The following is a 72089-nucleotide window of genomic DNA, read 5'->3' as shown; positions in this document are numbered from 1 at the left end:
TTATAGTAGGCTAACGTTAGTTTTTTAAAAAGAACTTACTTCCAGATGTTCCTTGAGGTTGGAGGTGGAGTCTTTTGATGCTGAGAGCAGCTCGGTTGCTGGCAAACAGAGCCTGCATTGCATGGTCAGATTTCGCCCACCCCTTTCTTCTTTAAATGTGAAGTGGTGTTGGAATTTCAAAGTAAGAAATGCATTCCTGTATGTGCACTGCCGGCTCTATTGTGCTGGCTCCAGTCCATTAGTGATGTGCGAGTCATGAACGAATCATTCAGTACTCAAGAACCACTTAACTGACTTGTGAATCATAATTCACAATCCAAACTGACTCCTTCACTGACTCATCCCTGTTACTGTTAGCAAACTAATTTCATTAGTTGCATATGTGTAATTTCATATGTGCTTGCGCTACATATGACTTACTCCCCCCTCCCTCCTGGTTCTCAGCTGCTGAAACTCAGAGCATGTTACTGTGGAAGAGTCGCTCCTTCACCTGAGATGAAGTCTGATAGTCTGACTGACGCAATATAACATTCAGTCTACAATTTGTTTGTTTTGCAAAGATAATAAGCAGACTAAAGGAAAAAATATATGAACTCAGTTCCACCACTATAAAAAAAAATATACAGTGTCTGACTCACATTCTGCTGCTGCAATTATGTAAGTAAAATCAGAATTTCACTAAATTATTTAGATGAGAAAATATATATTTGACATATTTGAGGAAAATAATAATAAAATAAAATACATAAAATAAGTGTTCCCTTTAGAAATCTTTTTTTTCTCTTTTTTTGCTCTATAAAATAGGTGTTTTCTTTTTCAATCACTCATCTTAGCAGTAGGATTTACATGAAAAGAGAAACAAATTAAGTTTGAGTGAAAATGTACATTTTTTTCACTCTCTGGACTCAAATGACTCAAAAAAACATAAATTTTGGTGAGTGTCTCATTCAAACTCGAATCAGTAAAAAGAATCAAATTTACCATCACTAGAGTCTATTGTGTAACTGATGCCACCAACATTAATAAGGACTTGTACATTAGAGCCTCTTATTGCGTGTTTTGTTTGGGTTTCCGGCAATGTGTGGAATTACCAAAATTAGAGAGGGGATAGCCTAACATATGAAACATCAAAAGACCACAATCCATTTATTTCAACAAAGTAACTATTCTAATTATTACCTATCGAAGTAGTAACTATATCGGAATGCAATCACTCATATTTTGTATTTTAAATACATAACACAGGTACGTGTATTCCATTATTCCTCAACACTGATAATTATTTAGCCATATTATTTACTTTCCCAGAAACCCTCCAATACTGACTTGAAAAAAAAAATACATTTACTGAGTCACATCTGACGACTGCTTTCAGTTTAAACTGCAGATTTCATGTACGTCATATTTTCATGTTTTTCAGTCGACACATGAGTTTGTGTACTGTGGGCTTTTAGATTCACTCTAATGCTCAAACAAGAAATTAGAATTATAGAAAATGTTTGCTATTGTCACTTGGCTTTGTGGTTTGCAGTGGGGGGTGTGCCATTAACAGTTCAAACCAAAAACAACAAAAAAAATAGCTGTGATGTATCTCTTATATTATATTACATTTAACAAATTCTCTTTCAAGTTTTCAGTTTTTTGTGAAGATGTGACAAACAAAAGATTTTTGCACTTACGAATACTACAAAAACAATTTTTGTCTATTTTTTCCCAGATTCACCCAAAGATGGCAGCAGTTCCATCAGTCCTTCTGGTCCAATAGTAGAACACCAAACAGTGACTCTGACATGCAGCAGTAATGCCCGCCCAGCAGTAGAAAACTACGCCTGTTACAGAGCTGATGGAGACCAGGAGGCTCTCACTGCGACTGGACACACTTTAAATATTACAGTTTCAACAATCGACACTAATTTCTTCTGCAATGCTACAAATACAGTTGGATTTAAAGCATCCATCAACCTCCAAATAGACGTGCGGTGTATATATTAATTTTACAAAATTACCACTTATGTACCCTGACTAGTACCCACCTAGAAATCCATTAATCGAGTTGCATGGTAGAAAAATATATGTATTTTTGTCTTCAGAATATTAGAGGCCAAGAAAAACACCTTGTCATTTTACTTCTCATTTTCTATTTAAAATAAAACTACATTTGTTTTTTTTCTACCGAACAAGCTTAGAAATAGGATTTTATGTTATTTGTCCCCGACCAAGTAATTACACGTAATGAATTAAATAATAATAATCATAATTTTCATGTGTAAGATGTCCAAATCATTCTATCGCAGGTATTCACACTTTTTCAGTGAGGGAGGAGCAGCTGGTGGGAAGACATATTCTGATGAGCAGTTCCTTTCAGGTCTCTAATGCTTTGTAAAATCGAGTGAAGTCACAATGAAGCTAAAGCAGTTCCACAAGTGTAATTTGTTCATGAATTGTCAGTAAATGGATGAAAAAACAAATCTTACCTATGAGTGAAATATCTACACCAGCTTGGGTAAAACTGTATTTCAGTGCATTATTACACCACAGTTTGAAATAGTATTTAGCACTTTGAAGGAGACTTGCATTATTGAAAGTTGTGGTGCAGTCTCTCTTTGTTAAGTCTCCTGTCATTTCTTTAGTTGGCTTTAGTTTTGCATTTTCACTGATAAATGAAGATGAATCACTCCAATATGCTTTACATGAATCATCTAAGTTAGTTTCAAATCTCTCTACATTAAAGGAGCAGGGGATGGTCACACAGGATCCTCTCAAAACATTTATATTCTCTGGCATATTGACGTTGAACATTCCACACAGTGCACCTGAAACACAACACAAACTCCATCCACACTGGAGGTGGAGGAGGGAGCCTCAGTGAGTCTGACGTGCTCTGCTCCAGCTCCATGTTGGTCTCATCCTCCAGCTCTGACATGGAGCCCTAACCTGGGTCAGAGTCAAGAGACACTGCAGGAGAATCAGGACAAAACTAAAGTCAAGACCTCTGTTATGAGTTTCAATGCTTCTCACCTCCATCATGGAAATAAAATCTCCTGCACTGCTGTCTACCAGAAACAAGATGGTAGCCCTGATGTCACTGCTGAAACAAGTTTAACTCCTGATATTTCATGTGAGTTTATTTTTTCTCTTCTAAACTGAAATCGTAATGATTTACTTTTCTTGACTTGGATTAAATTACACAAAATGATTAGTCAGTTACAGTTATTTTATCAGTATGCCATAACAATGTCTGAGTTTTATAAAATATAATCAAAGCTTTTAAAGTTTGAATTTAATGATTATTTAATGATTTATGTCTTTTTTGTTAGCTCTGCTTTTTAGCTTTAGGATGTCTTCAAAACTGACAGTAAAACAAAACTACATTTAGTGAGTCATGTTGGACAGTTGTTTTTATTTTAAACAGCAGTTTTTCATTTACATCCTATGATAACATTTTCTCACATTATCATATTTCTAAATTAACTCACGAGCTTGTCAGAGCTTTCAGATTCACTCTAAAGGTCGAACAAGAAAGTAGAATTGCAGAAACGTTTTACTTTTGACATTTGGCTTTCTGGTCTGTAATAGGATGATCTATTAATAGTTCCGTTAAAATGCAAAAGGAGCTGTGATGTGTGATTTACATAAAACCTACATATTACATTTAACAAATTATCATTGTACTGATTTTTAGATTCACCCAAAGATGTACAAATTTCAGTCAGTCCCTCTTGTCCAGTACCAGAGAACAGCAATATGACTCTGACCTGCAGCAGTAATGCCAACCCAGCAGTAGAAAACTACACCTGGTACAGAGCTGATGGAGACCAGGAGACTTTTATTAGGACAGGAATCAGCTTAAATATTAAAGTGTCCAGAGACAAAAGAAGATTTTTCTGCAAAGCTGAAAATGAGATCGGGGTTGGACGTTCTAACCTGACTCACCTTGATGTTCAGTGTATGTATCACACAATTAAAATATTTTAAGGTTTAAGCATAACTTGAGCAGCTATAATATATGCATGGTATCATTATTTATTGCAGATTGTGAAACACAGTGTGGATTTTACAGTGGAGTCCTTCCTTGGGTCCTTGCTGGTGTGTTTTTCAGTGTCAGCGTGATCTGTGCAGCTTTCCTTTGGTATGTTTTAAAACTGGTTGTTGATTAAAACTAAAAGTCCCGCGGATGTTTCCATAAAATATTTTTCAATAAATGTTTTGTATTCTTCTAGCAAAGTACAAAAGAATGTGAAGCCACAAGAAGAGGACAGAACTTACATGTCACTGAATCGTAGAAATGTCGGCTCTTCAGAGTATGATGCCATTAACACAACTCCAAAGTGACCTTCACTGATCCTTCAGAATATATCTAATTTTGTTTTATTTTGTGTTTCCAGAGAAATAATTCTCAGTCACACTTCTCTTTATTAAATGCATTTAATAGCCACTGAGCGCTTATTCATCAGTTTTTTAAAGGGTGCTGGAGTTGCTCAGTTTAGTGGGATTGAGCAAATCCAGCAGAAAATGCTTCCTAAAGCTTTGATACTGACTATAATCCTGTTTGTTGATAATGTAAATTTATATTAAACTTAACAGGTTATAGTGTTTTTCTTTGGGTTTTTTTTTTTTTTATATATGTTCATTTTGCATTCGATGTGAAAAAGCTGGGGCAGGGACATGATTATCAGTAGGTCACATAAGCTTTTAACAGCACTGTTTAGAAAATAGAGACATTAGTGATCTACACGGCTGCTCTTTTCTACGTTTACGAGAAAGATCTTGAATAGTTAGGATGCCTTGTCAGACCAGCCACATATTAGTTTCCTGTAAATTTGCCCTGTTATCAGTATTTATGTTTCTCACACATGAATGTTTGATTATTTCCTCCTCAACCAAGTTTATTGCACTAAATGTTTAGAGTAAGATGTCCTGTCACCCGAATGCCATTCATGCACAACTGAACCTTGTACCACCAATATTACCACAGCAAATGAATAAATTGAACAGCTCAACAGTTTTTATTTTATACCATGTTAAATGTTTTCCATGGGTAACCATGCATAGTAGTATGTTTAGTAGATGTATTATTAATTATATATATCGACAGAATAAAAGAGGAAATAAAACTTTTAGCTGGTGTGTGTTTGTGTGTGAATTCTACTGAAAAAGTTCTTATTTCCCCTTCTAGATATTGTAATGCCTGAAATCGTCAGAATGCATTAAACAGTTTTTAATATGGACACTAGTTGCTGTCACACTGTCTCTTTTGCAACTAAGGTTTCAACTTCCTGCTCTGATATCTGCCCCTCCTCCACCTCCTCCCCTGACAGCTGTAAGACTGACTCTCCTTCCACAGTGTGGAGTAAAATCCTTTCTGCCAAAACCTACCCTCTGCTTCCTGAAGTACGGACAACTGGTGAAAATATGAGGTCTCATATTTTCAAATATGAAGTTTCAACAGAGTGAGCAACAGAGTGATAATATCTGAAAAAAAAGATCAGTTACGTCTTGTGGCCATAAAATGTGGAAGCTGCAATTTCATAATTTTTAAAGAAAGTCCACATCCTCTGTTAGCCCCTGCAAATGTAGCCTTAGAAGAAATCCCATGATGTCCCTTTGACAGTACAGCAGCAGTCACATAGATTGCATAAACGGTGCTCGGCGTGGAGGCCTCAGGCTCATGTCCCGACAGAGAACAAAAATTAATTGCTGGATCTTACAGATTGAATCTCCACTATGAGACTACATCCACAGATAAAGACAAAACCTTGACTGATGAAGCGTAGCGAGGGAAATATGTACCTAACCAAAGTCTACTTGCACATGAATTGACAACCTGATGAATACTTTCATGAGAAAGTTGCAGTTTCGTTCAGCTTCATCCTTATTCAGATGCTAAAAGTGAAGATCTTGGTTAGGATCAATCTTCATTTGTAAATAAACGTTCTCAGTGTTGATACAGATACAGATCCTCCCTCGGTGACGATCACCTGTCCATCGCCCTTTTCATTTCCACCTCAGATACTGAACTTGACTTTAAAGCACTTGTTAAAGCCCAAAAAAGATGACACAGGAAAACAGAGCTGAATAACTGAAGATGAAGTAATCAAAATACAAGCAAACTACTAGGCTGCAAGCATAAAAAGAAAATAGATGAAGAAGTGCTATTGCAGCTGTTTCAGACTGAAACAGTCCTGCCATGGTCATCCTGCATCACAGCATCAGTCTGTAGTTATCACTGCAGGTGATGATCTCCAGAGTGAATCAAAAGTTGTAACTTCTCCATCTGTGGCTGTAGTTCAGGAGGTAGCATAGGTCGTCTACTAATCGGAAGTTTGTGGTTGCAGACTGGCTGATCCAGGCTGCATGTAGACTTGGGCAAGATCCTAACCCTGAGGTGCTCTCCGATACATTCATCAGGATGTGAATATAAGATAGAAAGCACTTGTGCAAAAAAAGTATATAAAAATCTCTTTGTATGAATGGGTGAATGAGGCCACCTGTATAAAGCTCTTGGAGTGCTCAGAGTGCAAAAGTGCCGGATGAAAACCAGTCATTTTACCATCTTCTTTGTCTAATCCTCTTGAGTGACATGGTCTGTGTGTGAATCCTTTTGGAGCAGCCACAGTTGCTGCAGGTGTCCTGAATTGATTGGTGGGTTTTCTCTTCTGCTGAGAGCCTTCTGCTGATAACATGTGAGAGAAGAGCAGGTGTGAGAAAACAGAATCCATAAATCATGACAATAGTTTGATTTTTGCTGTGATAATGACATTTAGATGATTACATTGTCTGTCATTAAAAGTGGGTGTAGCAGGAAGCCTGGATGTCAGATGTCCTGATGGAGACAGACTGTCAGACCCGACTGGGTCACTGAAAGCTGTAATGCTCAGAGAGTGATCTGCTCAGCTCTTTCATCCATTTATTAATATAATCACTGATGTTGTATTTCATAGACACAAACTCAACAGAAGCAGCTCAGCTTGTCTCAGGCAGTGTTGAAGTTCACCTTTATCACCTTTATCACAGACACAGCATCATCTCCATCATCACCATACAGATGATGTAATGACCTCTTAGCAGCTTAGTGCATGTTATTTGAGTCACATTAATAGAGAGGAATAAACGCTTTTATGAGTTGTATCATCCTCTCATCATCTCATACATCGTTTCAATCATTTTCAGGCTCTAAACATATAAACTAACAGTGGGAGAAGTCACCAGAGTCGTTTACACAAATAAAACAGCTGTAAACAGCATTAATGCTACCCGGTTAACACAGCACACTGACCAACATTGTACATGATGAGTTACAAGCAGTAAAGTGAATAACTCAGACGAGAGTTACTCACTTTACTAACCCAAATACAAGTTATTAATGTGGAGTGATTGCAAATGTTTACAGCAGTTTCTATGTTGCAGAGATCGTGGAAAGAAAAAAGGTGACAGTCACTTCTGGTCATGTTCACACTCACTGTGTCTTTTGTGTTAGTTCCTCATTTTACATCTTTTTTGAACACTTCCTTAAAAACCTCACATCCAAAGAACTGACTGCTCGACAAACATCATGAAATAATGTAAGTTATCACATTTTCACTATGATACGAATATCAAGGTTTTATGAAAATATGACGTGATTTTCTGTAGTTCTTTGATTCACAGATATTTAGATGAATTGTCATATTTTTGACGTTTGTAGAAAAATGAATCCAAAGAAAATTAAAAACTTTATGAGACTATTAAGACATGAATTCACGGTCTTTAGTAGAATTTTTCAGAAATCAGAAACATAAATTATGTTTAATTGTTGAAGAATATTTTTAATAAATTGTATAACTGCTTTAGACTTACACCTTCCTCTTTCTTCTCTTTCATCATTTAATGTTTAAATTTTGTGAAATCAACACTGTATGTATATACTCTAATTCTTTCAAGGCTGAACATTTATGTATCTATATTTTTCAAAGTGACAATAACTAGCAGTAGTAATTTGGACCTTACATGACATCTTAACAGCTTTTCCTTGGTTAACAAATAATCATGTAAACTGTTTCCTGTGTAAACTTCAGACTCCCTTAAACTTCACTCTCTTGCAACAAAGATGGCTGGAACTCTGACTTTTCTTCTTGTTAGTTCTCTGCTGCCGGGTGAGTGAAAGAAACTCAAAATCTTCTTTGCTGAAAACATGATTAAAGTTGATAATAATAATACACTATTGTTAATTTAAATCATTTACTTAAATTATCTGACATCAGTATTCAAGATGAATGTGCAGTAAAGTACCAAGGCTTTTTATTGATGAGATATTTAACAGTAAAAGTGTTTTGTATTAGCATCTGAATTTAATACTGAGTCGCTGTAACATGATAAATATGAAGGAAGAGATAAAACTGTTTGGGTTTTTGTTGTTATTGTTGTTTTTTATTATTGTGTTGTGTTTCAGGTGCACTGTGTGGAATGTTCAACGTCAATATACCACAGAAGATAAATGTTTTGAGAGGATCCTGTGTGAACATCCCCTGCTCCTTCGATGTAGACAACACGCATGATAAGAACTTAGATAATTCATGTAAAGCATATTGGAGTGATTCATCTTCATTTACCAGTGAAAATGCAAAACTAAAGCCAACTAAAGAAATGACAGGAGACTTAACAAAGAAAGACTGCACCACAACTTTCAATAATACACGTCTTCTTCAAAGTGCTAAATACTATTTCAGACTGGAGTGTAATAATCCACTGAAATTCAGTTTTACCCAAGCTGGTGTAGATATTTCACTCATAGGTAAGATATTTTTTTTTCATCCATTTACTGACAATTCATGAACAAATTACACTTGTGGAACTGCTTTGAGCTTGCTCTGAATTCACTGGATTTTACTCAGCATATAAAAACTGAAACTGCTGCTCATTGACTGACCAGAATGTCTTCCCACCAGCTGCTCCTCCCTCACCGACTCTGACTCCATCCACACTGGAGGTGGAGGAGGGGGCCTCAGTGAGTCTGACGTGCTCTTCTCCAGCTCCATGTTGGTCTCATCCTCCAGCTCTGACATGGAGCCCTAACCTGGGCCAGAGTCAGGAGACACTGCAGGAGAATCAGGACAAAACTAAAGTCAAGACCTCTGTTATGAATTTCAATGCTTCTCACCTCCATCATGGAAATAAAATCTCCTGCACTGCTGTCTACCAGAAACAAGATGGTATCCCTGATGTCACTGCTGAAACAAGTTTAACTCCTGATATTTCATGTGAGTTTATTTTTTCTCTTCTAAACTGAAATTACAATAATATACTTTCTTGACTTGGTTTAAATTAGACATAAAATGGTCAGTCAATTACAGTGATGTTATGAGTATGCCATAACAACGTCTTTGGGTTTTATAAAATATAATGAAGACTTTAAAAGTTTGAATTTAATTTCATACTTTAATTTCATACATGCAGACTGTACACTGATGTGTGATCGTCTTAACGATGTACGTTTTTCTTTTGTTAGCTTTGTATTTTACTTTAGGATGTCTTCAAAACTAACAACACAAAACCACGTTTAGTGAGTCATGTTCCACAGTGGTTTTTTATTTAAACAGCAGCTTTTCATTTACATCCTATTATAACATTATAGTGTTTCTAATTTAACACATGAGCTTGTCGGAACGTTCAGATTCACTCTAAAGCTCGAACAAGAAAGTAGAATTGCAGTTTTATTTTAGACATTTGGCTTTGTGGTCTGTAATAAGTTCTATTAATAGTTCAGCTAAAGCGCAAAATGACCTTTGATGTTTGATTTACGTAATATTACATTTAACACATTATCATAATACTCATTTTTAGATTCACCCAAAGATGTACAAATTTCCATCAGTCCTTCTGCTCCAATATTAGAAAACCAAAAAGTGACTCTGACGTGCAGCAGTAATGCCAACCCAGCAGTAGAAAACTACACCTGGTACAGAGCTGATGGAGACCAGGAGACTTTTATTGGGACTGGAAGCTCTTTTAATGTTACCGTTTCAAAAGTCAAAAGTACATTTTTCTGCAAGGCTACAAATGAACTTGGATTTAAACGATCAAGCAACCTACAAATAAATGTTCAATGTATGTATTAATTTAATTAATTTTCCATATTTACTCTTTACATATCCCAACTAGAATTCTATTAATGGGATTGAAGGATGTACAATACATGAATTATTGTAATGAAACTAAAGCATTAACTGATCTTTGGGGTGGAGTTAAATAATGAGACTGACAATAATCACATTACAAGTAGTTAATTTAATTTAAGTATTGGTTATTAAAATTAGGGATTTCTGACAGCCACATTATTAGGCACATAGTAAGAAGAACTAAAAAAAAATTCAAACTTTCTTCAGATAGCTCTAAATCTTTCATCAATAAATCAGTTAAAGTTAAAGACAGAAGAAAAGGTTATTTCATTTGACATGAACAGAGTCTTCAGAAAGAAAAGCCAAGAAAAACAACTTGTCATTTTTACTCTTCAGTTTCTGCTTAAGATGAAACCTTTATATTGGTGTGGTTTGGTCTCTGCTAATATTTAAAGATACAATTTTGTGTTATGCATTCAAGAGTATTTAATATTATTTAAAAAAAACATTTGAAGCACTACTGTATTACAAATATTTACACTTATTCTGTAAATAAAACTGTCCTAACATTTCAGTCTGCATGTTTCTGTGCTCATTTTTTCAGATTCACCTAAAAACGTTACTGTTTCAGTCAGTCCTTCTGGTCCAGTACCAGAGAACCGCAACGTGACTCTAACCTGCAGCAGTAATGCCAACCCAGCAGTAGAAAACTACACCTGGTACAGTGCAGATGGAAACCAGGATACTTTTATTGGGACAGGAATGGATTTATCTATTAAAGTCTCCAAAGACAGACGGATATTGTTTTGCAAAGCTGGAAATGAGATTGGAGTTGGACGTTCCAGCAGCATTCAAATTGAAGTTCAATGTAAATATCACATTTTACATCTCTTTAACATTTTCTCTATCCACATCTAATTTGCATGTACATTTGTATAATATTACGATTCAACAACAAAAAAGAAAAGAGAAAGAGGCAGACTAATTCAATGACAAAAATGACCTTTGTTTAGCCAGAGCAGGAGACAATATAAACAGAGTACAATGCCAAGAATCCAGCAAATGAGGAAAAATGGGTATATCTTAAAAACTGGCACAAGCACATCTGGACCAGACAGGACCAGACTGCAGCAAAGGAGAAAGCACTATATGCACAAAGGGTAATCAGTTAATGAAACACAGGAGGGTCACAAGATGCTCCCACAAAGATTCAAGACAATTAATGAAGAAGAGGCAATTAAACTTAAGAGCACTACACAATTACAAAAAAAAAGTTAGGAACCATATAAAATACAAAAAGGGAAAATCAGACACAAAACTGAAGAAAGGAAATACAGAGAAGGAAAACAGAAATACTGAGCGAAATAAAAAAACTCTAATACAAATAGAAACTGTAACTAAGAGAACTAAATACATGAAGATGAAGATGTGATAAAGTAACTACTAGCCAAACAGATGATGTTAACAATATATAAGAATTTAAAGTCCATAAACTCAAAACTGTGTGTGTGAAACCAAAGACCATAGCAGATCTGATACCAACAAGCAGCAATGTCACTCTGACATTCTGCAGTAATGCCAGCTGAGCAGTAAGAAAGTATTTGTGATGCAGCGCTAAAGATAACTGTGAAAACTGATGGGGAACAAACACATTTTATGAATCAAAGATTTAAAGTTAACAGTCTGTTTAGCTCAAGTCTGAAAATTATGTCAAAGTCAGTAAAATTTAAAGCATCCTATGTTCAAAAAGGATTTCGCTTCATATTGATAACTATGATCAGTGCTTGTTTTTGGTAATTTCTGTAAAATGTATTCAACATGATTGTGACTAACTGCTCTCTCTCTCTTCAATGATAGACCCTCCACAGATCCTGTTCTCGTCACACTGCACCTCAACAGAAAGTCAGCTCAACTGTTCCTGTGAGACTCTGGGAAACCCGTCCCCCAATATACAGTGGTATTTGAATGGACTAACTGTCAATCACTCTAAATGCGAAATATTCAGTGAGACTCTGAACAGGACAATTCTGAGGAGCTTCTTCACTCTGAATCAGCCTCATAAGAAGAATCATCTCACCTTGATTTGTCGCACCGTCAACTCTCTGGGCTCGGCCAGTCAACAATTTTGTGTCAGCAGCCAACAAGTTTCCACAGAACATCAACGTATGTCTTTTGTACATTTGCAAATATTATTGCTTAAGTTGTATGTGTACTAAAGTGGAGACCAAGGATGTTTAAAACCTTAGCCAGTGATACAGTGTACTCTACAGAGCCCACAAACAGATAATGTTAGGATTACATCTATGCTCCTCTGGGATTCACTTGCAATCAATTTCTTTGCAAGAAGTTTTAGATACCCTCTAATCCATATAAAGAATGAATCGGTTACTTCAGTCCAGTTATAATAGACACACTAGGAGTTTCATAAAATGTATGTTGTGAGTTCAAACAAACCTTATTTTTTAAAGACAACACGATTAATATACAGGTCTTTTTCTTTTTCTTTTTTTAAATTCAGTTCTGTATCCAGCGATAATATCCACTCTTGGAGTGCTACTGTTAGCACTGTTACTATGTGTGTTTTTTATCAGGTAAGTAAACAACATGAGACTTTTTCAGAAAACCTTCACACTTTACTGTAACAGTAAACTCTATTTGTCCTGATTCTATTTGACTAAATGCTGATAATTACTTTGTTTATTTGGGTCTTCGTTTGTTAAAAAAACACTTTTGCAGCTGATTTAATACTCAACATTGGTAACACTATTGATTAAATGTAATATCAATCAAATCTGTTCATCGACAGTCCATTTGACATGCTACTGGTGGTTAATATTTGCATGTATTCATTTTCAAGACGTCTGTTTACATTGTCTGTCAACATTCAGTAATGCATGTACAACTGCATTATTGCTTGCTAGTAGACAATTAATCTATTCATGCTGTGAACTAAAATGTAAATAGTGGCAAAACTACGATGTATGAATTGTATGCATATATGCTTGATATTCTACTTCATTTTTTAGGGCTCAGAAGAGTCCCTGTAAAAATAAAGGTCACTTAACAGACGAAAACAACACAGTTGCAACAAGTCAGCCTCTAACTGAGGAAGGAAATGAGGTGCTTAAAGTTCCTTTTAACAGTGTTGACCAATGCTGATACTTTTGTAACTATACAGCAAGAAGTAGATTATCTTTACCACTGATATTTTCTATGTAATTGTAGGAACCAAACACAGCAGAAGAGTGCATTTATGCAAACGCTGATGGGCTGAGAGGGGCAGAAAATTTTCACCCTGCAAACATCGCTGGACCAAGCAGCACTAACTTTCCAAACTCTGGTCCAAACCATGCAGAAGGAGGATGCAAAAAATCAGACAAGAAAGAGGACGAGTGCGAACTGATTTACTCTGATGTGAACTGGAAAATGAAAAGCAAGAAAAAGAAGGGTGAAAAGTCTTTGGACATGAATCCATCTGCCAGATCTTATTTGGAAGAGGAGAAGTGCATGGTGAGGGGAGTTAACAGAAAGTCTGTGAGCAATGCAGTAGAAATGGGAGGCCTGTATGCTCAAGTGGAGCCTAGAAATATGAGGAAGGAAGTGGGGTGTGAATATGCGCAAGTCAAATTTAAAGAACAAAGCGCTATGCAAAAATAGATAAATAGTGCTGTGAAAAAATATTTACCCCATATTTCCTGATGTCTTGCTTTGTGCAAAATTAAACTAATCTTAATATTTGGAAAAAATAACTCAAGTAAATTCAAAATTCACTTAAAAAAAAAAGTCCAAATCTATTAAAAAATTTTGATTATCTGAAACATTTTAATGTGACAAATATGGAAGGAAATAAGAAATCAGACAAATACTTTTCATAACATATTGCAACCTTTTGCATTGTTGAGCTTACTACAAAACAAATAAATAGCTGGTCTGTTCTCTGGGTGTGTCCTTGACACATGTAGTCACTATGTGGCCATTGAGCAATACAATTACAATCCCTTCATTCAGGCTTCTCTGGCACAGTATCTCAGACACTGCCTGATATTTTCTTAAACTTGGTAACTACCAGGTGGCTACAACTGGTCCAAGGAGACCTGTTAGAGAAGCTAGGAGAAGCTCTGGACATGATTCAGCACACAAATGGCCTGAGGATAAAAACTCCTCTTGAGCCTCTCTGTTTTTGTTCGGAACCTTCTGCCCGATTTCAGAAGCTGGAAGAGTTTGTTGCTGGGATGGGAATGGGTCCTTCAAAATCTGAGTTATTCTAGTCCAGCATCTCCTGATGTAAATGTCCTGTAGGGAAGGGAGAGCAGTCCTGCAGCAGTGTTCTGCCGTACGGATACTCTCTGAAGTGCTTTTTTAGCCTTGACACAGCTGTTTCCATACCAGGATGTGATGTTCTGTGTGAGGATGCTCTTCTCACACAGAACCTGTGTGAGGATTTTCTATACAGTGCCTGTATAGAAAATCCTGAGGATCTTTGGAGAGACCCTGAACTTCCTCAGTTGTCGTATGTGGTACAGGTGCTGCCTAGCCTTTTGGTCTGGACCTGAATGTGGGCAGACCATGCCAGGTCTGAGGAGATGTGGACACTAAGGTACTTGAAGAACTGCACCCTCTCCACTAGAGCTCCATTAATGATAATGGGCTTGTGGTCTCTGTGCTGACTCCTTCTGAAGTCCACCACCAGCTCCTTGGTCTTGCCGACGTTCAGCTGGAGGTGGTTGTTCTAGCACCACGATGCCAGATTCTTCACTTCATCAATGTAGGCCGCCTCATCGTTATTGGAGATGGTGCCCAACACCACTGTGTCGTCAGCAAACTTCACAATGGTATTGGCCACACAGTCTGAAGTGTAGAGGGAGTAGAGCAGTTGCGAGAGGACACATCCCTGTGGCGCTCCTGTGCTGATGGTGAGGCTGTCGGAGATGCACCTACCCACCCTCACCACCTGAGTTCTGCCATTGAGGAAGTCCAACACCCATGCACATAGACGGCTGTTGAGTCCCAGATCCCTCAGCTTTGTGAACAATCTACCGGGCAATATTGTGTTGAACGCTGAGCTGTAATTAAAAAAAAGGCATTCACACATAGTTAGCCTGTTTCTTGTCCACGTGGCTAAGGGTGGTGTGCAGGATGTCTGCGATGGCGTTCTCCGTGGATCTGTTGAGTCGGTAGGCAAACTGGAGCGGACCTGTGGTGTCTGGGATTGAAGAGGAGATGGTTTTCTTCAACAGCCTCTCGAACACCTTCATAACCATCGAGGTCAGTGCAACTGGCCGGGAGTCATTCAGATGATGGTAGCAGACGGCCGGTGATGCCGTCTGGTCCCGCCGCTTTCCTTGTGCTCACTCTCCTCAGCGCTGTTCGGATGTCGTGCTCTGCGATGCTGATCGCCGGTCCCTCTCTGATGACGTCACTGTCCTCAGTTGTCAGGCAGTTGTTAGAATTAGCCGCCTGGCTAACCTCGAAACGGGCGTAGAACTGGTACAGCTCATTGGAGAATGCAGAGTCGGCATTGGTCGGCGCAGTGTCCCTGGCTTTGTAATCCATGATTGTGCGTAGTACGTGCCAAATGCTCCATGTGTCGCCCCGGCTGAAGTGAGACTCCACTCGCTCCCGATATCGGCATTTGGCATCCCTCACCGCGCATCACACGCCGTATGAGGCCGCTTTCATCACAACATCACAACATACATCTGAATCTTATTGTTTAGCTGTTTTGTTTGTTTGTTTTATTAACATGCAATTGCAGGAAAAGTGTTGTTAACTGTTCTGATAATTAGTTGTTGTATTGTGTACCCAGTCACAAACTATGTCTATATAGAGGTGATATTAATATATTTATAGTATCATGATATGCAGTCACAGTCAGTTGTGCTTAATTTAATTTTCTATCTTGTTGTGGGCTATAAATATAATGAATGATACTTAAACATAAATACAAGTGATTCTGTTTTTTGTTTTGTTTTTTCAATATATTATTTTGTCAAACATTTTTTGGAAGTTAAGCACCAGTGTTGGACAAGTTACTTGAAAAAAGTAATCAGTAAGTAATTACTGATTACTTCCCCCAAAAGGTAATCCCGTTATTTTACTGATTACTTATTTTCAAAAGTAATGAATTACTTAGTTACTTAGTTACTTTTTTAAAACATGATTTACAACCTGAATAGGTAATAAAGTGATAGATCTTTCAGCCCAATTCTACTTTTTCTGCATAATCCATTGGTGCTTTCGAGTTCACTCATGGATTTGCTCTTTCATATTCATAGAACGCATTCACTTGCTATTACACACTAGACATGGGGAGGATTAACTGGTAGATATCGAATAAATTTTGGTTTTTGTACCTTTGTCCTCTAAGCTGTATGACATCATTTCACTGAGTAAATGTTCTGGGTGCATTGCATTGGCTGATAATAATCTTTGTTCATCACCTGATCTAACCTGATTTTAAGTCCCTACATTCCTCCTTATTGCATTAAAAAGTGTAGCAAACTAGAAATTTAGTGAAACAAAGACAGCCATTCTTTCAATCTTTCAGTGTTTCTCATGTTCAGACTGACTGCCTTAGTCAGCCTCAAACAGGAAACAGTTTCCTGTTTGAGGCTGAATAGCAGAGAAAGTGGCAGAGCATCTAAGCTTGTCTTTTCTCAAGTCACTTTAGATTTCTCAAGTCATCTAAAGTGACTTGAGAAAAGAAACAGACTGGGACATCACAAACACAGTGAAGCAGCATCTATCTAGCCAGGTACGGTTCTTGTAAGATTTAAAGATTGAACTTCCTTTCTGAAGATCTAAAGCTGTATTACAAATGTAAAGCTAAGTTTTGTGCTTTGTTCAACCTGGAAGAACTTGAGGATTCTAGTGTAGAAAAATCAACTGTAGTGCTATACACTTCCTCAGTAACTGATTTTGTGTCACAGTGTATCATGACCTGTATTATAAATACAATGTTACAGCTGCTGTGTTTCAAAGATGACTTATCGGATGCTGTAAAGTGACTGCTGTCTTCATGGCGGCCGCTCATCTGCTGAGTTTGATGACTGGTAATAAAGACCCACTTTTGTCTTTAGTTCTGTTGCTGATAATGCTTTTAAACAGTTAATGCAATGTAAAAACACAGACAACAAGTGTCAATTTGGAATGACTAAGAGAGGGAGGGAGAAAACAGGAGAGAGAAAACATGGGGAAAAAAGATAAAAGCTGCATGGGTTTCACAAAAAATACAATAACATATAAAAATTCAGGCAATGTTCATTTCATACTATTGGCATTATTGTATTATTTTCCTGTAGCAATACATTTGGTTACTTTGACAATGTGAAAAAGTCATAATCGTGTAACCTCATCAAATTAATCTTTAGTAATTTTGCAGTAAAGGTAGGATATGTTCCTTAGAATTTGAAGACAGAAAGCAGAATACAGGAAGACAGAACATCCACTCATTTCATTTTTAATGAGTTGACAGCAATATTAGGTTGATTTCTGAGAAGTCACTGGTGGTTTTTTGTTATTTATATATGGTTGATGTCTCTTAGTGGTTAGCCAGCTTTCATAATAGCATCTCTCTGTGCATCAGCGTTTCCATTTGTGGGTCATCACCAAAGATATTATTACAAAATTTTTGTGGTTTAGTGATATTTCTGACCTTCCCTTCTGCTCTCCTCTTCCTCTCACCCTTTTGAGGTACCTCAAAAGAGTGAAATGGTAAAAATAGTAAAATTTAAATTTTAGTGATCTAATCATGATTTTGTCAGTAATAGAAATTAAACATTCCTATCAGGAACTTTGTATGCACACATTCATCAGCATGGTTAAAACTGATTTAGATTTTTAAAAAGTTAACCATCAATTTCACAGGCACTTCTCGACAGAAACAAAGGCTAAAGATACATTTTATTTATTTATTTGCTACTTCTGATTCTGTCACATTTTATTCTTAAAATATACCATGGTTCACAGATGATGCATCTCTTCTCTGTACAGGAAGTTTGCAAGTTCAATGCCACAAACTTGCTCATGTTATACTTCTCAACAGTGTATCTTTAGTTCACAGTGATATTAAATGCTAATCTAAATAGAGGTTAATTCCTGTTAAAAAAAAACTTTTTTCTTTTCCACTGTCACCAAGTCCTTGCTCAAATGGAGTAATTTGATTGTTGTGGTTTTCCCTGTATTATCGTAGGGTCTTTACCTTACAATATGAAGTACCATGTGGCAACTTTTATTGTGATTTGGTGCTATATAAATAATATTCAACTGAACTGAATTAGTTATTAACTTGTAAAAAGCAACATAATAAAAATAGGCTATTCATCCTAGAAAATATATCAATATTTGTCATCTTAATAGGGGTGTGGGAAAGGAATATTATATTTTGAATTGTATCAATACAAGGACACCAAATATCAATATTTTTATTTAATCAATTAAAATAATCTGGGAAGAATTAGAACAAGAAGTTTCAGCTCACACACCACCATCCAGAAATAACTTTAGACAAGCGAGCGTATGTTAAATCAGCTCAACCGAAATAAGTGCCCAACACTGGACACACATAATTTGACAAAGCTACTTCATATTTAAGAGCAAGTCAGTTGCTCAGTCATATGAGTAAAAGTAAAATAGCAACCTCCTAGCATCAGTCAAAAACACCAGTCCCTGTCTGGTAAATTGACCTTTTTCAGCAACTGACTGCAACTTGTGGTGACTAAACCCATTTGTAGGCATTTTGTGGTCATGAGTGTGCACGATACGATAGATTGACAGCATGTAGCCATCAGTCTCAATGAGTCTTTGAGACTTTACTCAACTGGCTGCCTGCTGGTTGTGGTCCGGTTATATCCCTATAGAAGGTGGCTGAACACAAATGTAATAGTTAAACATGAATATCTGTTAAATGGGAATTTCAGTCTAGACAGTAACGTGTGATTTTCAGTGACTTATTACTGTTAACTGTTGTATCATCAGAAGATGATTGCTTTAGATTGCATGTAATTGCCCATTTGACCCCATTCAGTCAGAGTGTCACGGTCGATAGCAGGGACTCAAGCGCAGAGCAGGTTGACGTTTCCAAACACATTTTATTTACAACACCAGTACAGAATATATACAGTGAGGGGGGGAAATCCAGGGTTCCAAAGGTCCAAGGGGAAGGTCTCTCACACTTGTACTCGTCTCCACATCCAAACTCACACACATTCACAGCAGGAAGGTCACAGGTCCAGGGAGGAAAGCTATCACACAGGAGAGGGAAATTATTCAAAAGTCACAAAATACTCAAGCATGGATTCACGGGAGCTGAGAGGATCACTAACGTGTCCCGCACAATCATCCAGCGATGAGAAGGTCTGCGTCCTGGCCTTAAGTAGTGGACAGGTAATGACAACTAAACGTGAATGGGTGTGTGGGCCAAGGGGGGTAGCCCACAGTGAGCTCCGCCCAGGCAGAGCGGTGAAGGAGATAGAAACAGAGAGAGACAGAGAACACAAAACACATGCAGCCTTGCGGGGCCGGCTGGGTAGACACGGGGACCATAACACAGAGACTGATAGCAAACTGACTCCAGGTGTTAGTGACAGCATTGGTATGCTTGGCAATCTCATTTTGCATTAAAAAAAATATGGTGAAAAAGCTATCTTATTGGATAGAATAGATAGTGACAAGGTTTAACTATGAGGAAAATTTAAAAGGTGATAAATGTATATGAAAAATAAGTCACAGATATACAAATAAGTTTGTCACCTGTTTCTCTCTTCCTCTCTCTCTCCTCTTCTCTCTTGCCGGGGCGGAACTCACTGTGGGTTCACGCCCTCGGCCCAGGCCCTCGGGAGATGAGACACCTGGGTCTCATTAAGATGATCAGCATCTAAGCCAGGAGGTGACTGCTGTTCGTTGCTGGATCGTTGTCTACCATGAATTAGTGAAGCCAAGCTACAGCAAGTCAAGTTAAGTGTGTTTCCTTTGTGCGTTGTATTTAAACCTGTCTCCCTGTCCACAGAGGTCCCTGGATTCCCCCCCCCCCCCCCCCCCCCCGTGTGATTCCCGAGTGGCAAGTGTTGCAGTTAGAACCTGTGATCGTGTGTGTGGATGATTTGAAGAATGCGTGCTTTTCCCCTGGACTTCCCTGGAGCCCCTTCTCCCTCACGCAGCTGTACATAGCACTCCCCCGCCCCGCTTCTTGTATATACACCTGGTGAATTGTAAATAAATCTTTCTTCTGTGCATCTGAACCCGGAGTCCTGCGCTTGAGTCCTCCTCCAAACCGTAACAATGTTATTGCAGTAGTCAGCATATTGCAAAATGGTAAAAATCCCGATAATATTGTACAGAGCATACAGCCTCTACTCAGCCTCTACTTTTTATTGTCTTTTTTCAAAACTGTTTGCTAAACAAGCCCTATTGACAACAACCTACTCAATACATCAGCCTAGAATGAATTTAAAGGTTATTTAAAGAAAAATATTGTTTATTTGTCCCATAAATAATAATAAGTTTCTAATTTAACACATGACCTTGTGGAAGCTTAAAATTCACTCTAACACTTGAACAAGAAAGAATTGCAGAAAAAGTTTTACTTTTGACATTTGGCGTTGTGGTCTGTAATATGATGATCTATTAATAGTTCAGTTAAAGTGCAAAAGGAGCTGTGATGTGTGATTTACAGAATATTACATTTAGCAAATTATCATAATACTCCTTTTTAGAATCACCCAAAGATGTGCAAATTTGAGTCAGTCCCTCTGGTCCAATATCAGAAAACCAAACAGTGACTCTGACATGCAGCAGCAATGCCCACCGAGCAGTAGAAAACCACCTCTGGTACAGAGGGTAGAAACACAGTTGGATTTAAAGCATCCATCAACCTCCAAATAGACATCAGGTGTATGTATTAATTTTACAAAATTACTATTTATGTACCCTGACTAGTAGTACCCAACTAGAATTTCACTAATAGAATTGAATGGTAGAAAAATATGTGTTTTTGTATTCAAAATATTAGAGACCAAGAAAAATACCTTGTGCTTTTTACTTCTCAGTTTTTACTTGCTAGCTTTACTATGCTAGCGGAGGAGATTATCCCCACTGCGAGAGTCACCACATTCCCCAACCAGAAACCGTGGATGGACAGATCGATCCGCACTGCAGTAAACGCCAGGACCGTCTCCTACAACGCGGGTCTCGCCACTGGCGATATGAGCGCCTACAAAGCGGCCTCATACGGCGTACGGCGCGTGGTGAGAGATGCCAAACGCCGGTACCGGGAACGTGTGGAGTCCCGCTTCCACCAGGGCGACACACGGAGTATGTGGGACGGACTACGCACCATTACGGACTACAAAGCCAGGGACACTGCGCCGATCAACGCCGACTCTGCATTCACCAACGAGCTGAATCGGTTCTACGCCCATTTCGAGGTTAGCCAGGCGGCTAATGCTATCTACCGCCTGACTGCCGAGGACAGTGACGTCATCAGCGAGAGACCGGTGACCAGCATCGCGGAGCATGACGTCCGAGCGGCACTGAGGAGAGTGAACACAAGGAAAGCGGCGGGGCCAGACGGCATCACCGACCGTCTGCTGCGCTGCTGTGCTGACCAGCTAGCAGGTGTGTTCACTTACATCTTCAACGAGTCCCTGGCGAAGTCTGTGGTCCCCACATGCTTCAAAAGATCCACCATCATCCCTGTGCCCAAGAACAGCAAACCCTCATCCCTGAACGATTACCGGCCAGTTGCACTGACCTCGGTAGTAATGAAGGTGTTTGAGAGGCTGCTGAAGAACATCATCTCCTCCTCCATCCCAGACACCACAGATCCGCTGCAGTTCGCCTACAGATCCAACAGATCCACAGAGGATGCCATCGCCCACGTCCTACACACCACTCTCAGCCACGTGGACAAGAAACAGGGTAACTATGTGCGAATGCTGTTTGTTGATTACAGTTCAGCGTTTAACACAATAGTGCCCTGCAGACTGTTCACAAAGCTGAGGGATCTGGGACTTAACAGCCATCTGTGTGCATGGGTGTTGGACTTCCTCACTGGCAGAACTCGGGTGGTGAGGGTGGGCAGGTGCTTCTCCAACAGCATCACCATCAACACAGGAGCACCTCAGGGATGTGTCCTCTCGCCACTGCTCTACTCCCTCTACACTTCAGACTGTGTGGCCACCCATGGCTCCAACACCATTGTGAAGTTTGCTGACGACACAGTGGTGTTGGGTGCCATCTCCAACAACGATGAGGCGGCCTACATGGATGAAGTGAAGAATCTGGCATCGTGGTGCCAGGACAACCACCTCCAGCTGAACGTCAGCAAGACCAAGGAGCTGGTGGTGGACTTCAGAAGGGGTCAGCACAGAGACTACAAGCCCATTATCATTAATGGAGCTCCAGTGGAGAGGGTGCAGTCCTTCAAGTATCTTGGTGTCCACATCTCCTCAGACCTGACATGGGCTGCCCACATTCAGGTCCAGACCAAAAAGGCTAGGCAGCGCCTGTATCACCTACGACAACTGAGGAAGTTCAGGGTCTCTCCAAAGATCCTCAGGATTTTCTATACAGGCGCTGTGGAGAGCATCCTCACACAGAACATGACATCGTGGTTCGGGAACAGCTGTGTGAAGGACCAAAAAGCTCTCCAGAGAGTGATCTGTACAGCAGAACACTGCTGCAGGATTGCTCTCCCCCCGCTTCAGGACACCTACACCAGGAGATGCCGGACTAGAGCAGCGCAGATACTGAAGGACCCGTCCCATCCTGGCAACAAACTGTTCCAACTTCTGCAATCTGGTAGAAGGTTCCGCATCTTCTGGGCAAGGACAGAGAGACTGAAGAGGAGCTTCTATCCCCAAGCCATCCGTGCCCTAAACACACACACCCGCCCTCTCACATCATCTATAATTGACTGAGACAGGACTCTCTTCCAGACACTAAACCAAGGCACAATGTACATTTCAATTCCTTTAATTTTAAATATGTTTATATTGTCTATCCTGTAAAATAGTCAGATGTCTATTCATATTAATGTACAGAATTCACCTGCTTGCTGCTACTACTGCACATTCACCCAGTGTATATACTATATGTGTATGTATATATATATATATATATGTGTGTATATATATATATATATACACACATATATATATATATGTGTGTATATATATATATATATATATATATATATATGTATATACAGTGGGGCAAAAAAGTATTTAGTCAGCCACCGATTGTGCAAGTTCCCCCACCTAAAATGATGACAGAGGTCAGTAATTTGCACCAGAGGTACACTTCAACTGTGAGAGACAGAATGTGAAAAAAAAATCCATGAATCCACATGGTAGGATTTGTAAAGAATTTATTCGTAAATCAGGGTGGAAAATAAGTATTTGGTCAATAACAAAAATACAACTCAATACTTTGTAACATAACCTTTGTTGGCAATAACAGAGGTCAAACGTTTACTATAGGTCTTTACCAGGTTTGCACACACAGTAGCTGGTATTTTGGCCCATTCCTCCATGCAGATCTTCTCGAGAGCAGTGATGTTTTGGGGCTGTCGCCGAGCAACACGGACTTTCAACTCCCGCCACAGATTTTCTATCGGGTTGAGGTCTGGAGACTGGCTAGGCCACTCCAGGACTTTCAAATGCTTCCTACGGAGCCACTCCTTTGTTGCCCGGGCGGTGTGTTTTGGATCATTGTCATGTTGGAAGACCCAGCCTCGTTTCATCTTCAAAGTTCTCACTGATGGAAGGAGGTTTTGGCTCAAAATCTCACGATACATGGCCCCATTCATTCTGTCCTTAACACAGATCAGTCGTCCTGTCCCCTTGGCAGAAAAACAGCCCCATAGCATGATGTTTCCACCCCCATGCTTCACAGTAGGTATGGTGTTCTTGGGATGCAACTCAGTATTCTTCTTCCTCCAAACACGACGAGTTGAGTTCATACCAAAAAGTTCTACTTTGGTTTCATCTGACCACATGACATTCTCCCAATCCTCTGCTGTATCATCCATGTGCTCTCTCTAGAATTGTACAAGATCAATGGGACCCTAAGAGCCTTCATCAGGAACTCAATGGGGATGTGGTGTACAACACTAGAGGCCAACTCCAAGCCCATAGCACAAGTCACCATCAAGTGCGGGATCTACCAAGGAGATGCTCTGTCCCCACTACTGTTCTGCATAGGCCTGAACCCCCTCAGTGAGATCATTAACAAGACTGGCTACGGATACCGACTACGGAACGGAGCAGTTGTCAGCCACCTCCTGTACATGGATGACATCAAGCTGTAATATATATATATATGAAATATATATATATATATATTTATATATTTCATATATATATATATATATATTTCATATATATATATATATATATATATTTCATATATATATATATATATATTTCATATATATATATATATATTTCATATATATATATATATATTTCATATATATATATATATATATATATATATATATATATATATATATATATATATATATATATTTCATATATATATATATATATATCATATATATATATATATTTCATATATATATATATTTCATATATATATATATATATATATTTCATATATATATATATATATATATTTCATATATATATATATATTTCATATATATATATATATATATATATATCATATATATATATATATATATATTTTATATATATATATATATATATATATATATATATATATATATATATATATATGTATATATACAAATGTTCTTCCTCTACACCCCCCAATTTTTGCACATGTCGAGGAGCGTGTCAGGCTACATTTCACTGTGTGTTATACTTGTATAACTATGCATGTGACAAATAAAGAACCTTGAACCTTGAACTTAAGACAAAACTAAACTTGTTGTTTGTCTCGACCCAAGCTTAGTAAGACCCAAGTAGGATTTCATATTATTTGTTCAAGAGGAACAAATAATAAGTGCACGTGGCACCAGGACGCTCTAGGCCGTAGGTCGATGATCGATTTTGTAATCGTATCACCAGACCTGCGACCATATGTTCTGGACACTCAGGTAAAGAGAGGGGCTGAGCTGTCAACTGATCACCACCTGGTGGTGAGTTGGATCAGGTGGCGGGGGAGGACACTGGACAGACCTGGTACACCTAAACGCGTAGTGAGGGTGTGCTGGGAACGTCTAGCAGAGGCCCCAGTCCGTGAGATCTTCAACGCACACCTCCGGCAGAGCTTCAACAGCATTCCGAGGGAGACTGGGGACATTGAGTCCGAATGGACCATGTTCAGCGTCTCCATTGCCGAAGCTGCTGCATTGAGCTGTGGCCGCAGGGTGGTTGGTGCCTGCCGTGGTGGTAATCCCCGAACCAAATGGTGGACACCAGAGGTAAAGGGAGCCACCAGGCTGAAGAAGGAGTCCTATCTGGCTTGGTTAGCCTGTGGGACTCCGGAGGCAGCTGACAGGTATCGACAGGCCAAGCAGAATGCGGCTCGGGCAGTGGCTGAAGCAAAAACTCGGGTGTGGGAGGAGTTCGGAGAGGCCATGAAAAAAGACTTTCGGACTGCCTCGAAGAGATTCTGGCAAACCGTCAGGCGTCTCAGGAGGGGAAAGCGGTGCTCTACCTGCACTGTGTATAGTGCTGGTGGAGCGCTGTTGACGTCGACTGAGAAAATTGTCAGGCGGTGGAAGAAATACTTCGAGGACCTCCTTAATCCCACTGACACGTCTTCCGAGGAGGAAGCAGAGTCTTGTTCGCGAGTGATGGGAGAAGGGAGCCGGAGATTGACAGACGGATTGGGGCTGCAGCTGCAGTAATGCGGACGCTGCACCGGTCCGTCGTGGTGAAGAGGGAGCTGAGTGTAAAAGCGAAGCTCTCAATTTACCGGTCGATCTACGTCCCTACCCTCACCTATGGCCACGAGCTGTGGGTAGTGACCGAAAGAACGAGATCGCGAATACAAGCGGCGGAAATGAGCTTCCTCCGAAGGGTGGCTGGCCTCTCCCTTAGAGATAGGGTGAGAAGTTCGGCCATCCGGGAGGGGCTCAGAGTAGAGCCGCTGCTGCTCCACATCGAAAGGAGTCAGCTGAGGTGGTTCGAGCATCTGACAAGGATGCCCCCTGGGCGCCTCCTGGGTGAGGTGTTCCAGGCATGTCCCACCGGGAGGAGGCCCCGGGGAAGACCCAGGACACGCTGGAGAGATTATATCTCTCGGCTGGCCTGGGAACGCCTTGGTATTCCCCCGGATAAGCTGGAGGAGGTGGCTGGGGAGAGGGAGGTCTGGGCCTCTTTGCTTAGGCTGCTGCCCCCGCGACCCGGCCTCGGATAAGCGGTTGAAGATGGATGGATGGATGGATGTTCAAGAGGAAGTAATTACACAAAGTAAACTAAATAATAATTATAATACCAGCAATTTTCAGGTGTAAGATGTCCAAATAATACAAGCTCAGATATTCATGCTTTTTCAATAATAAAACTGTCTTACATTTCATTGTGCATGTTTTGGGGCTCATTTTACAGATTCACCTAAAAACGTCACAGTTTCAGTCAGTCCCTCTGGTCCAGTACCAGAGAACAGCAATGTGACTCTGACCTGCAGCAGTAATGCCAACCCAGCAGTAGAAAACTACACCTGGTACAGACCTGATGGAGACCAGGAGACTTTTATTGGGACTGGAAGCTCTTTTAATGTTACTGTTTCAAAAGTCAAAAGTACATTTTTCTGCAAGGCTACAAATGCACTTGGATGTGAACGATTAAGCAACCTACAAATAGATGTTGAATATATGTATTGATTTTCCATGTTTACTCTTTACATATCACAACTAGAATTCCATTAATAGGATTGAAGGATGTACAATACATGAATTACTGTAATGAAACTAAAGCAGTAACTGCTCTTTGGGGTAGAGTTAAATAATGAGACTGACAATAATCATATTACAAGTAGTTAATTTAAGTATTGTTATTAAAATTAGGGATTTCTGACAGGCACAATATTAGGCACATAGTAAGAAGAACTAAAAAAAATTAACTTTCATCAAATTGCTCTAGAACTTGCATCAATAAATTAGTTAAAGATTTAAAGTTAAAGACAGAAGAAAAAATATTTTATTGGACATGAACAAAGTGTTCAGAAAGATACAAGCCAAGAAAAACAACTTGTCACTTTTTACTCTTCAGTTTCTGCTCAAGATTTAACCTTTATATTGGTGTGGTTTGCTCTCTGCTTTTACTTAGAGGTACAATATTGTGTTTTGCATTCAAGAGTATTTAATATTATTTTTTAAAATATCTTTCAGGGCACTACTGTATTACAGATATTTACACTTATTCTGTAAATAAAAGTGTCCTAACATTTAAGTGTGCATGTTCCTATATGCTCATTTTTTCAGATTCATCTAAAAACATCACAGTTTCAATCAGACCTTGGTACAGTGCGGATGGAAACCAGGAGACTTTTATTGGGACAGGAATGAATTTATCTATTAGAGTCTCCAAAGACAGGCGAATATTGTTTTGCAAAGCTGGAAATGAGATTGGAGTTGGACGTTCCAGCAGCATTCAAATTGAACTTCAGTGTAAATATCACATTTTACATCTCTTTAGCATGTTCTCTATCCACATCTAATTTGCATATACATTTGTATAATATTACGATTCAACAACAAAAAAGAAAAGAGAAAGAGGCAGACTAATTCAATGACAAAAATGACCTTTGTTTAGCCAGAGCAGGAGACAATATAAACAGAGTACAATGCCAAGAATCCAGCAAATGAGGAAAAACGGGTAATCTTAAAAACTGGCACAAGCACATCTGGACCAGACAGGACCAGACTGCAGCAAAGGAGAAAGCATTATATGCACAAAGGGTAATCAGTTAATGAAACACAGGAGGGTCACAAGATGCTCCCACAAAGATTCAAGACAGTTAATGAAGAAGAGACAAGTAAACTTAAGAGCACTACACAATTACTAAGATAAAGTTAGGAACCATAAAATACAAAAAGGGAAAATCAGACACAAAACTGAAGAAAGGAAATACAGAGAAGGAAAACAGAGAAATACTGAGCGAAATAAAAAAACTCTAATACAAATAGAAACTGTAACTAAGAGAACTAAATACATGAAGATGAAGACGTGATAAAGTAACTACTAGCCAAACAGATAATGTTAACAATATATAAGAATTTAAAGTCCATAAACTCAAAACTGTGTGTGTGAAACCAAAGACCATAGCAGATCTGATACCAACAAGCAGCAATGTCACTCTGACATTCTGCAGTAATGTTGAGCAGTAAGGAAGTATTTGTGATGCAGCGCTAAAGATAACTGTGAAAACTGATGGGGAACAAACACATTTTATGAATCAAAGATATAAAGTTAATGTTTAGATGTTTGAAACCTTAGCCAGTGATACAGTGTACTCTACAGAGCCCACTAACAGATAATGTTAGGATTACATCTATGCTCCTCTGGGATTCACTTGCAATCAATTTCTTTGCAAGAAGTTTTAGATACCCTCTAATCCATATGAAGAAGGAATCTGTTACTTCAGTCCAGTTATAATAGACACACTAGGAGTTTCATAAAATGTATGTTGTGAGTTCAAACAAACCTTATTTTTTAAAGGCTACACAATTAATATACAGGTCTTTTTCTTTTTCTTTTTTTAAATTCAGTTCTGTATCCAGCAATAATATCCACTCTTGCACTGTTACTACATGTGTTTTTTATCAGGTAAGTAAACAACATGAGACTTTTTCAGAAAACCTTCACACTTTACTGTAACAGTAAACTCTATTTGTCCTGATTCTATTTGACTAAATGCTGATAATTACTTACTATTTTATTTTTTAGGGTTCAGAAGAGTCCCTGTAAAAATAAAGGTCACTTAACAGATGAAAACAACGCAGATGCAATGAGTCAGCCTCTAACTGAAGAAGGAAATGAGGCGCATTTATGCAAACGCTGATGGACTGAGAGGGGCAGAAAATCTTTAACCTGCAAACCTCTCTGGACCAAGCAGCACTAACTTTCCAATCTCTGGGCCAAACCATGCAGAAGGAGGACGCAAAAAATCAGACAAGGGGATGAGTGCGAACTGATTTACTCTAATGTGAACTGGAAGATAAAGAGCCAGAAAAAGAAGGGTGAAAAGTCTTTGGACATGAATCCATCTGGCAGATCTTATTTGAAAGAGAAGTGCACGGTGAGGGGAGTTAACAGAAAGTTTGTGAGCAATGCAGTAGAAATGGAAGGCCTGTATGCTCAAGTGGAGCCTAGAAATATGAGGAAGGAAGTGGGGTGTGAATATGCGCAAGTCAAATTTAAAGAACAAAGCGCTATGCAAAAATAGATAGTGCTGTGAAAAAATATTTACCCCATATTTCCTGATGTCTTGCTTTTTGCATATTGGTCACAGTTTGGAGTTTCAGAACATTAAACTAATCTTAATATTAGGAAAAAAAATAACTCAAGTAAATTCAAAAGGCACTTTTTATTAAAAAAAAAAAAAGTCCAAATCTATTAAAATGTTTTGATTATCTGAAACATTTTAATGTGACAAATGTGGAAGGAAAAAAGAAATCAGGAAGCAGACAAATACTTTTCATAACATAATGCAACCTTTTGCATTGTTGAGCTTACTACAAAATAAATAAATAGCTGGTCTGTTCTCTGGGTGTGTCCTTGACACGTAGTCACACTGTGGCAAAGACATTGAGCAATACAGTTACAATCCCTTTGTTCAGGCTTCTCTGGCACAGTATCTCAGACACTCCCTGAAATAGTCAAAGACTGGCTCACTACCAGGTGGCTACAACTGGTCCAAGGAGACCTGTTAGAAAAGCTGGGAGAAGATCTGGACATGCAGTTTGCATGCTTGAAATTTGGTGGTAATTCATTTTAATCTGATTAGCCTGCAACAAACGCATGGCTCTGAGCATGACCCAGCTATAGTCTAGCTTCATCTGGGATGTGATAATGCCTTCCTATGTTTGAATGCTCCAAATTCCAAGTAATAAAATGCAAAAATGTTTTAGTGGCCAACATGATGAAATCATTTTTGGAAAAATCTTCTGAAATAATTAAATAAAAAAAGATTAAAATATTAAATAATTTAAATAATTTAAAATATAGAATATAACTGCACAAACATCTCAAACTTATCATTGTTTAGCTGTAGGCTATAAATATAATGAATGACACTTAAACATAAATAAAAGTGATTGATTTTTTTTGTTTTTTCAATATATTATTTTGTCAAAGATTTTTTTTTTTTAATTCAGTGCATCTGGGAGTTTTTTGTCTTTTGTTATGTTGCACTTGTGCTTTCAAGTTCACTCGTGGATTTGCTCTTTCATATTCATAGAATGTATTCACATGCGAAGACACACTAGATATGGGGGTGATTGACGTCATTTCACTGACTAAATGTTCTTGGTTGCATTGCATTGGCTGATGATAATATTTGTTCATCACCTGATCTAACCTTATTTTGAGTTCCTACGTTCCTCCTTGTTGCATTATGAAAAGTGATGTATAAATATGTATGTAATCATTTTTCTAAGCACTTACATTAACACAGGAATCGGTCCAAATCCATCTAACCTTTGTCACACTGCTTTGGAGTTTAATGAACAACATGTGATGAAGTGTTTAGCAAACTGTAAATTCGGTGAAACAAGCAGAGCCCTTCTTTCTGAGTTTCTCACTTTCAGACTGACTGCCTTAAATGAGCACTGCAAGTTTCCTGTTTGAGGCTGAATAGCAGAGAGTGGCAGAGCAATTTAGGTTGTGGTCAAAAGGTGGACTTGAGAACAGAAACAGACTGGGACATCACAAACACAGTGAAGCAGCATCTCTCTTGCCAGGTACGTTTCTCATAAGATATAAAGATTGAACTTCCTTTCAGAAGATCTAAAGCTGTATTACTGATGTAAAGCCAAGTTTTATGCTTTGTTCAACCTGGAAGAACTTGAGGATTCTAGTGTAGAAAAATCAACTGTAGTACTATACACTTCCTCAGTAACTGATTTTGTGTTAGTGTATTATGACCGGTATTATAAATACAATGTTACAGCTGCTGCGTTTCAGAGGTTGAAAAGCCAAAGGTGACTTATCGGATGCTGTAAAGTGACTGCTGTCTTCATGGCCTCTGTTCATCTGCTTAGACTGCTGAGCTTGATGACTGGTAATAACGACCTGTTTCTGTCTTTAGTTCTGTTGCTGATAATGCTTTTAAACAGTTCATGCAATGTAAAATCAACTGTCAACGTAGAATGACTGCACCATATGAGTGAGAGAAAAACAATGGGAAAAAAACAACATAAAAGCTGCACAGGTTTTACGAAAATCTTATATCCATACTATTGGTATTACTGTATTATTTTCCTGTAGTAATACTTTTGGCTACTTTGATAATGTGAAAAAGTCATAATCGTGTAACCTCATCAAATTAATCTTTAGTAATTTTGCAGTAAAGGTAGGATATGTTCCTTAGAATTTGAAGACAGAAAGCAGAATACAGGAAGACAGAACATCCACTCATTTCATTTTTAATGAGTTGACAGCAATATTAGGCTGATTTCTGAGAAGTCACTGGTGGTTTTTTGTTATTTTTATAGGGTTGATGTTTCTTAGTGGTTAGCCAGCTTTCATGATAGCATCTCTCTGTGCATCAGAGTTTCTATTTGTGGGTCACCTATTTTATTTTATTATTCGTCAGCAAAGATATTATTACAACATTTTGTGGTTTTGTGATGTTTTTGATCTTCCCTTCTGCTCTCCTCTTCCTCTCACCCTTTTGAGGTACCTCAGTTCTCCAGCAGGTGAAAGGCTTCAGCGTTAGAGTACCCAAAACAGTTGTTGCTGATGAAGGAACCTGTGTTGTGGTGCCATGTCAGACAGAACCTTACGATCGAGTTATCTGGTACCAGTATCATAATCTAAAGTATCCTGTTGTTTATGATGGAGTTTATTCTTATAACGTGGAACAGCAGTTCAGAGGACGCACCAAAGTATCTGGCAACGCTGCAAAGGGAAACTGCACCCTGATGATTGACAATGTGAGCACAGCTGACCATAACCTACGTGTTTATGTGTGGATCAATCCAGACTCTCAGACAACTCAGACATTCCATGATCAAACTGTAACTATCAGTGTTGGTAAGTGAATATTGTCAAACTTCCATTTAAGTCAGACTGACCAATGTTACGTGCCAGTTTAGTTCAGTGGATGAGTGGGTGACTGGGCAACCACATGTGTTATAGAGCAGCACCCGGGTATGGGTATGAGGCCCTTTGCTGCATTTCTTCCCCTCTCACTCTCTCCTCCCTGCCTCCCTGTTCATCTCACTTTAATATCACCATAAAGGCAAAAAGCCAAAAAGTATTATTTAGAAAATGACCATGGTTGCAGGAGCTTAATAAAAAATATATATATAAAAAAAAATTCTGTGAAAATGTAAATAAAAACAACTAAAAACTAGTTCTGACAGAATTTGGAAAACTCAAAATCTGTTACACATCCAAGAAACCCAGCACATAACACGGCTACTTGGTTTAAGTGTACAATAGCAATTTGCCATACAGTACATGTCATTTAGAAAATTCTAAATCTCAAGATATACAAGACATTTTTTTCTCTTTATTACGTTTTGTTTTTTGTTTTTTTTTTAACTTCTAGAAAGAAAAGCTCCCATAATCTACATACAGAAGAAAATGGTGGAAGGGGAGAATTTCCAGGCCAACTGCAGCATAATCTACTCTTGCCCTTTCTTACCTCCATCGCTTCAATGGAATGCAAACACACTTCTGGAAAACTACACTTTTGTGGATTTCCACATGGAAGTGCATGGCCAGTGGTTCTACCAAAAGACACTGCGAGGAGTAGCAACATATCTGATGCATAACAGGAGGATTCGCTGTTCGGCTAAGTTTAAAACCTTTACCATTGGAAGTGAAATGACACTCAACATTTTATGTGAGAAAAGCAATATGTGCTCTAAATACAGTAAATCGTAGACCTACATTTATTTATCTTAACAAACTGTCTTGTTGTTATGATTTCCTATATCCACAGATAAGCCTGTCACTGTTACAGTGAAAAAGGAAAAGAAAGTTGTGGTGGAAGGTGACAGCATCAACATTGAGTGTGTTGCTAATAGTAACCCACCACCACACAAATACTTATGGTTTATAAGACAATTAGACCAGCACAAGATCAAAAATTCAACTCAGAGTACAAAGCATTTCAACAACATTGCACGAGATACATCTCTGTCCTGCATGGCTCAAAATGCTTTTGGAGTGCAACAGTCCGTCTGGGTGGATCTGGATGTTCAGTGTAAGAAAAAAAGAAACACACACACACACACACAACAACAACAACAACAAACCACAATAACATAATAAAAATAGGCTATTCATCGTAGAAAATATATCAATATTTGTCATCTTAGCAGGGGTGTGGGAAAGGAATATTATATTTTGAATTGCATCGCTACAAGGAAACCAAATATCAATATTTTATTTATCCATCCATCCATTCGCTTCCGCTTATCCTTTTCAGGGTCGCGGGGGGCGCTGGAGCCTATCCCAGCTGTCATAGGGCGAAAGGCAGGGTACACCCTGGACAGGTCGCCAGTCTGTCGCAGGGCTAACACATAGGGACAGACAATCATTCACACTCGCATTCACTCGCACATTCACACCTAGTGACAATTTGGATTAATCAATTAACCTATCCCCACAAGCTGCATGTCTTTGGACGGTGGGAGGAAGCCGGAGTACCCGGAGAGAACCCACGCAAACACGGGGAGAACATGCAAACTCCACACAGAAAGACCCCGGCCTGATGGTGGAATTGAACTCAGGACCTTCTTGCTGTGCGGCAACAGTGCTAACCACCGTGCCACCGTGCGGGGAAAACAACATCAGAAGGACCCCAGCCTGAAGCAAAAAAACACCGAAACGTTGCGTCTTTACCAACTGTTAGTTTCTACGACACGCTTATCTTAGTGCTAAATATTTTATTTAATCAATTAAAATAATCTGGAAAGAATTAGAACAAGAAGTTTCAGCTCACACACCACCATCCAGAGATAACTTTAGACAAACAAGGGTATGTTAAATCAGCTCAACCGAAATAAGTGCCCAACACTGGACACACAATTTGACGAAGCTACTTCATATTTAAGAGCAAGTCAGTTGCTCAGTCATATGAGTAAAAATAGAATAGCAACCTCCTAGCGTCAGTCAAAAACACCAGTCCCTGTAAATTGAACTCTTTCGCGATGAGAGGAGGTGGAGAAAAGATAAACTCCAGTTATCTTATGAAATCCTACGTGCCAGCCACTCGAAATTCCAAACTGCTGCCAAAATGGTGGCTTTCCTATCAAAAATTATCCTGGCTAATGGTCACAATCCCCGAACGCTATTTAAAATTTTTAATTTAGTGGTCAATCCCTGCCCTGTTATGCCGCTGGTATGCTCTCCTGCTCTTTGTGAACAATTTTTAAATCACTTCTTAGATAAAGTTTCATCTCTTAAGTCTTCACTTCCTTTAATGTCTAGCCCTGTTTGTAGCCCTGGTTGTTCGTCTACTTTCCATCAGTTTGAGCCCGTGTCACTCCTTACTCTTAAGCATTTAGTTGAACAACTGAACAATACTAATCCTATACATGATACCCTCCCATCTCGCATAGTTAAGGACTGCTTCGATGTAATTGGACCCAGTATTTTATCGCTATTGAATTCTTCCTTACTCTCTGGCTGGAATCACATTAATGATAAATTCCAGTCTGCCTTCAAACCACATCATAGCACTGAAACAGCGTTGCTTAGAGTCCTCAACGATCTTCTTCTAATTGCTGATACTGGACGCTCTGTGGCCCTAGTTTTATTGGATTTATCCTCGGCCTTCGATATGGTAGATCACAACATCTTATTAGCGAGGCTTGAGCATACTGTAGGCATTAAAGGTGTTGCCCTTGATTGGTTTAAATCATACCTCTCCAATGGGTCCTTCTCTGTCAACCTGGGCACTTGCTCTGTGTTGGGCCCTACTCTTATCTCACTGTATATGCTCCCTCTAAGTGCAATCTTTGAGAAATACCGCACCGCCTTTCACTGCTATGCTGATGATATACAGATCTACTTTGAACTAAATGATGATCTTGCTTTGTCCTTGCACTGCTTTCAAGAGTGCATGCGTAAGGTCAAAGATTGGCTCTTAGCAAACTCTCTTATCCTAAATGATAAGAAAACTGAAATTGCGGTATTTAGCAGCAACGTTCCTCATGGCCAACTTTGTGATGCCTTTGGTTCCCTTACCAGCTCCCTTTCTGACACTGTTAGCAATTTGGGCGTGTTGCTTGACAGCTCGTTCAAATTCGATAAACAAGTGTCTGCTGTAGTTAGATCTAGTTTCTACCAACTGCGTCTCATCTCTAAGGCTCGGCACTATGTTTCACATAAGGACCTGGAAAAGCTCATCCACGCCTTTGTGACTTCTAGGCTGGATTACTGCAATTCACTGTATTTCGGTCTTCATTCTGCCCTCCTTCATAGACTGCAGACAGTCCAAAATGCTGCGGCACGCATTCTGACCAGAGCTGGGAAGTTTGCCTGTATCACCCCTGTAAAGTAAAGTGTGTGTGTTAGTCCCCATAGGGAAATAGTTCCTCTGAATTTAACCCATTCACCCCCCAGTGAAGCAGTGGGCAGCCACCAATGTAGCGCCCGGGGAGCAGTGTTTAGGGACGGTACCTTGCTCAGGGGTACCTCAGGGTAGCCGTTCAGTGGAGTCAAACCCCCGACCTTCCGATCATGGGGCCACCACTCTACCTACTGAGCTATCCCCTGTTCTAGCTGGCCCATTAAATACCGCATCCAATTTAAAATACTGCTGCTTACGTTTAAAATTACCAACAACACAGCACCGAGCTACTTTAGCAAACTCCTTAAATCGTATGTTAACGATGTACGTTTTTCTTTTGTTAGCTTTGTATTTTACTTTAGGATGTCTTCAAAACTAACAACACAAAACCACATTTAGTGAGTCATGTTCCACAGTGGTTTTTTATTTAAACAGCAGCTTTTCATTTACATCGTATTTTAACGTTTTCTTACATTATCATGTTTCTAATTTAACTCACGAGCTTGTCGGAACTTTCAGATTCACTCTGAAGCTCGAACAAGAAAGTAGAATTGCAGTTTTATTTTAGACATTTGGCTTTGTGGTCTGTAATAAGAAGTTCTATTAATAGTTCAGCTAAAGTGCAAAATGACCTTTGATGTTTGATTTACGTAATATTACATTTAACACATTATCATAATACTCATTTTTAGATTCACCCAAAGATGTACAAATTTCCATCAGTCCTTCTGCTCCAATATTAGAAAACCAAAAAGTGACTCTGACCTGCAGCAGTAATGCCAACCCAGCAGTAGAAAACTACACCTGGTACAGAGCTGTTGGAGACCTGGAGACTTTTATTGGGACTGGAAGCTCTTTTAATGTTACCGTTTCAAAAGTCAAAAGTACATTTTTCTGCAAGGCTACAAATGAACTTGGATTTAAACGATCAAGCAACCTACAAATAAATGTTCAATGTATGTATTAATTTTCCATATTTACTCTTTACATATCACAACTAGAATTCTATTAATAGGATTGAAGGATGTGCAATACATGAATTGTTGTAATGAAACTAAAGCAGTAACTGATCTTTGGGGTGGAGTTAAATAATGAGACTGACAATAATCACATTACAAGTATTTAATTTAAGTATTGGTTATTAAAATTAGGAATTCCTGACAGCCACATTGTTAGGCACATAGTAAGAAGAACTAAAAAAAATTCAAACTTTCTTCAAATAGCTCTAAATCTTTCATCAATAAATCAGTTAAAGTTAAAGACAGAAGAAAAGGTTATTTCATTTGACATGAACAGAGTCTTCAGAAAGAAAAGCCAAGAAAAACAGCTTGTCATTTTTACTCTTCAGTTTCTGCTTAAGATGAAACCTTTATATTGGTGTGGTTTGCTCTCTGCTTTTAGAGGTACAATATTGTGTTTTGCACTCAAGAGTATTTAATATTATTTTAAAAAATATCTTTTGGGGTGCTAATGTATTACATATATTCACACTTACTCTGTAAATAAAACTGTCCTAACATTTCAGTCTGCATGTTTCTGTGCTCATTTTTTCAGATTCACCTAAAAACGTCACAGTTTCAGTCAGTCCTTCTGGTCCAGTACCAGAGAACAGCAACGTGACTCTAACCTGCAGCAGTAATGCCAACCCAGCAGTAGAAAAATACATGTGGTACAGAGCTGATAGAGACCAGGAAAATTATATTGGGACAGGAACTAGTTTAAGTACTAAAGTGTCCAGAGACAGACGAAGATTTTTCTGCAAAGCTGAAAATGAGATCGGGGTTGGACGTTCTAACCTGACTCACCTTGATGTTCTGTGTATGTATCACACAATTAAAATATTTTAAGGTTTAAGCATAACTTGAGCAGCTATAATATATGCATGGTATCATTATTCATTGCAGATTGTGAAACACAGTGTGGATTTTACAGTGGAGTCCTTCCTTGGGTCCTTGCTGGTGTGTTTTTCAGTGTCAGCGTGATCTGTGCAGCTTTCCTTTGGTATGTTTTAAAACTGGTTGTTGATTAAAACTAAAAGTCCTGCAGATGTTTCCATAAAATATTTTTCAATAATTGTTTTGTATTCTTCTAGCAAAGTACAAAAGAATGTGAAGCCACAAGAAGAGGACAGAACTTACATGTCACTGAATCGTAGAAATGTCGGCTCTTCAGAGTATGATGTCATTAACACAACTCCAAAGTGACCTTCACTGATCCTTCAGGATATATCTAATTTTGTTTTATTTTGTGTTTCCAGAGAAATAATTCTCAGTCACACTTCTCTTTATTAAATGCATTTAATAGCCACTGAGCGCTTATTCATCAGTTTTTTAAAGGGTGCTGGATAATATGTTCATTTTGCTTTCGATGTGAAAAAGCTGGGGCAGGGACATGATTATCAGTAGGTCACATAAGCTTTTAACAGCACTGTTTAGAAAATAGAGACATTAATGATCTACACGGCTGCTCTTTTCTACGTTTACGAGAAAGACCTTGAATAGTTAAGATGCCTTGTCAGACCAGCCACATATTAGTTTCCTGTAAATTTGCCCTGTTATCAGTATTTATGTTTCTCACGCATGAATGTTTGATTATTTCCTCCTCAACCAAGTTTATTGCACTAAATGTTTAGAGTAAGATGTCCTGTCACCCGAATGCCATTCATGCACAACTGAACCTTGTACCACCAATATTACCACAGCAAATGAATAAATTGAACTGCTCAACAGTTTTTATTTTATACCATGTTAAATGTTTTCCATGGGTAACCATGCATAGTAGTATGTTTAGTAGATGTATTATTAATTATATATATCGACAGAATAAAAGAGGAAATACAACTTTTAGCTGGTGTGTGTTTGTGTGTGAATTCTACTGAAAAAGTTCTTATTTCCCCTTCTAGATATTGTAATGCCTGAAATCGTCAGAGTGCATTAAACAGTTTTTAATATGGACACTAGTTGCTGTCACACTGTCTCTTTTGCAACTAAGGTTTCAACTTCCTGCTCTGATATCTGCCCCTCCTCCACCTCCTCCCCTGACAGCTGTAAGACTGACTCTCCTTCCACAGTGTGGAGTAAAATCCTTTCTGCCAAAACCTACCCTCTGCTTCCTGAAGTACGGACACTGGTTGAACATATGAGGTCTCATATTTTCAAATATGAAGTCTCTCAAATTGAAAAAACTATTGGCTTAACCCTTTGAGGTCCTCACCAAGAAAAAAGCAATGGAAAGTTTTTTTTGTTTACATTTCTTATTGATTTAATACAGTTGAAAAAAATCAAATAAAGGGCCAAATTATAATTAAATTAATAATAAAATCTATCCAGGGCATTGGATACAGTTTATTTCTAGTAGCATGCCAGTGAACATTGCTGTTTTCATTCCATCAAAGGAAAGTATTATATCAAACAACAAAATACATAGTTTTTTCATCTGCAAATGTGAAAAATGTGCTACAGCACAAAGTACTCACATTCAGGCCACTTCTGATTGAAAGCTACTGTGCAACATCAGTTTTGTTTAACTGTTAACTTGGTTCAAACACAGCCAGGTGGAACCCTTTTGAGAGCCATCGGTTTCTGGTCCAGTAGAGCACAGTCCCTCTTGTAGACCAGGTTCAAGTCAAGGATGTATCAGAAAAGTGGAATATGCCATCTCCTTAACTTGTAACTTATAACTTCTCTTATACAGGTGTAATAGCATGTCAGAAAGTTTAATTCCTCCCACTTGCTAATTATATACAGGGATGAGTGATGGGCATGGAATGGTGATCTTTGCATTGGACACTTTGCTCCACCGTTTGACCGATGAAAGAGGCATGAACCCACAGGCATTGTTTAGGAGGTTGACACATTTCTTGTCAAACCATTTCACTGCAATCCGACCTTCATCAGACCTGTAATAACAGGCTCCTTGGCCCTTCTTCATCAGGTCTTTGTCTGCCATCAGGGGAGCTCCACCAGTGCAGTTTGATCATACAGTACCAATGCACCTGACACCCAAGGAGGTGTGCAAGTTCTGGACCAAGCTGAAACTTGTGAAGAACTGAGGTTCTTTTATGGGTTTGCAAAGTGCTTTTTACAACTTTGGCCCCTTAGAGGTAGCTTCTGTTCCTTTTCACTCAGGGGAGCATTGAAGAATGTAGACCCCGCCTTGATACAGCAGTCGTGGATGATGCCAGATGAACTTGCTTGGCAGAACAATTTAAAGCCCCACTCATCTGGTTTGTTGGCAATATACTGGTGGAGAGTGCCAACCCTTGTGGCTTCATATGAAACCAAGACCTCAAACACACTGTGTGTTGAAGGTGGGTGGTATCATGAAATGGTAAATGGCCCGTATTTGTATAGCGCTTTACTTAGTCCTTAAGGACCCCAAAGCGCTTTACACATCCAGTCATCCACCCATTCACACACAGGTGATGGCAAGCTACATTGTAACCACAGCCACCCTGGGGCGCACTGACAGAGGCGAGGCTGCCGGACACTGGCGCCACCGGGCCCTCTGACCACCACCAGGAGGCAATGGGTGAAGTGCCCAAGGAGACAACGACCAAAACTGTCCAAGTCGGGGCTCGAACCGGCAACCTTCGAATTACAAGGCAATTTCCCAACTCTTGAGCCACGATCGCCCACGTGAGTATCATGCCACAGAACCATGTGATTTTTAGCCATATAATTGTTTAGCGTCCATATAGTACTTGTTCAACATGAAATTATAATTTTGAAAACTTAGTAATATTAATTTACCAGCTACTGTAATTTGGTTAAAAGGTAATCTGTTGTGATATTTGTGATTGCCACATGTTATTCTTGATTTTTACAATATTTACTAATATTAACTCAGAAAGTTACAAAAATGACTTACTGAGGAAATTATTTCAGCATATTCTTGCTGTGCTAACACTTAATGTGATTTATCAATAGCAATGGATATACAAAATGGGTCTAGTGGTCTGATTTTATGGCAAATAATCAATTTTAATAACATTTAGGTTATGTTAGCATTAGCACTATAAAGGGACAAATCAATCGTTTGGTTGACTACTTTTTAAAAAAATTATTCAACATTTAATTTCACTGTTTTTAATGCTGTCAAGTGACATCCATCTTTTTAGTAAGTCCTCTAACACTATCATACATCAAAAAATTATATCTTCCTACCTATGTTTCATCAAAAACACTCAAAATATGTTGTTTTTGTTTCTGACTTCCTGGTTGGGAGAGGTGTAAGAAGAGCCAACAGTTTTTATTCACAGTGCCTTCTGGTGGATTTTTTTGGCATTACAGATGTAAACTAATTGGTAGAAAAGACTGAACAAGGTAGGTCAATTTCAGTGAAAGCCTCAGTTAGATATAGGGCCTGAAAATGTGCTCTACCAATTGGTTGACCGGAACGCTAAAGGGTTAAAAAATGGCAACTTTGACACTTGCCAAAGAGCTCATCCATTGACATCACTCCCTTGCTGATCAGTGGCATGTAAGCTATTGATGTCACATTTTCTTGATTATTTTCACTTGTATCCCCATCTGAATAGGCAATAAAAAAGGAACTGATACCAGATTCTACCTAATGGAAAACTTTAATAACTGAATAGACTATAGTCGAGCCAAGTAGGTGCAAGTGGAAAGAGGCCAAAGTGTCACAAAAAGATGAAGCAGAGGCAGGTTGGCATTTTGGATGATACTATATTTGCAGCTGTTGGTGTGTGACTGTTGTGAAAGTGTGAATGACAAAGACATTTAATCATTTTGTATGCATATCAGAGAATTTAAAAAAAGGTTTTATGTGAATAACCTTCTGTAACAGATTGATCAACCAGAAAAATCACCAGTGTCCTGTTTGGTGATACTATATGAACACTCTGCCTCCTAGTGTCAGCTTGTGTTGTTACCACCAAAGAATGATACATGAAGGACTGCATAAAATGGAGCTGGAGAAATAAATTGAATTCAGCTTTTGTCAGTGTGGGATGGTGTTGAGGAGCAGGAGCCTGGACATCAGAGATGAGAGGTGAGGCAGACAGGAAAACCTCATGCCTCAAACCTGAGTATTACCTGTAGGCTGAATCACCTGATGGGCTGGAGCTAGAACACAGGGAATTCCAAGGCATTCTCCTCATTCCCTATGTCCACCTCTGGGCCCTTGAAGGCCGAGTCCTCATTTGAGGATGCTCCCTCTAAACAGAGGACATCAATCTGATACTACTGCAGGAAAACTTCAGAGTCAGAACAGAAAGCTGCTGAAGTTTTGAGGAATTAAATGATGCCACAAGTGAAAGACTCTTTTTGAGTGGAATAAACGCTTTTATGAGCTCTGTCATCCTCTCATCATTGTTTCAATCATTTTCAGGCTCTAAACATATAAACTGACAGTGGGAGAAGACGCCGGATTTAGCGCCAGATGTACAATTAGAGCTGTTGTACAAATAAAGCTTTAAATAACATGACCGCTACCTGGTTAACATATGATGAAGCAGTAAAAATTAGAACTGACAGTATAAGACGAGCAAATCTCCAGCGAGAGCAGTCGACGTATTTCTGGCTACTCTACGAATCATTTCAGCACGAGTCGTTTATTAACACAATTAAAAAGGCCATTTTGTTAATAAAACACAAGTTTGAAGTTATAAAATTAATAAAAAATTAATATCTGACTGTGTAAGGACTCCAAAACGTATGTTCGCTAAAGATCGTGAAAAATTCACAAAGTTGCAGAATAAAAACACAACAGCTGCAAAGTGTGCCGAGTGCAAGTCTGAAAGATATATATATATATATATATATATATATATATATATATTTCAGACTTGCACTATATATATATATATATATATATATATATATATATTTTATGTAGTCTAATTTTTTTAGGCTGAACATTTATTTATCTATATTTTTCAAAATTACCATAACTACCAGTAGTAATGGTACTTTGACTTTAGATCTTAACAGCGTTTCCCTGGTAATGGTTAACAAATAATCATGTAAACTGTTTCCTGTGTAAACTTCAGACTCCCTTAAACTTCACTCTCTTGCAACAAAGATGGCTGGAACTCTGACTTTTCTTCTCGTTAGTTCTCTGCTGCCGGGTGAGTGAAAGAAACTCAAAATCTTCTTTGCTGAAAACATGATTAAAGTTGATAATAATAATACACTATTGTTAATTTAAATCATTTACTTAAATTATCTGACATCACTATTCAAGATGAATGTGCAAGTACCAAGGCTTTTTATTGATGAGATATTTAACAGTAAAAGTGTTTTGTATTAGCATCTGAATTTAATACTGAGTCGCTGTAACATGATAAATATGAAGGAAGAGATAAAACTGTTTGGGTTTTTGTTGTTATTGTTGTTTTTTATTATTGTGTTGTTTCAGGTGCACTGTGTGGAACGTTCAACATTAAAATGCCACAGAATTTAAATGTTTTGAGGGGATCCTGTGTGACCATCCCCTGCTCCTTTAATGCAAGGGGGGGATTTGAAAATCACTTAGATGATTCATGTAAAGCATATTGGAGTGATTCATCTTCATTTATCAGTGAAAATGCAAAACTAAAGCCAACTAAAGAAATGACAGGAGACTTAACAAAGAAAGACTGCACCACAACTTTCAATAATACACGTCTCCTTCAAAGTGCAAAATACTATTTCAGACTGGAGTGTAATAATCCACTGAAATTCACTTTTACCCAAGCTGGTGTAGATATTTCACTCATAGGTAAGATTTTTTTTTTTCATCCATTTACTGACAATTCATGAACAAATTACACTTGTGGAACTGCTTTGAGCTTGCTCTGAATTCACTGGATTTTACTCAGCATATAAAAACTGAAACTGCTGCTCATTGACTGACCAGAATGTCTTCCCACCAGCTGCTCCTCCCTCACCGACTCTGACTCCATCCACACTGAAGGTGAAGGAGGGAGCCTCAGTGAGTCTGACATGCTCTGCTCCAGCTCCGTGTTGGTCTCATCCTCCAGCTCTGACATGGAGCCCTAACCTGGGTCAGAGTCAGGAGACACTGCAGGAGAATCAGGACAAAACTAAAGTCAAGACCTCTGTTATGAATTTCAATGCTTCTCACCTCCACCATGGAAATAAAATCTCCTGCACTGCTGTCTACCAGAAACAAGATGGTAGCCCTGATGTCACTGCTGAAACAAGTTTAACTCCTGATATTTCATGTGAGTTTATTTTTTCTCTTCTAAACTGAAATCGTAATGATTTACTTTTCTTGACTTGGATTAAATTACACAAAATGATACAGTTACAGTTATTTTATCAGTATGCCATAACAATGTCTGAGTTTTATAAAATATAATGAAAGCTTTTAAAGTTTGAATTTAATGATTATTTAATGATTTATGTGTTTTTTTGTTAGCTCTGCTTTTTAGCTTTAGGATGTCTTCAAAACTGACAATAAAACAAAACTACATTTAGTGAGTCATGTTGGACAGTTGTTTTTATTTTAAACAGCAGTTTTTCATTTACATCCTATGATAACATTTTCTCACATTATCATATTTCTAAATTAACTCACGAGCTTGTCAGAGCTTTCAGATTCACTCTAAAGGTCGAACAAGAAAGTAGAATTGCAGAAACGTTTTACTTTTGACATTTGGCTTTCTGGTCTGTAATAGGATGATCTATTAATAGTTCCGTTAAAATGCAAAAGGAGCTGTGATGTGTGATTTACATAATGTTGTGATATTTTGATACCATGGTAGCATTTACAGGATATTGTTTTATAGTGATATTATACAGGAAAACTGTTACTCAATAAGCCCATTTACTAGTTGTTTTTCTCTTTCTCTGTGACCCAAGAATTAATGTGTAAGAATCACAGGATGGTACCTCAAGGTCGAAAACACCACAGAGATCACTTCCTTACTCCCATCCTCCCTTCTTTATCTCCTAGAAAAGAGCTTGTTAAAGGCCAGGTGGTTTGTTTCAGAATTCACTAATGAAAGAACTCTGTATTCTATGTCTAGGAGTGTATTTTGCTGGAATGATCATAAATTGTAGCTGAACTGATAAACTACACAAAGGATACTTCTTTGCTCAGAAGGCAGGAAGACGTTTCCTTATTTGGTCTGTACCGGTTTGAACTGAGAACCTGCTGACACACGAACCTTTTTTTTCCTCTATATAAACTGTTGTATACTGAATAAACCTTTGAGTTGATTTTGGAAGAGCAACCTGAAGCAGTTTCTGTGTCATTTTGTTCTCCCAAGCTACTCCCGGCGCTGTAACTAACCTGCTGAACGGCATACCTGAGCTTACTTTGAATAATTAATTTTATACAGAACTCTGCTTATCGGTGCTCACGCCTTGGAGGAAACCCGATCCATGGAGAAACCCGGGACGGAGATTTCTTTCACATAATATTACATTTAACAAATTATCATTGTACTGATTTTTAGATTCACCCAAAGATGTACAAATTTCAGTCAGTCCCTCTTGTCCAGTACCCAGTGGCGTGTCTAGAAAATTTTTGTTGGGGGGGCCAGGTAGGGGCACAGATTTGGAGAAGGGTGGCAGATGTAATTGGCAGATAATGTTTAAAAAAAAAATTCTACCAACCGTTAACCATGATTCAATAACCCTGTAAACCTAATAACCGAATGCACTTTTAACTCTTATTAGAATGAGATTTTAACCACTACTGTGCAAAGTTTTTAGATACTGCATTGATAAAGTACAAGAGATACAATCAGTGCTCTGTCAGTGTTTACTCAGCATTCAAGGACAGCAATATTTGCATAGTATTTTTACTGACATATAGTGCACATATGTTTTGGGCAAAAACATTTTTGAATATTAAAATACGAACATTTGTAACAAACAATTGACAAATTAGCCAATGCCAATGCAAAACTTTATCTGCCTGTTAAAAAAAGAAGATAATCTTTTCACAAACTGGTGTTTGATTTTGAAACAGGAAAAAGTGGAGAAACAACTGAAAAGACTAATATTTGAATAAAACCTGAAAGCAAGTAAATACTTTCTATGCTGCCTTATGGTAAACTTTGGTAATATTGAGAACAACACTGGCTGATGATGAAATACAGTCAGCTGGCATGGTGACACTGCCAGTATTAACCTGCAGGGCTGGACTGGGACAGAAAATCGGGCATTTTGACTACAGACCGACCCACCAGGTATTAAAGCCATAAAGACTTTGAATGAAAACAAACCCTGTTGTGACAGTGATGTACAGTCTTGTTGGTATATGTATGATTTCTATACATTTTACGTCAGATAAAAACTTTGGTTGTAAGATTTAGATAATTGTTTAATAAAAGCTAAATATTTTAAATGAGAATAAGAAAGAAAAGTATTTCTTTGTGCCCTCCTCTCCCTGTTAATGCCCTACCTGCCCCCCTGGAAACACTTTGCTAGATCCACACCTGCACAGTTACCAGCTGTCAGCTGCTTAGAAAAGGATCCTGGTGTTATTTGTCTCTCAGAAACAGTTCATAACTTCAACTCATCCATGTGACCTAAAAGGTAAACCTGTTTCTCCATCACCTGTTCAGCTCTGATGATTCAGTAAGGACATCTCCTGGTTTCATCTTCATGTTTCCCTCTCACCACATATCTAAACAGACATCATGACCAGCAGCTTTACAGCTGTGGCTCCAGCAAACATCAGCTGATACTAGAAATTAATATTAAATAAATTCTAACAACAGCTGATCAAGCTTAAACGTGCTGCTGTTGTTTAGCGCGACATCTGCTGGTTTCCTCTTTCTGGCGCAAAGTGGGCGATAAATAAACAAGAGAGAAAAGCCGATCAGCTGATCATTGATCAGTTTCATGATTGAAGTAGCAACAGGAGAGGGAGGGGAGAGAATGAGAGAAGAGGCAGCTGTGCAGCGTAAAGACAGAATAACTCCAGCTTTGTGCCTTTTTCCATTCTAGCTAAAGTCCGGGACAAACTGCGTCTCTTCTCAGCTCAATACGAAACGTGTAATATTTTCTCTGAATGAGGGACTATTCCATTTTTTTAAGGAGCCGTTGGCAACTCTACTAACTAACCTTATGAATAAAATAAAGTTCACTATCAGTAACATCATAGCACCCACCCAGCTGTATATAAACTCCGTCAAGCTGGCTAGAACGCAGTACGAGTTATTGCAACTGACAGTAAAAAGTCAGCACAATGAAAATAAACTCCACCTAAACTTGGTTTATATCTGACCCAGATAGACTGCAGGTCATAACTTCTTACCTGAAGTTCAGTTCACCTGACACTCGGACTGGCGGCTGCCTCGGGGCTCTCCTCCTGCCTCCCCTTCCCTCATCCACCTGTTGCCTCTGTGGAAGCCCCGCCATAGCCACCACCAAACAACTGAGTTATTTTTACACATTCGCCAGCATCTGGCCAATCCACCACCTCTCATTGTTCATGCCGTTACAAAAAAAATAAAAAACAAGTCACTGGGGATATGCCCGGTATGCCCGATGGCCAGTCCAGCTATGTTAACCTGCAACCAAATCTGCAGCTCCATACAGCAATGTTACGACTTAGATTATATCTTATAACGCATAACTCTTATGTTAGCTGCCCTCAGTAGCATACTGTCTGAAATATTCCACGGCTGCAATAATTCTTTAAGTGTTATTTTTTCCTTGGTATTCTAATTTCACCGAAGTTTACTAAACTCAACAAACTTAATATTACTTACCGGGACATTTATTCTGTCCTCATTTTCTTTCACCGAAAAATTGTTTCCTGCAGTGACGTCTTTCGTGCTTGGCTCTCCTACCTTTGCTAACATGATGCACATAGCGCAGAAGCCGATGCTGCATTCACTTACACTCGGATATCTGAACGTCACCGTGAAAACATAATCGGACATTTGATATTTGATTGAATTTTATTGTTTTGCCTTCGGGGTGGCACCTGGGGTGGCCAGTCTGGTTGGGGGGGTGGCCCAGGCCACCCCGCTGGACACGCCATTGCCAGTACCAGAGAACAGCAATATGACTCTGACCTGCAGCAGTAATGCCAACCCAGCAGTAGAAAACTACACCTGGTACAGAGCTGATGGAGACCAGGAGACTTTTATTAGGACAGGAATCAGCTTAAATATTAAAGTGTCCAGAGACAAAAGAAGATTTTTCTGCAAAGCTGAAAATGAGATCGGGGTTGGACGTTCTAACCTGACTCACCTTGATGTTCAGTGTATGTATCACACAATTAAAATATTTTAAGGTTTAAGCATAACTTGAGCAGCTATAATATATGCATGGTATCATTATTCATTGCAGATTGTGAAACACAGTGTGGATTTTACAGTGGAGTCCTTCCTTGGGTCCTTGCTGGTGTGTTTTTCAGTGTCACCGTGATCTGTGCAGCTTTCCTTTGGTATGTTTTAAAACTGGTTGTTGATTAAAACTAAAAGTCCTGCAGATGTTTCCATAAAATATTTTTCAATAAATGTTTTGTATTCTTCTAGCAAAGTACAAAAGAATGTGAAGCCACAAGAAGAGGACAGAACTTACATGTCACTGAATCGTAGAAATGTCGGCTCTTCAGAGTATGATGTCATTAACACAACTCCAAAGTGACCTTCACTGATCCTTCAGAATATATCTAATTTTGTTTTATTTTGTGTTTCTAGAGAAATAATTATGAGGTCTCATATTTTCAAATATGAAGTCTCAACAGAGTGAGCAACAGAGTGATAATATCTGAAAAAAAAGATCAGTTACGTCTCGTGGCCATAAAATGTTGAAGCCTCAATTTCATAATTTTTAAAGAAAGTCCACATCCTCTGTTAGCCCCTGCAAATGTAGTCTCAGCAGAAATCCCATAATGTCTCTTTGACAGTACAGCAGCAGTCACATAGATTGCATAAACGGTGCTCGGCGTGGAGGCCTCAGGCTCATGTCCCGACAGAGAACAAAAATTAATTGCTGGATCTTACAGATTGAATCTCCACTATGAGACTACATCCACAGATAAACACAAAACCTTGACTGATGAAGCGTAGCGAGGGAAATATGTACCTAACCAAAGTCTACTTGCACATGAATTGACAACCTGATGAATACTTTCATGAGAAAGTTGCAGTTTTGTTCAGCTTCATCCTTATTCAGATGCTAAAAGTGAAGATCTTGGTTAGGATCAATCTTCATTTGTAAATAAACGTTCTCAGTGTTGATACAGATACAGATCCTCCCTCGGTGACGATCACCTGTCCATCGCCCTTTTCATTTCCACCTCAGATACTGAACTTGACTTTAAAGCACTTGTTAAAGCCCAAAAAAGATGACACAAGAAAACAGAGCTGAAAAACTGAAGATGAAGTAATCAAAATACAAGCAAACTACTAGGCTGCAAGCATTAAAAGAAAATGGATGAAGAAGTGCTATTGCAGCTGTTTCGGACTGAAACAGTCCTGCCGTGGTCATCCTGCATCACAGCATCAGTCTGTAGTTATCACTGCAGGTGATGATCTCCAGAGTGAATCAAAAGTTGTAACTTCTCCATCTGTGGCTATAGTTCAGGAGGTAGCATAGGTCGTCTAGTAATCGGAAGTTTGTGGTTGCAGACTGGCTGCTCCAGGCTGCATGTAGACTTGGGCAAGATACTAACCCTGAGGTGCTCTCCGATACATTCATCAGGATGTGAATATAAGATAGAAAGCACTTGTGCAAAAAAAGTATATAAAAATCTCTTTGTATGAATGGGTGAATGAGGCCAGCTGTATAAAGCTCCTGGAGTGCTCAGAGTGCAAAAGTGCCGGATAAAAATCAGTCATTTTACCATCTTCTTTGTCTAATCCTCTTGAGTAATGTGGTCTGTGTGTGGATCCTTTTGGAGCAGCCACAGTTGCTGCAGGTGTCCTGAATTGATTGGTGGGTTTTCTCTTCTGCTGAGAGCCTTCTGCTGATAACATGTGAGAGAAGAGCAGGTGTGAGAAAACAGAATCCATAAATCATGACAATAGTTTGATTTTTGCTGTGATAATGACATTTAGATGATTACATTGTCTGTCATTAAAATTGGGTGTAGCAGGAAGCCTGGATGTCAGATGTCCTGATGGAGACAGACTGTCAGACCCGACTGGGTCACTGAAAGCTGTAATGCTCAGAGAGTGATCTGCTCAGCTCTTTCATCCATTTATTAATATAATCACTGATGTTGTATTTCATAGACACAAACTCAACAGAAGCAGCTCAGCCTGTCTCAGGCAGTGTTGAAGTTCACCTTTATCACCTTTATCACAGACACAGCATCATCTCCATCATCACCATACAGATGATGTAATGACCTCTTAGCAGCTTAGTGCATGTTATTTGATTCACATTAATAGAGAGGAATAAACGCTTTTATGAGTTGTATTATCCTCTCATCATCTCATACATCGTTTCAATCATTTTCAGGCTCTAAACATATAAACTAACAGTGGGAGAAGTCACCAGAGTCGTTTACACAAATAAAACAGCTGTAAACAGCATTAATGCTACCCGGTTAACACAGCACACTGACCAACATTGTACATGATGAGTTACAACCAGTAAAGTGAATAACTCAGACGAGAGTTACTCACTTTACTAACCCAAATACAAGTTATTAATGTGGAGTGATTGCAAATGTTTACAGCAGTTTCTATGTTGCAGAGATCGTGGAAAGAAAAAAGGTGACAGTCACTTCTGGTCATGTTCACACTCACTGTGTCTTTTGTGTTAGTTCCTCATTTTACATCTTTTTTGAACACTTCCTTAAAAACCTCACATCCAAAGAACTGACTGCTCGACAAACATCATGAAATATTGTAAGCTATCACATTTTCACTATGATACGAATATCAAGGTTTTATGAAAATATGATGTGATTTTCTGTAGTTCTTTGATTCACAGATATTTAGATGAATTGTCATATTTTTGACGTTTGTAGAAAAATGAATCCAAAGAAAATTAAAAACTTTATGAGACTATTAAGACATGAATTCACGGTCTTTAGTAGAATTTTTCAGAAATCAGAAACATAAATTATGTTTAATTGTTGAAGAATATTTTTAATAAATTGTATAACTGCTTTAGACTTACACCTTCCTCTTTCTTCTCTTTCATCATTTAATGTTTAAATTTTGTGAAATCAACACTGTATGTATATACTCTAATTCTTTCAAGGCTGAACATTTATGTATCTATATTTTTCAAAGTGACAATAACTAGCAGTAGTAATTTGGACCTTACATGACATCTTAACAGCTTTTCCTTGGTTAACAAATAATCATGTAAACTGTTTCCTGTGTAAACTTCAGATTCCCTTAAACTTCACTCTCTTGCAACAAAGATGGCTGCAACTCTGACTTTTCTTCTCGTTAGTTCTCTGCTGCAGGGTGAGTGAAAGAAACTCAAAATCTTCTTTGCTGAAAACATGATTAAAGTTGATAATAATAATACACTATTGTTAATTTAAATCATTTACTTAAATTATCTGACATCAGTATTCAAGATGAATGTGCAGTAAAGTACCAAGGCTTTTTATTGATGAGATATTTAACAGTAAAAGTGTTTTGTATTAGCATCTGAATTTAATACTGAGTCGCTGTAACATGATAAATATGAAGGAAGAGATAAAACTGTTTGGGTTTTTGTTGTTATTGTTGTTTTTTATTATTGTGTTGTGTTTCAGGTGCGCTGTGCGGAACGTTCAACGTCAATATACCACAGAAGATAAATGTTTTGAGAGGATCCTGTGTGAACATCCCCTGCTCCTTCGATGTAGACAACACGCATGATAAGAACTTAGATAATTCATGTAAAGCATATTGGAGTGATTCATCTTCATTTACCAGTGAAAATGCAAAACTAAAGCCAACTAAAGAAATGACAGGAGACTTAACAAAGAAAGACTGCACCACAACTTTCAATAATGCAAGTCTTCTTCAAAGTACTAAATACTATTTCAGACTGGAGTGTAATAATCCACTGAAATTCACTTTTACCCAAGCTGGTGTAGATATTTCACTCATAGGTAAGATATTTTTTTTTCATCCATTTACTGACAATTCATGAACAAATTACACTTGTGGAACTGCTTTGAGCTTGCTCTGAATTCACTGGATTTTACTCAGCATATAAAAACTGAAACTGCTGCTCATTGACTGACCAGAATGTCTTCCCACCAGCTGCTCCTCCCTCACCGACTCTGACTCCATCCACACTGGAGGTGGAGGAGGGGGCCTCAGTGAGTCTGACGTGCTCTTCTCCAGCTCCATGTTGGTCTCATCCTCCAGCTCTGACATGGAGCCCTAACCTGGGTCAGAGTCAGGAGACACTGCAGGAGAATCAGGACAAAACTAAAGTCAAGACCTCTGTTATGAATTTCAATGCTTCTCACCTCCATCATGGAAATAAAATCTCCTGCACTGCTGTCTACCAGAAACAAGATGGTATCCCTGATGTCACTGCTGAAACAAGTTTAACTCCTGATATTTCATGTGAGTTTATTTTTTCTCTTCTAAACTGAAATTACAATAATATACTTTCTTGACTTGGTTTAAATTAGACATAAAATGGTCAGTCAATTACAGTGATGTTATGAGTATGCCATAACAACGTCTTTGGGTTTTATAAAATATAATGAAGACTTTAAAAGTTTGAATTTAATTTCATACTTTAATTTCATACATGCAGACTGTACACTGATGTGTGATCGTCTTAACGATGTACGTTTTTCTTTTGTTAGCTTTGTATTTTACTTTAGGATGTCTTCAAAACTAACAACACAAAACCACGTTTAGTGAGTCATGTTCCACAGTGGTTTTTTATTTAAACAGCAGCTTTTCATTTACATCCTATTATAACATTATAGTGTTTCTAATTTAACACATGAGCTTGTCGGAACTTTCAGATTCACTCTAAAGCTCGAACAAGAAAGTAGAATTGCAGTTTTATTTTAGACATTTGGCTTTGTGGTCTGTAATAAGAAGTTCTATTAATAGTTCAGCTAAAGTGCAAAATGACCTTTGATGTTTGATTTACGTAATATTACATTTAACACATTATCATAATACTCATTTTTAGATTCACCCAAAGATGTACAAATTTCCATCAGTCCTTCTGCTCCAATATTAGAAAACCAAAAAGTGACTCTGACGTGCAGCAGTAATGCCAACCCAGCAGTAGAAAACTACACCTGGTACAGAGCTGATGGAGACCAGGAGACTTTTATTGGGACTGGAAGCTCTTTTAATGTTACCGTTTCAAAAGTCAAAAGTACATTTTTCTGCAAGGCTACAAATGAACTTGGATTTAAACGATCAAGCAACCTACAAATAAATGTTCAATGTATGCATTAATTTAATTAATTTTCCATATTTACTCTTTACATATCCCAACTAGAATTCTATTAATGGGATTGAAGGATGTACAATACATGAATTATTGTAATGAAACTAAAGCATTAACTGATCTTTGGGGTGGAGTTAAATAATGAGACTGACAATAATCACATTACAAGTAGTTAATTTAATTTAAGTATTGGTTATTGGTTATTATTGGTTATTACTTGACTTGACTTGACTTGACTTGACTTAAAATTAGGGATTTCTGACAGCCACATTATTAGGCACATAGTAAGAAGAACTAAAAAAAATTCAAACTTTCTTCAGATAGCTCTAAATCTTTCATCAATAAATCAGTTAAAGTTAAAGACAGAAGAAAAGGTTATTTCATTTGACATGAACAGAGTCTTCAGAAAGAAAAGCCAAGAAAAACAACTTGTCATTTTTACTCTTCAGTTTCTGCTTAAGATGAAACCTTTATATTGGTGTGGTTTGGTCTCTGCTAATATTTAAAGATACAATTTTGTGTTATGCATTCAAGAGTATTTAATATTATTTAAAAAAAACATTTGAAGCACTACTGTATTACAAATATTTACACTTATTCTGTAAATAAAACTGTCCTAACATTTCAGTCTGCATGTTTCTGTGCTCATTTTTTCAGATTCACCTAAAAACGTTACTGTTTCAGTCAGTCCTTCTGGTCCAGTACCAGAGAACAGCAACGTGACTCTAACCTGCAGCAGTAATGCCAACCCAGCAGTAGAAAACTACACCTGGTACAGTGCAGATGGAAACCAGGATACTTTTATTGGGACAGGAATGGATTTATCTATTAAAGTCTCCAAAGACAGACGGATATTGTTTTGCAAAGCTGGAAATGAGATTGGAGTTGGACGTTCCAGCAGCATTCAAATTGAAGTTCAATGTAAATATCACATTTTACATCTCTTTAACATTTTCTCTATCCACATCTAATTTGCATGTACATTTGTATAATATTACGATTCAACAACAAAAAAGAAAAGAGAAAGAGGCAGACTAATTCAATGACAAAAATGACCTTTGTTTAGCCAGAGCAGGAGACAATATAAACAGAGTACAATGCCAAGAATCCAGCAAATGAGGAAAAATGGGTATATCTTAAAAACTGGCACAAGCACATCTGGACCAGACAGGACCAGACTGCAGCAAAGGAGAAAGCATTATATGCACAAAGGGTAATCAGTTAATGAAACACAGGAGGGTCACAACAGGCTCCCACAAAAAGTCAAGACAATTAATGAAGAAGAGACAAGTAAACTTAAGAGCACTACACAATTACAAAAAAAAAGTTAGGAACCATATAAAATACAAAAAGGGAAAATCAGACACAAAACTGAAGAAAGGAAATACAGAGAAGGAAAACAGAGAAATACTGAGCGAAATAAAAAAAACTCTAATACAAATAGAAACTGTAACTAAGAGAACTAAATACATGAAGATGAAGATGTGATAAAGTAACTACTAGCCAAACAGATGATGTTAACAATATATAAGAATTTAAAGTCCATAAACTCAAAACTGTGTGTGTGAAACCAAAGACCATAGCAGATCTGATACCAACAAGCAGCAATGTCACTCTGACATTCTGCAGTAATGCCAGCTGAGCAGTAAGAAAGTATTTGTGATGCAGCGCTAAAGATAACTGTGAAAACTGATGGGGAACAAACACATTTTATGAATCAAAGATATAAAGTTAACAGTCTGTTTAGCTCAAGTCTGAAAATTATGTCAAAGTCAGTAAAATTTAAAGCATCCTATGTTCAAAAAGGATTTCGCTTCATATTGATAACTATGATCAGTGCTTGTTTTTGGTAATTTCTGTAAAATGTATTCAACATGATTGTGACTAACTGCTCTCTCTCTCTTCAATGATAGACCCTCCACAGATCCTGTTCTCGTCACACTGCACCTCAACAGAAAGTCAGCTCAACTGTTCCTGTGAGACTCTGGGAAACCCGTCCCCCAATATACAGTGGTATTTGAATGGACTAACTGTCAATCACTCTAAATGCGAAATATTCAATGAGACTCTGAACAGGACAATTCTGAGGAGCTTCTTCACTCTGAATCAGCCTCATAAGAAGAATCATCTCACCTTGATTTGTCGCACCGTCAACTCTCTGGGCTCGGCCAGTCAACAATTTTGTGTCAGCAGCCAACAAGTTTCCACAGAACATCAACGTATGTCTTTTGTACATTTGCAAATATTATTGCTTAAGTTGTATGTGTACTAAAGTGGAGACCAAGGATGTTTAAAACCTTAGCCAGTGATACAGTGTACTCTACAGAGCCCACAAACAGATAATGTTAGGATTACATCTATGCTCCTCTGGGATTCACTTGCAATCAATTTCTTTGCAAGAAGTTTTAGATACCCTCTAATCCATATAAAGAATGAATTGGTTACTTCAGTCCAGTTATAATAGACACACTAGGAGTTTCATAAAATGTATGTTGTGAGTTCAAACAAACCTTATTTTTTAAAGACAACACGATTAATATACAGGTCTTTTTCTTTTTCTTTTTTTAAATTCAGTTCTGTATCCAGCGATAATATCCACTCTTGGAGTGCTACTGTTAGCACTGTTACTATGTGTGTTTTTTATCAGGTAAGTAAACAACATGAGACTTTTTCAGAAAACCTTCACACTTTACTGTAACAGTAAACTCTATTTGTCCTGATTCTATTTGACTAAATGCTGATAATTACTTTGTTTATTTGGGTCTTCGTTTGTTAAAAAAACACTTTTGCAGCTGATTTAATACTCAACATTGGTAACACTATTGATTAAATGTAATATCAATCAAATCTGTTCATCGACAGTCCATTTGACATGCTACTGGTGGTTAATATTTGCATGTATTCATTTTCAAGACGTCTGTTTACATTGTCTGTCAACATTCAGTAATGCATGTACAACTGCATTATTGCTTGCTAGTAGACAATTAATCTATTCATGCTGTGAACTAAAATGTAAATAGTGGCAAAACTACGATGTATGAATTGTATGCATATATGCTTGATATTCTACTTCATTTTTTAGGGCTCAGAAGAGTCCCTGTAAAAATAAAGGTCACTTAACAGACGAAAACAACACAGTTGCAACAAGTCAGCCTCTAACTGAAGAAGGAAATGAGGTGCTTAAAGTTCCTTTTAACAGTGTTGACCAATGCTGATACTTTTGTAACTATACAGCAAGAAGTAGATTATCTTTACCACTGATATTTTCTATGTAATTGTAGGAACCAAACACAGCAGAAGAGTGCATTTATGCAAACGCTGATGGGCTGAGAGGGGCAGAAAATTTTCACCCTGCAAACATCGCTGGACCAAGCAGCACTAACTTTCCAAACTCTGGGCCAAACCATGCAGAAGGAGGATGCAAAAAATCAGACAAGAAAGAGGACGAGTGCGAACTGATTTACTCTGATGTGAACTGGAAAATGAAAAGCAAGAAAAAGAAGGGTGAAAAGTCTTTGGACATGAATCCATCTGCCAGATCTTATTTGGAAGAGGAGAAGTGCATGGTGAGGGGAGTTAACAGAAAGTCTGTGAGCAATGCAGTAGAAATGGGAGGCCTGTATGCTCAAGTGGAGCCTAGAAATATGAGGAAGGAAGTGGGGTGTGAATATGCGCAAGTCAAATTTAAAGAACAAAGCGCTATGCAAAAATAGATAAATAGTGCTGTGAAAAAATATTTACCCCATATTTCCTGATGTCTTGCTTTGTGCAAAATTAAACTAATCTTAATATTTGGAAAAAATAACTCAAGTAAATTCAAAATTCACTTAAAAAAAAAAAGTCCAAATCTATTAAAAAATTTTGATTATCTGAAACATTTTAATGTGACAAATATGGAAGGAAATAAGAAATCAGACAAATACTTTTCATAACATATTGCAACCTTTTGCATTGTTGAGCTTACTACAAAACAAATAAATAGCTGGTCTGTTCTCTGGGTGTGTCCTTGACACATGTAGTCACTATGTGGCCATTGAGCAATACAATTACAATCCCTTCATTCAGGCTTCTCTGGCACAGTATCTCAGACACTGCCTGATATTTTCTTAAACTTGGTAACTACCAGGTGGCTACAACTGGTCCAAGGAGACCTGTTAGAGAAGCTAGGAGAAGCTCTGGACATGATTCAGCACACAAATGGCCTGAGGATAAAAACTCCTCTTGAGCCTCTCTGTTTTTGTTCGGAACCTTCTGCCCGATTTCAGAAGCTGGAAGAGTTTGTTGCTGGGATGGGAATGGGTCCTTCAAAATCTGAGTTATTCTAGTCCAGCATCTCCTGATGTAAATGTCCTGTAGGGAAGGGAGAGCAGTCCTGCAGCAGTGTTCTGCCGTACGGATACTCTCTGAAGTGCTTTTTTAGCCTTGACACAGCTGTTTCCATACCAGGATGTGATGTTCTGTGTGAGGATGCTCTTCTCACACAGAACCTGTGTGAGGATTTTCTATACAGTGCCTGTATAGAAAATCCTGAGGATCTTTGGAGAGACCCTGAACTTCCTCAGTTGTCGTATGTGGTACAGGTGCTGCCTAGCCTTTTGGTCTGGACCTGAATGTGGGCAGACCATGCCAGGTCTGAGGAGATGTGGACACTAAGGTACTTGAAGAACTGCACCCTCTCCACTAGAGCTCCATTAATGATAATGGGCTTGTGGTCTCTGTGCTGACTCCTTCTGAAGTCCACCACCAGCTCCTTGGTCTTGCCGACGTTCAGCTGGAGGTGGTTGTTCTAGCACCACGATGCCAGATTCTTCACTTCATCAATGTAGGCCGCCTCATCGTTATTGGAGATGGTGCCCAACACCACTGTGTCGTCAGCAAACTTCACAATGGTATTGGCCACACAGTCTGAAGTGTAGAGGGAGTAGAGCAGTTGCGAGAGGACACATCCCTGTGGCACTCCTGTGCTGATGGTGAGGCTGTCGGAGATGCACCTACCCACCCTCACCACCTGAGTTCTGCCATTGAGGAAGTCCAACACCCATGCACATAGACGGCTGTTGAGTCCCAGATCCCTCAGCTTTGTGAACAATCTACCGGGCAATATTGTGTTGAACGCTGAGCTGTAATTAAAAAAAAGGCATTCACACATAGTTAGCCTGTTTCTTGTCCACGTGGCTAAGGGTGGTGTGCAGGATGTCTGCGATGGCGTTCTCCGTGGATCTGTTGAGTCGGTAGGCAAACTGGAGCGGACCTGTGGTGTCTGGGATTGAAGAGGAGATGGTTTTCTTCAACAGCCTCTCGAACACCTTCATAACCATCGAGGTCAGTGCAACTGGCCGGTAGTCATTCAGATGATGGTAGCAGACGGCCGGTGATGCCGTCTGGTCCCGCCGCTTTCCTTGTGCTCACTCTCCTCAGCGCTGTTCGGATGTCGTGCTCTGCGATGCTGATCGCCGGTCCCTCTCTGATGACGTCACTGTCCTCAGTTGTCAGGCAGTTGTTAGAATTAGCCGCCTGGCTAACCTCGAAACGGGCGTAGAACTGGTACAGCTCATTGGAGAATGCAGAGTCGGCATTGGTCGGCGCAGTGTCCCTGGCTTTGTAATCCATGATTGTGCGTAGTACGTGCCAAATGCTCCATGTGTCGCCCCGGCTGAAGTGAGACTCCACTCGCTCCCGATATCGGCATTTGGCATCCCTCACCGCGCATCACACGCCGTATGAGGCCGCTTTCATCACAACATCACAACATACATCTGAATCTTATTGTTTAGCTGTTTTGTTTGTTTGTTTTATTAACATGCAATTGCAGGAAAAGTGTTGTTAACTGTTCTGATAATTAGTTGTTGTATTGTGTACCCAGTCACAAACTATGTCTATATAGAGGTGATATTAATATATTTATAGTATCATGATATGCAGTCACAGTCAGTTGTGCTTAATTTAATTTTCTATCTTGTTGTGGGCTATAAATATAATGAATGATACTTAAACATAAATACAAGTGATTCTGTTTTTTGTTTTGTTTTTTCAATATATTATTTTGTCAAACATTTTTTGGAAGTTAAGCACCAGTGTTGGACAAGTTACTTGAAAAAAGTAATCAGTAAGTAATTACTGATTACTTCCCCCAAAAGGTAATCCCGTTATTTTACTGATTACTTATTTTCAAAAGTAATGAATTACTTAGTTACTTAGTTACTTTTTTAAAACATGATTTACAACCTGAATAGGTAATAAAGTGATAGATCTTTCAGCCCAATTCTACTTTTTCTGCATAATCCATTGGTGCTTTCGAGTTCACTCATGGATTTGCTCTTTCATATTCATAGAACGCATTCACTTGCTATTACACACTAGACATGGGGAGGATTGACTGGTAGATATCGAATAAATTTTGGTTTTTGTACCTTTGTCCTCTAAGCTGTATGACATCATTTCACTGAGTAAATGTTCTGGGTGCATTGCATTGGCTGATAATAATCTTTGTTCATCACCTGATCTAACCTGATTTTAAGTCCCTACATTCCTCCTTATTGCATTAAAAAGTGTAGCAAACTAGAAATTTAGTGAAACAAAGACAGCCATTCTTTCAATCTTTCAGTGTTTCTCATGTTCAGACTGACTGCCTTAGTCAGCCTCAAACAGGAAACAGTTTCCTGTTTGAGGCTGAATAGCAGAGAAAGTGGCAGAGCATCTAAGCTTGTCTTTTCTCAAGTCACTTTAGATTTCTCAAGTCATCTAAAGTGACTTGAGAAAAGAAACAGACTGGGACATCACAAACACAGTGAAGCAGCATCTATCTAGCCAGGTACGGTTCTTGTAAGATTTAAAGATTGAACTTCCTTTCTGAAGATCTAAAGCTGTATTACAAATGTAAAGCTAAGTTTTGTGCTTTGTTCAACCTGGAAGAACTTGAGGATTCTAGTGTAGAAAAATCAACTGTAGTGCTATACACTTCCTCAGTAACTGATTTTGTGTCACAGTGTATCATGACCTGTATTATAAATACAATGTTACAGCTGCTGTGTTTCAAAGATGACTTATCGGATGCTGTAAAGTGACTGCTGTCTTCATGGCGGCCGCTCATCTGCTGAGTTTGATGACTGGTAATAAAGACCCACTTTTGTCTTTAGTTCTGTTGCTGATAATGCTTTTAAACAGTTAATGCAATGTAAAAACACAGACAACAAGTGTCAATTTGGAATGACTAAGAGAGGGAGGGAGAAAACAGGAGAGAGAAAACATGGGGAAAAAAGATAAAAGCTGCATGGGTTTCACAAAAAATACAATAACATATAAAAATTCAGGCAATGTTCATTTCATACTATTGGCATTATTGTATTATTTTCCTGTAGCAATACATTTGGTTACTTTGACAATGTGAAAAAGTCATAATCGTGTAACCTCATCAAATTAATCTTTAGTAATTTTGCAGTAAAGGTAGGATATGTTCCTTAGAATTTGAAGACAGAAAGCAGAATACAGGAAGACAGAACATCCACTCATTTCATTTTTAATGAGTTGACAGCAATATTAGGTTGATTTCTGAGAAGTCACTGGTGGTTTTTTGTTATTTATATATGGTTGATGTCTCTTAGTGGTTAGCCAGCTTTCATAATAGCATCTCTCTGTGCATCAGCGTTTCCATTTGTGGGTCATCACCAAAGATATTATTACAAAATTTTTGTGGTTTAGTGATGTTTCTGACCTTCCCTTCTGCTCTCCTCTTCCTCTCACCCTTTTGAGGTACCTCAAAAGGGTGAAATGGTAAAAATAGTAAAATTTAAATTTTAGTGATCTAATCATGATTTTGTCAGTAATAGAAATTAAACATTCCTATCAGGAACTTTGTATGCACACATTCATCAGCATGGTTAAAACTGATTTAGATTTTTAAAAAGTTAACCATCAATTTCACAGGCACTTCTCGACAGAAACAAAGGCTAAAGATACATTTTATTTATTTATTTGCTACTTCTGATTCTGTCACATTTTATTCTTAAAATATACCATGGTTCACAGATGATGCATCTCTTCTCTGTACAGGAAGTTTGCAAGTTCGATGCCACAAACTTGCTCATGTTATACTTCTCAACAGTGTATCTTTAGTTCACAGTGATATTAAATGCTAATCTAAATAGAGGTTAATTCCTGTTAAAAAAAAACTTTTTTCTTTTCCACTGTCACCAAGTCCTTGCTCAAATGGAGTAATTTGATTGTTGTGGTTTTCCCTGTATTATCGTAGAGTCTTTACCTTACAATATGAAGTACCATGTGGCAACTTTTATTGTGATTTGGTGCTATATAAATAATATTCAACTGAACTGAATTAGTTATTAACTTGTAAAAAGCAACATAATAAAAATAGGCTATTCATCCTAGAAAATATATCAATATTTGTCATCTTAATAGGGGTGTGGGAAAGGAATATTATATTTTGAATTGTATCAATACAAGGACACCAAATATCAATATTTTTATTTAATCAGTTAAAATAATCTGGGAAGAATTAGAACAAGAAGTTTCAGCTCACACACCACCATCCAGAAATAACTTTAGACAAGCGAGCGTATGTTAAATCAGCTCAACCGAAATAAGTGCCCAACACTGGACACACATAATTTGACAAAGCTACTTCATATTTAAGAGCAAGTCAGTTGCTCAGTCATATGAGTAAAAGTAAAATAGCAACCTCCTAGCATCAGTCAAAAACACCAGTCCCTGTCTGGTAAATTGACCTTTTTCAGCAACTGACTGCAACTTGTGGTGACTAAACCCATTTGTAGGCATTTTGTGGTCATGAGTGTGCACGATACGATAGATTGACAGCATGTAGCCATCAGTCTCAATGAGTCTTTGAGACTTTACTCAACTGGCTGCCTGCTGGTTGTGGTCCGGTTATATCCCTATAGAAGGTGGCTGAACACAAATGTAATAGTTAAACATGAATATCTGTTAAATGGGAATTTCAGTCTAGACAGTAACGTGTGATTTTCAGTGACTTATTACTGTTAACTGTTGTATCATCAGAAGATGATTGCTTTAGATTGCATGTAATTGCCCATTTGACCCCATTCAGTCAGAGTGTCACGGTCGATAGCAGGGACTCAAGCGCAGAGCAGGTTGACGTTTCCAAACACATTTTATTTACAACACCAGTACAGAATATATACAGTGAGGGGGGGAAATCCAGGGTTCCAAAGGTCCAAGGGGAAGGTCTCTCACACTTGTACTCGTCTCCACGTCCAAACTCACACACATTCACACAGCAGGAAGGTCACAGGTCCAGGGAGGAAAGCTATCACACAGGAGAGGGAAATTATTCAAAAGTCACAAAATACTCAAGCATGGATTCACGGGAGCTGAGAGGATCACTAACGTGTCCCGCACAATCATCCAGCGATGAGGAGGTCTGCGTCCTGGCCTTAAGTAGTGGACAGGTAATGACAACTAAACGTGAATGGGTGTGTGGGCCAAGGGGGGTAGCCCACAGTGAGCTCCGCCCAGGCAGAGCGGTGAAGGAGATAGAAACAGAGAGAGACAGAGAACACAAAACACATGCAGCCTTGCGGGGCCGGCTGGGTAGACACGGGGACCATAACACAGAGACTGATAGCAAACTGACTCCAGGTGTTAGTGACAGCATTGGTATGCTTGGCAATCTCATTTTGCATTAAAAAAAATATGGTGAAAAAGCTATCTTATTGGATAGAATAGATAGTGACAAGGTTTAACTATGAGGAAAATTTAAAAGGTGATAAATGTATATGAAAAATAAGTCACAGATATACAAATAAGTTTGTCACCTGTTTCTCTCTTCCTCTCTCTCTCCTCTTCTCTCTTGCCGGGGCGGAACTCACTGTGGGTTCACGCCCTCGGCCCAGGCCCTCGGGAGATGAGACACCTGGGTCTCATTAAGATGATCAGCATCTAAGCCAGGAGGTGACTGCTGTTCGTTGCTGGATCGTTGTCTACCACAAATTAGTGAAGCCAAGCTACAGCAAGTCAAGTTAAGTGTGTTTCCTTTGTGCGTTGTATTTAAACCTGTCTCCCTGTCCACAGAGGTCCCTGGATTTCCCCCCCGTGTGATTCCCGAGTGGCAAGTGTTGCAGTGAGAACCTGTGGTCGTGTGTGTGGATGATTTGAAGAATGCGTGCTTTTCCCCTGGACTTCCCTGGAGCCCCTTCTCCCTCACGCAGCTGTACATAGCACTCCCCCGCCCCGCTTCTTGTATATACACCTGGTGAATTGTAAATAAATCTTTCTTCTGTGCATCTGAACCCGGAGTCCTGCGCTTGAGTCCTCCTCCAAACCGTAACAATGTTATTGCAGTAGTCAGCATATTGCAAAATGGTAAAAATCCCGATAATATTGTACAGAGCATACAGCCTCTACTCAGCCTTTTTATTGTCTTTTTTCAAAACTGTTTGCTAAACAAGCCCTATTGACAACAACCTACTCAATACATCAGCCTAGAATGAATTTAAAGGTTATTTAAAGAAAAATATTGTTTATTTGTCCCATAAATAATAATAAGTTTCTAATTTAACACATGACCTTGTGGAAGCTTCAAATTCACTCTAACACTTGAACAAGAAAGAATTGCAGAAAAAGTTTTACTTTTGACATTTGGCGTTGTGGTCTGTAATATGATGATCTATTAATAGTTCAGTTAAAGTGCAAAAGGAGCTGTGATGTGTGATTTACAGAATATTACATTTAGCAAATTATCATAATACTCATTTTTAGAATCACCCAAAGATGTGCAAATTTGAGTCAGTCCCTCTGGTCCAATATCAGAAAACCAAAAAGTGACTCTGACATGCAGCAGTAATGCCCACCGAGCAGTAGAAAACCACCTCTGGTACAGAGGGTACAAACACAGTTGGATTTAAAGCATCCATCAACCTCCAAATAGACATCAGGTGTATGTATTAATTTTACAAAATTACTATTTATGTACCCTGACTAGTAGTACCCAACTAGAATTTCACTAATAGAATTCACTAATAGACCCACCTTTTTAATTTAGCTTTTACTTAGCGTTTATTTATTTTATGCTTATTTATTCTATCCTGTTATTCTATTATTAATTTAGGATTTACCTAATATTTGTTTGATTTTATTCTTATTCATTTTTTAATCTTCTTATTCTATTTATATTTATATTGTATCCTGTTCTTATTTATTTTATCATTTTACCCTATATATATTGTATTGCGTCATATCTCCAGTGTTTCCTCGGAGGGCGCTCTCTGCACCGGGGCTGTTATTGACCGTGGCTGCTGGGTCTCTGGGGTCCTCTCAGCCTGGCTGGGGGGCTCCTTTGCCTCCCTCCTGCTGTGTGCCCAGCCTGGAGGCTGCGGTCTGTGACCGGCTCCCGGTGCAGACGGCTCCCTGTTATAGTGTTTCCTCACTTGGCTCATGCGAGCCCAGCCCAATTTTTACTCTTTAAGTGTGCGCGTGTGTGTATGTGTGTGTGGGTGGGGGGATATATGTGTATTGAGAGTGTGGGGAGTGAGTTGGAGGGTGGGGTGGGCTGCTTTTAACTATGTAAAGCACTTTGTGCTACATTTTCTCTGTATGAAAAGTGCTTTATAAATAAAGATTGATTGATTGATTGAATGGTAGAAAAATATGTGTTTTTGTATTCAAAATATTAGAGACCAAGAAAAATACCTTGTGCTTTTTACTTCTCAGTTTTTACTTGCTAGCTTTACTATGCTAGCGGAGGAGATTATCCCCACTGCGAGAGTCACCACATTCCCCAACCAGAAACCGTGGATGGACAGATCGATCTGCACTGCAGTAAACGCCAGGACCGCCTCCTACAACGCGGGTCTCGCCACTGGCGATATGTGCGCCTACAAAGCGGCCTCATACGGCGTACGGCACGCGGTGAGAGATGCGGGACTCCACACGTTCCCGGTACCGGCGTTTGGCATCTCTCACCGCGTGCCGTACGCCGGTACCGGGAACGTGTGGAGTCCCGCTTCCACCAGGGCGACACACGGAGTATGTGGCACGGACTACGCACCATTACGGACTACAAAGCCAGGGACACTGCGCCGATCAACGCCGACTCTGCATTCACCAACGAGCTGAATCGGTTCTACGCCCATTTCGAGGTTAGCCAGGCGGCTAATGCTATCTACCGCCTGACTACCGAGGACAGTGACGTCATCAGCGAGAGACCGGTGACCAGCATCGCGGAGCATGACGTCCGAGCGGCACTCAGGAGAGTGAACACAAGGAAAGCGGCGGGGCCAGACGGCATCACCGACCGTCTGCTGCACTGCTGTGCTGACCAGCTAGCAGGTGTGTTCACTTACATCTTCAACGAGTCCCTGGCGAAGTCTGTGGTCCCCACATGCTTCAAAAGATCCACCATCATCCCTGTGCCCAAGAACAGCAAACCCTCATCCCTGAACGATTACCGGCCAGTTGCACTGACCTCGGTAGTAATGAAGGTGTTTGAGAGGCTGCTGAAGAACATCATCTCCTCCTCCATCCCAGACACCACAGATCCGCTGCAGTTCGCCTACAGATCCAACAGATCCACAGAGGATGCCATCGCCCACGTCCTACACACCACTCTCAGCCACGTGGACAAGAAACAGGGTAACTATGTGCGAATGCTGTTTGTTGATTACAGTTCAGCGTTTAACACAATAGTGCCCTGCAGACTGTTCACAAAGCTGAGGGATCTGGGACTTAACAGCCATCTGTGTGCATGGGTGTTGGACTTCCTCACTGGCAGAACTCAGGTGGTGAGGGTGGGCAGGTGCTTCTCCAACAGCATCACCATCAACACAGGAGCACCTCAGGGATGTGTCCTCTCGCCACTGCTCTACTCCCTCTACACTTCAGACTGTGTGGCCACCCATGGCTCCAACACCATTGTGAAGCTTGCTGACGACACAGTGGTGTTGGGTGCCATCTCCAACAACGATGAGGCGGCCTACATGGATGAAGTGAAGAATCTGGCATCGTGGTGCCAGGACAACCACCTCCAGCTGAACGTCAGCAAGACCAAGGAGCTGGTGGTGGACTTCAGAAGGGGTCAGCACAGAGACTACAAGCCCATTATCATCAATGGAGCTCCAGTGGAGAGGGTGCAGTCCTTCAAGTATCTTGGTGTCCACATCTCCTCAGACCTGACATGGGCTGCCCACATTCAGGTCCAGACCAAAAAGGCTAGGCAGCGCCTGTATCACCTACGACAACTGAGGAAGTTCAGGGTCTCTCCAAAGATCCTCAGGATTTTCTATACAGGCGCTGTGGAGAGCATCCTCACACAGAACATGACATCGTGGTTCGGGAACAGCTGTGTGAAGGACCAAAAAGCTCTCCAGAGAGTGATCCGTACAGCAGAACGCTGCTGCAGGATTGCTCTCCCCCCGCTTCAGGACACCTACACCAGGAGATGCTGGACTAGAGCAGCGCAGATACTGAAGGACCCGTCCCATCCTGGCAACAAACTGTTCCAACTTCTACAATCTGGTAGAAGGTTCCGCATCTTCCGGGCAAGGACAGAGAGACTCAAGAGGAGCTTCTATCCCCAAGCCATCCGTGCCCTAAACACACACACCCGCCCTCTCACATCATCTATAATTGACTGAGACAGGACTCTCTTCCAGACACTAAACCAAGGCACAATGTACATTTCAATTCCTTTAATTTTAAATATGTTTATATTGTCTATCCTGTAAAATAGTCAGATGTCTATTCATATTAATGTACAGAATTCACCTGCTTGCTGCTACTACTGCACATTCACCCAGTGTATATACTATATGTGTGTGTGTATATACAGTGGGGCAAAAAAGTATTTAGTCAGCCACCGATTGTGCAAGTTCCCCCACTTAAAATGATGACAGAGGTCAGTAATTTGCACCAGAGGTACACTTCAACTGTGAGAGACAGAATGTGAAAAAAAAATCCATGAATTCACATGGTAGGATTTGTAAAGAATTTATCCGTAAATCAGGGTGGAAAATAAGTATTTGGTCACCTCAAACAAGGAAAATCTCTGGCCCTCACAGACCTGTAACGTCTTCTGTAAGAAGCTTTTCTGTCCCCCACTCGTTACCTGTATGAATGGCACCTGTTTGAACTCATCATCTGTATAAAAGACACCTGTCCACAGCCTTAAACAGTCAGACTCCAAACTCCGCCATGGCCAAGACCAAAGAGCTTTCGAAGGACACCAGGAAAAGTATTGTAGACCTGCACCAGACTGGGAAGAGTGAATCTACAATAGGCAAGCAGCTTGGTGTGAAAAAATCAACTGTGGGAGCAATCATCAGAAAATGGAAGACATACAAGACCACTGATAATCTCCCACGATCTGGGGCTCCACGCAAGATCTCATCCCGTGGGGTCAAAATGATCATGAGAACGGTGAGCAAAGATCCCAGAACCACACGGGGGCACCTGGTGCATGACCTGCAGAGAGCTGGGACCAAAGTAACAAAGGTCACCATCAGTAACACACTACAACGGCAGGGAATCAAATCCCGCAGTGCCAGACGTGTTCCGCTGCTGAAGCCAGTGCATGTCCAGGCCCGTCTGAAGTTTGCCAGAGAGCACATGGATGATACAGCAGAGGATTGGGAGAATGTCATGTGGTCAGATGAAACCAAAGTAGAACTTTTTGGTATAAACTCAACTCGTCGTGTTTGGAGGAAGAAGAATACTGAGTTGCATCCCAAGAACACCATACCTACTGTGAAGCATGGGGGTGGAAACATCATGCTATGGGGCTGTTTTTCTGCCAAGGGGACAGGACGACTGATCCGTGTTAAGGACAGAATGAATGGGGCCATGTATCGTGAGATTTTGAGCCAAAACCTCCTTCCATCAGTGAGAACTTTGAAGATGAAACGAGGCTGGGTCTTCCAACATGACAATGATCCAAAACACACCGCCCGGGCAACAAAGGAGTGGCTCCGTAAGAAGCATTTGAAAGTCCTGGAGTGGCCTAGCCAGTCTCCAGACCTCAACCCCATAGAAAATCTGTGGCGGGAGTTGAAAGTCCGTGTTGCTCGGCGACAGCCCCAAAACATCACTGCTCTCGAGAAGATCTGCATGGAGGAATGGGCCAAAATACCAGCTACTGTGTGTGCAAACCTGGTGAAGACCTATAGTAAACGTTTGACCTCTGTTATTGCCAACAAAGGTTATGTTACAAAGTATTGAGTTGTATTTTTGTTATTGACCAAATACTTATTTTCCACCCTGATTTACGAATAAATTCTTTACAAATCCTACCATGTGGATTCATGGATTTTTTTTTCACATTCTGTCTCTCACAGTTGAAGTGTACCTCTGGTGCAAATTACTGACCTCTGTCATCATTTTAGGTGGGGGAACTTGCACAATTGGTGGCTGACTAAATACTTTTTTGCCCCACTGTATATATATATATATATATATATATAAATAAAATGTTCTTCCTCTACACCCCCCCCCCCCCCCCCCCATTTTTGCACATGTCGAGGAGCGTGTCAGGCTACATTTCACTGTGTGTTATACTTGTATAACTATGCATGTGACAAATAAAGAACCTTGAACCTTGAACCTTGAACTTAAGACAAAACTAAACTTGTTGTTTGTCTCGACCCAAGCTTAGTAAGACCCAAGTAGGATTTCATATTATTTGTTCAAGAGGAAGTAATTACACAAAGTAAACTAAATAATAATTATAATACCAGCAATTTTCAGGTGTAAGATGTCCAAATAATACAACCTCAGATATTCATGCTTTTTCAATAATAAAACTGTCTTGCATTTCATTGTGCATGTTTTGGGGCTCATTTTACAGATTCACCTAAAAACGTCACAGTTTCAGTCAGTCCCTGTTAGGATGCCTGGGTCGTCGACCCAGGGTTTTTGAGTTTATGATATTATTTATACTTTCTAGTTTTTGGTTTCTTTGAGTTCTGTCTTATGGCTTATGTCTCTGTCTTCTTTAGTTGCTCTGTCTCCCCTATCACCTGCATCCCCTTGTCTAGTTCGCGTCTATGTGTATCCTAAGTTCCTATATCCCTGTGTTCAGTCAATGTTTGTGTCTGCCCTGTTCCCACGTCTCTGTTCCCTTTGTTATAGTGCCTGCCCGTGAGTCTGTGTTATGTTTCCTGTTTTACTTTGAAAGTCCATGTCTGATGTTAATGTGTCTGGTTTTGCTTCCCCTTGTCTCGTTAGGCCTGATTTGCCCCAGCTGTGTTTTCCTCCTGTTACCCATTCCCTGATTGCTCCCTCTGTGTATTTAAGCCCTGTGTTTCTTAGTGTCTGTGTCGTGATCTACCGTTTTCTTAGCTGTGTGTTCTGTCATTTCTCTAGTTTAAGTTTGTTTTGAGTTTTTTCAGTTATGTTATATTTTGAGTATCATTAAAGCCATTTTGATTTCACGTCTGTCTCCGGAGTCTGCACCTTGGGTCCTATTCCTGTCTGCACACAGCCACACCTAACAGTCCCTCTGGTCCAGTACCAGAGAACAGCAATGTGACTCTGACCTGCAGCAGTAATGCCAACCCAGCAGTAGAAAACTACACCTGGTACAGACCTGATGGAGACCAGGAGACTTTTATTGGGACTGGAAGCTCTTTTAATGTTACTGTTTCAAAAGTCAAAAGTACATTTTTCTGCAAGGCTACAAATGCACTTGGATGTGAACGATTAAGCAACCTACAAATAGATGTTGAATATATGTATTGATTTTCCATATTTACTCTTTACATATCACAACTAGAATTCCATTAATAGGATTGAAGGATGTACAATACATGAATTACTGCAATGAAACTAAAGCAGTAACTGCTCTTTGGGGTAGAGTTAAATAATGAGACTGACAATAATCATATTACAAGTAGTTAATTTAAGTATTGGTTATTAAAATTAGGGATTTCTGACAGGCACAATATTAGGCACATAGTAAGAAGAACTAAAAAAAATTAACTTTCATCAAATTGCTCTAGAACTTGCATCAATAAATTAGTTAAAGATTTAAAGTTAAAGACAGAAGAAAAAATATTTTATTGGACATGAACAAAGTGTTCAGAAAGATACAAGCCAAGAAAAACAACTTGTCACTTTTTACTCTTCAGTTTCTGCTCAAGATTTAACCTTTATATTGGTGTGGTTTGCTCTCTGCTTTTACTTAGAGGTACAATATTGTGTTTTGCATTCAAGAGTATTTAATATTATTTTTTAAAATATCTTTCAGGGCACTACTGTATTACAGATATTTACACTTATTCTGTAAATAAAAGTGTCCTAACATTTAAGTGTGCATGTTCCTATGCTCATTTTTTCAGATTCACCTAAAAACATCACAGTTTCAATCAGACCCTGGTACAGTGCGGATGGAAACCAGGAGACTTTTATTGGGACAGGAATGAGTTTATCTATTAGAGTCTCCAAAGACAGGCGAATATTGTTTTGCAAAGCTGGAAATGAGATTGGAGTTGGACGTTCCAGCAGCATTCAAATTGAACTTCAGTGTAAATATCACATTTTACATCTCTTTAGCATGTTCTCTATCCACATCTAATTTGCATATACATTTGTATAATATTACAATTCAACAACAAAAAAGAAAAGAGAAAGAGGCAGACTAATTCAATGACAAAAATGACCTTTGTTTAGCCAGAGTAGGAGACAATATAAACAGAGTACAATGCCAAGAATCCAGCAAATGAGGAAAAACGGGTAATCTTAAAAACTGGCACAAGCACATCTGGACCAGACAGGACCAGACTGCAGCAAAGGAGAAAGCACTATATGCACAAAGGGTAATCAGTTAATGAAACACAGGAGGGTCACAAGATGCTCCCACAAAGATTCAAGACAGTTAATGAAGAAGAGACAAGTAAACTTAAGAGCACTACACAATTACTAAGATAAAGTTAGGAACCATAAAATACAAAAAGGGAAAATCAGACACAAAACTAAAGGAAGGAAATACAGAGAAGGAAAACAGAAATACTGAGCGAAATAAAAAAACTCTAATACAAATAGAAACTGTAACTAAGAGAACTAAATACATGAAGATGAAGACGTGATAAAGTAACTACTAGCAAAACAGATAATGTTAACAATATATAAGAATTTAAAGTCCATAAACTCAAAACTGTGTGTGTGAAACCAAAGACCATAGCAGATCTGATACCAACAAGCAGCAATGTCACTCTGACATGCTGGAGTAATGCTGAGCAGTAAGAAAGTATTTGTGATGCAGCGCTAAAGATAACTGTGAAAACTGATGGGGAACAAACACATTTTATGAATCAAAGATATAAAGTTAATGTTTAGATGTTTGAAACCTTAGCCAGTGATACAGTGTACTCTACAGAGCCCACTAACAGATAATGTTAGGATTACATCTGTGCTCCTCTGGGATTCACTTGCAATCAATTTCTTTGCAAGAAGTTTTAGATACCCTCTAATCCATATGAAGAAGGAATCTGTTACTTCAGTCCAGTTATAATAGACACACTAGGAGTTTCATAAAATGTATGTTGTGAGTTCAAACAAACCTTATTTTTTAAAGGCTACACAATTAATATACAGGTCTTTTTCTTTTTCTTTTTTTAAATTCAGTTCTGTATCCAGCAATAATATCCACTCTTGCACTGTTACTACATGTGTTTTTTATCAGGTAAGTAAACAACATGAGACTTTTTCAGAAAACCTTCAGACTTTACTGTAACAGTAAACTCTATTTGTCCTGATTCTATTTGACTAAATGCTGATAATTACTTACTATTTTATTTTTTAGGGTTCAGAAGAGTCCCTGTAAAAATAAAGGTCACTTAACAGATGAAAACAACGCAGATGCAATGAGTCAGCCTCTAACTGAAGAAGGAAATGAGGCGCCTTAAGTTCCTGTTGACCAATGCTGATACTTTTGTAACTATACAGCAAGAAGTAGATTATCTTTACCACTGATATTTTCTATGTAATTGTAGGGACCAAACACAAC

At 38.9% G+C, this 72089-nt stretch overlaps 2 protein-coding genes across 3 annotated transcripts; both read left to right on the top strand.

Moving 5' to 3' along the window:
- The first annotated feature begins 8060 nt into the window (after positions 1-8060).
- LOC112435585 (myelin-associated glycoprotein) lies at positions 8061-17149 on the top strand. Of its 2 annotated transcripts, XM_024804287.2 has the most exons (9): positions 8061-8132; positions 8429-8770; positions 8925-9236; positions 9820-10083; positions 10699-10962; positions 11952-12257; positions 12613-12685; positions 13121-13214; positions 13320-17149. In XM_024804287.2, exons 1-9 carry the CDS (start codon positions 8087-8089, stop codon positions 13749-13751), a joined length of 2133 nt encoding a protein of 710 aa, XP_024660055.2. In that variant the 5' UTR covers positions 8061-8086; the 3' UTR covers positions 13752-17149. The 2 variants fall into 2 exon arrangements, with proteins under 2 accessions (XP_024660055.2, XP_024660056.2); XM_024804288.2 differs by lacking the exon at positions 9820-10083.
- Positions 17150-51072: 33923 nt separating this feature from the next.
- On the top strand, positions 51073-58038 carry LOC101467690 (sialic acid-binding Ig-like lectin 5). Its single transcript, XM_014408225.3, has 8 exons — positions 51073-51144; positions 51441-51782; positions 51937-52248; positions 53759-54022; positions 55015-55320; positions 55676-55748; positions 56184-56277; positions 56383-58038. Exons 1-8 carry the CDS (start codon positions 51099-51101, stop codon positions 56812-56814), a joined length of 1869 nt encoding a protein of 622 aa, XP_014263711.3. The 5' UTR covers positions 51073-51098; the 3' UTR covers positions 56815-58038.
- Positions 58039-72089: the final 14051 nt, after the last annotated feature.

This window comes from Maylandia zebra, linkage group LG11 (genome assembly GCF_041146795.1).
Source record: "Maylandia zebra isolate NMK-2024a linkage group LG11, Mzebra_GT3a, whole genome shotgun sequence".
Classification (NCBI taxonomy): Eukaryota; Metazoa; Chordata; class Actinopteri; order Cichliformes; family Cichlidae; genus Maylandia; species Maylandia zebra.
Note: the sequence above shows the minus strand (reverse complement) of the source record. Positions and strands in the feature narration are given on the sequence as shown.

What these genes read in the sequence shown, in the direction of transcription:
- LOC112435585 (XM_024804287.2), top strand. Translation starts at nt 8,087, where the DNA reads ATGGCTGGAACTCTGACTTTTCTTCTTGTTAGTTCTCTGCTGCCGG. An exon ending in CCTACAAATAAATGTTCAAT is followed by an intron (nt 10,084 to 10,698) that starts GTATGTATTAAT and finishes TCATTTTTTCAG; the next exon opens with ATTCACCTAAAAACGTTACT. An exon ending in CTATGTGTGTTTTTTATCAG is followed by an intron (nt 12,686 to 13,120) that starts GTAAGTAAACAA and finishes TTCATTTTTTAG; the next exon opens with GGCTCAGAAGAGTCCCTGTA.
- LOC101467690 (XM_014408225.3), top strand. Translation starts at nt 51,099, where the DNA reads ATGGCTGCAACTCTGACTTTTCTTCTCGTTAGTTCTCTGCTGCAGG. An exon ending in CTATGTGTGTTTTTTATCAG is followed by an intron (nt 55,749 to 56,183) that starts GTAAGTAAACAA and finishes TTCATTTTTTAG; the next exon opens with GGCTCAGAAGAGTCCCTGTA. An exon ending in TAACTGAAGAAGGAAATGAG is followed by an intron (nt 56,278 to 56,382) that starts GTGCTTAAAGTT and finishes ATGTAATTGTAG; the next exon opens with GAACCAAACACAGCAGAAGA.